This window comes from Cheilinus undulatus, linkage group 12, assembly GCF_018320785.1.
Source record: "Cheilinus undulatus linkage group 12, ASM1832078v1, whole genome shotgun sequence".
Lineage (NCBI taxonomy): Eukaryota > Metazoa > Chordata > Actinopteri > Labriformes > Labridae > Cheilinus > Cheilinus undulatus.
In genome coordinates, this window is record NC_054876.1 from 23,314,596 (window position 1) to 23,386,684 (window position 72,089).

General features: G+C 39.0%; 3 protein-coding genes across 4 annotated transcripts; 2 read left to right on the top strand and 1 right to left on the bottom strand.

Moving 5' to 3' along the window:
• Positions 1 to 539: 539 nt before the first annotated feature.
• Positions 540 to 6,716, top strand: bnip1b (BCL2 interacting protein 1b). The gene is made up of 6 exons (XM_041801727.1): positions 540 to 650; positions 2,546 to 2,638; positions 2,730 to 2,821; positions 4,477 to 4,584; positions 5,425 to 5,543; positions 5,692 to 6,716. Exons 1-6 carry the CDS (start codon positions 567 to 569, stop codon positions 5,886 to 5,888), a joined length of 693 nt encoding a protein of 230 aa, XP_041657661.1. The 5' UTR covers positions 540 to 566; the 3' UTR covers positions 5,889 to 6,716.
• Positions 6,717 to 7,127: 411 nt separating this feature from the next.
• LOC121519232 lies at positions 7,128 to 23,272 on the bottom strand. The gene is made up of 7 exons (XM_041802073.1): positions 22,922 to 23,272; positions 22,604 to 22,728; positions 20,719 to 20,929; positions 13,158 to 13,236; positions 10,080 to 10,222; positions 9,108 to 9,319; positions 7,128 to 7,638 (listed from the first exon to the last, which is right to left on the bottom strand). The coding sequence occupies exons 1-7, from the start codon at positions 23,069 to 23,071 to the stop codon at positions 7,314 to 7,316; spliced, it is 1,245 nt and encodes a 414-aa protein (XP_041658007.1). The 5' UTR covers positions 23,072 to 23,272; the 3' UTR covers positions 7,128 to 7,313.
• A 91-nt stretch (positions 23,273 to 23,363) lies between these two features.
• Positions 23,364 to 30,288, top strand: htatsf1 (HIV-1 Tat specific factor 1). 2 transcript variants are annotated; one of them, XM_041801437.1, is made up of 10 exons: positions 23,364 to 23,554; positions 24,301 to 24,465; positions 26,680 to 26,914; positions 27,153 to 27,200; positions 27,321 to 27,475; positions 28,563 to 28,726; positions 28,883 to 28,979; positions 29,074 to 29,163; positions 29,263 to 29,400; positions 29,544 to 30,286. In XM_041801437.1, exons 2-10 carry the CDS (start codon positions 24,301 to 24,303, stop codon positions 29,790 to 29,792), a joined length of 1,341 nt encoding a protein of 446 aa, XP_041657371.1. In that variant the 5' UTR covers positions 23,364 to 23,554; the 3' UTR covers positions 29,793 to 30,286. The 2 variants fall into 2 exon arrangements, with proteins under 2 accessions (XP_041657371.1, XP_041657372.1); XM_041801438.1 differs by lacking the exons at positions 23,364 to 23,554; positions 24,301 to 24,465 and adding an exon at positions 25,123 to 25,201 and having other exon boundaries at positions 29,544 to 30,288.
• The last annotated feature ends 41,801 nt before the right edge of the window (positions 30,289 to 72,089 follow it).

A 72,089-nucleotide genomic window follows, 5' to 3' on the forward strand; every position in this document is an offset into this window, starting at 1 on the left:
CCAAAGACAATGACTTGATTGAAAAAAAAAAACAAGAATCTCAAGACAATTTAGATCATACTCTTTGTTATGAGATTTGCATAAACCTGAAATTAGCCTATGATGAGTACACACTTAAAGTGTTCAGAAAACGTCAAAGGTTTATTTCTTAAGTATTTTTAGGCTCTGATTAATTCACTTTCCCCACATTTTTAATTTAGGAATGTAGGAACAGTGAATACTGGTTTTAATTCATTGGGTGCAGGTGGCATTCAGCCCAGCTCGCTTCTTTGTATGGGACACACCTTTACTGAAACGCACGCTAACATGTCGGTAGTGCATACTTGGGACTTCCATCTGTTGAGGGCAAAAGTTTCATAATACCTGCTCAACTTTTTCCTCTTGCCTTAAAGCTCGGAGCATCAGTGTCAGCGCTGTTTGAGTGTGCGCTTCAGCTGTGTGTGACTTTCTAAACTGGATGGATTAATCTAACCTGGGGAGAGCAGCATTACACTATCCAGTGTACAGCCTGCCGGAATTCCATTCGAAGAAGAAGAAGACTTCCAGTTTGCCGTACATAAACAAAGATGGCGTCTTCTGCCGATGTTCACGTCCGAATATGTGGACAAGAAATTATCAAATATGACCTCGAAATTAAGGCTCTGATTCAGGTAAGAACTGTGTTGAAAGAAATATGGTGTGTGTCTTTTTATTTAGGCACAGTACTGTTTTTTGTTCGTGGAAGTTGTCCGTAAATGCATCAAACAACGACTTTAAAAGTTGTTCTAAGCAAAGCTAACGCTAGTTAACTTTTAAAGTGTCAGAGAAACGACGGAAATTTGTCCATTATTTAAATTTTCTTAAACAATGATTTCTGTTATCACTGCTCACCGTGTTATTAACCATGTCAGTAAAATTTTTAAGTACGAAAAGTAGACGTTTACCAAAACATCCCACTATCATGAATGTCTACTTCTCAAGCCTGAACATGTGAATTAAGGAGTTTTCTGTTCAGATGATGCATCATAAGCGTTAACTGACCGCTGTTTCTTTTCAGTTATGAAAAATGATTGACAACACTCTAAAACGGCTTCAATCAAACCTAAAAAGATATATACTTTGGTATTAACATATTTTTTTAATAATAGTTTGATCTCCAATTTTACCCTAATTGATAAAGATAATGACAGCAAAATCTACCACTACAATAAATGTCATTTTGATGCAATTGAGAAAAATCGCTTCCCGCCCATGCATATATTCTCCGTGCTTCGTAACAGTCCAAAGGCCACCTTTTTTAATCATTGGCTACTCTAAATTTGCCTTGATGTGTGTGTGCATGTTAATATTTCTTTATGTGTTGTAGATAATGAATGGAAAATGGACCAGCCCTACCAATTAGGACCCCTCCCATGGGTTTATACAATTGATTCATTGTACTTTATTTATGTCATGCACAAAAAATGTCCAACCTCACGGGTCTTAAAGACAACAGAAATACCATTTTTTTTTTTTTTTTTAACTTTTACAAGTTATTTATAATCATCCAACCAAAAATGTTAGCATTTATCAAAGATAGCTTCCTAAAATGTAAATCCCTTAAATCATAGTAAATTGGACAGTAAAACAGAAAATGCTCTATCAGTTTCCCCAGTCACTCAAAAAAAAAAAAAACCTCTGTCCTCCTCTGGAGTGGTATTAAACGTGCCAGTCTCTAAAGCTAAAGGAAAAGTGTTTGACCGCAACTGTGCATGTCATGATCTTTATCTTCTAGTTCGATTATACTTTGTAACTATTTATAAGACAATACATTCATAGTTTTGGTTTACACCATTTAGCAACAGACCATCTTCTCTATACATAACAAACATAGCAGTTGTAACTCAAGTAACATCATCTGAAAATGAAAGACATTTTATTTGCACTAAATAGTGATTCAAGGTACTGATGATAATTAAAAGTGTCCTGATTAAAGATGCTTTTGGTCGATCTCTGATCAGACATCTTTACGAGCCTGTTCTTAAGCTGCAACATTTCACATTTGTGTCTGATGTTTGGGGTCTCCGGTCCCCCATCACCACACAAATTCAGGACTGATGTGAATTCATGTACTCTAAGAAGGCCTGAATAGCTCTCTGGTGTATAGAATTACAGCTTCAGTGTCCCATGAACCCCCAAACACTAGAGGCAAAGTCAGACATGGGACACACATGAATTATAGAGTTGTGTAAAAATTTAAAAACCAATATTACAACTGTGTTAAACTTTGTTTAAAACTGATCCCAGGGCTGATTGAGAGAAAGGGAACACTCACTGCGTCTTTAAATGTCATGTGTTCATCTAATGTCAAGCTGAGATATCATTTATAGTAAAGCCTAGGGCTAAGATACCTTATTCATATTTAGTTAAGTCAGTGAGCTTTTGACCAATGTGTGTGCTCATCAGCTGGTGCTAAAGTCAAACTTACTCAGTTTTCTTACTGTGAGTCATTTGAGATAAATAGTAATAATAAATAATCTTGATTGCATTACACTTAACTGTGTGAATGTGTTTGTTTTACCTGCAGGACATCAGGGACTGCCCTGGACCTCACTCAACTCTCATGGAGCTCAACTCTCAGGTCAAAGAGAAGTTTAGCAAACTGAGACTCAGAATCCAGGTCAGGCCTAATAACACACACTGTCTTATGTTGGGCAGATTTTTCTGCTAGAATTCAAACAGTTTGTTTCGTTGTTTTGTGTCTTTGTCAGGATCTGGAGCAGATGGCAAAAGAACAGGACAGAGAGTCGGACAGACTGGTCATTCAGGCAGAGACAGAGAGTCAGCGAAGGCAAATGATGAGGTGTGTGGATGCACACATACAAACAAGAAAACAGCAAGAATCCTGTTTTCACTTCTCAAACAGTTTCCTTTTTTGTACTTAAATTAAACTTGGTTAAGAGCCAGCGTTCAGTCTTCCACAGTGCTATAATCCTCTGTAAAAATATCATTATCAATATGACAAAAATATTTTATTATATTTTTGTTAAGACACACACATTCAGTAAATTTTCAAGGGTTTGTGTCATGATAAAAGGAAATTGTGTTAAAGAATTTCCTAATTCTCTGAAGAATCCATGTTTGGTATAAGTGAAAAAGTGCAAGTTATTAAATGGGATTGAAGGGATTTCATTTTAAGCGCGCAAGAGATATAGAGAAAATGGATAATGTAAACATTTAGCTGAGGAGCTTTAGGAGAGCCCGCCTGCCCTGACGGAACGTTTGCAGCCGGATACACGATGGACTCCTGGGAGGAGTGGAGGATCGTGTGCCTGTCGATCCTTTCTGTTGAGGATGTTGAAGACGTGTACATAATTGGAATTATGATAACAGGTTTCCTGCTGTTTGGAGCTGGCAGCTTCCTGATCTAGCGCAAAGTTTGGAGGACGTTGGCAGCACTTTTGGCAATTGACAAGCTGCCCGTCATGACTGAGGGAATGTGCAGGGCTGTCAACACTCAGACTCAAGCTATAGGCGAGCTAAATCGCAAACAGGATGCGATTTTTGAGCTCCTTCGCAAGATTGATGCCAACTTGGAGAAGTTGTCAGCTCGGCTCGGCTGAATGGGCCACCGAATTTGGACATATTCGAGGTAAAGCCACTGGGAGACTCAGAAAGACTCAAAGGCAGATGGAAAATTGCAGTGTCGGCCTGACCCAAAACAATTGTTATCTTCATTGGCTCCCTGAGATAACCAGACTTCCCAAGGCCGGTTGCCTCTCCACTCTCCTTGGTTGTTATGTGGACAAGATGCCCACCCCCTACTCCTGTGAACTTTGTTTCTAGATCAGAACTCTCCGAGGTCGTCTCCACGGCAATAGCCGTGTCTTCGTCACCTATATCAGACGGCAGAGACAATGGGTGGGACTGAGTGGAGATGAAGTACACGGGCTCACACATACGCACACACAAGACACATATAACACGCACACCCCCTCCAACTCAACGCCTTTGCTGGCTCCCACCCCCTCCTCCCTCCCTTCGCCACAATGTAGCATGGGAGGGTTGTGGCTGCGCCCGCCCCCCCCCCCCCAGTGTCTGTGCTGCGACACCTCCCCTCCTTAACACCCCCCCCCCCATGTGCAAGTTCTCGAGTTTTGTTGTAATGTCTTATTATGTTGCTGATGTGCTGAGGTGTTTTTTTTTCCAAATTCCACACTGTGCCCCCCCATACAGGAGCCTAGCTTGGGAGTTGCTTTTTTTTTTCCCTCTTCCTTCCTCTTGTTCTCTTTTTCAGTTAAGTAAAAGGGGCGCTGCTCGTGTGGCAGCCCCGCAGTTCTCCTGCTCCTGTCTTCCCCCTGTTATGTGTCAATGTCTTTTTTTATGTTTCTTGGACGGGATGTAACTGAAAGGCAATCCCCCCCCCCCAGGGGGATCAATAAAGGATTGATTGATTGATTGATTGAAAGTAAAATTCCACTATTTGGTTGCTGAGTTCTTTTCTTCTGTGTATTTTAGTAACCAAACAGCATGGAGGAAAGCTAACCTGGCTTGCAAACTAGCGATTGACAACATGGAGAAGGATGAGCTGCTGCATGGACGAGAAAACCTGAGCACCAGACAGAGGTGAATCAGTTTGCTGAAGCTAAGTCAATCAGTGTCATACCATTGTAGATTTATCTCTGTTCTTTGTAATGTATATCTGTAGCAAAGTTATACTTTGTCACAGAGTTAGAGAAGTTCAGAAAGTACGTTGAATGAAAACTGAAGGAAAATAAAATAATTTTTCAGAGTCATTGGTTGTTGTTATCATCATTATTTTTAAGACCAAGACAGTGCTAGCTCATGTGATGTCAAGGGATGCATGATTTCATCATGGCTGGTTCTACCTTTGTTGTACAAGAGGTAAGAGGCATGTCTTTAACTCTGCGGTACATACCTCATCATAATAACAAAAGCAGGTGAATCACAAGTAAGCAAATTTGGTTGCTGCTATCTCTATTTCTTAAAAACAAACAAACAAAAAAAGTTATTAAAATGAGAAGGATACTGTAAGAATTGTGGATTTTGTTGGTTCAAACAAAGTTACAGTTGAGTCAGATTTTCAACATTTCAAGTTCGAGGTTGGATGTGTATGCCTGTGTTATGCCTTGTCTGCAATGCGCAACATGGAAATGGAAAGGTGGAACAAAGTTGTCCCCCCTCCCATGAGCCACCATTGTAGGTATTAACAGAGGCTCACAATGCTGTGTAAATGCATGTCTGAGCATGCACATATGTGGAACTCCCACTTTTGTTTACTTGTTGTGCTTCTTATGCTTCTGTAACCCAATGTGAATCTTATCATGGTACTCCAGTATTGTGCTGTTGCAGAGTCCATGTGGAAGTGCTAAGTCATAGTGATGGCTTAACTATGTTTTTTTTTTCTTGTTTATCATCATAAATGTTCTGTGTGTTTTCTCCCAGGAAGGCAACCAAAGAAAGCTTAGTGGAAACTAGTAGCAATATCACAGAGAGTCTGATGTCCATCAGCAGGATGATGGCTGAACAGGTGAAGCAGAGTGAAGACACCATCGGCACACTTGGTAAAAAAAAACCCACCCCTCCTTAATTAATCTGTGTATACTTGGATCAGGCTTATAAGTTGTGTATTAACAGAGTTTTTTACCTGTTAAAATGATTGTACATTTCTATTAACATTTTCTAACAAATCCCTCTCACTCTTCATTTTAGCCACCTCCTCCAGAACAGTTCAAGAAACCAATGAAGAATTCAAAAACATGACAGGAACCATCCACCTGGGGAGGAAACTGATCCTCAAGTACAACAGACGGGAGCTGACAGACAAACTGCTCATCTTCCTGGCTCTGGCTCTTTTCCTTGCCACCGTCCTCTACATCCTCAAGAAGCGTCTCTTTCCCTTTATTTAGCAGGCTGCTGCTTCTTAAAGAGGCTCACACTGAAGCTTCAGGAAGAACGTTTTCCTGATAAATCAGTCAGCAGAAAGTTACCACAGGGAGTACGAGAAGGTATGTAGAGGAAGTGATGATTATAAGGGTTTGAGGCAGAACAGGGACTGACTGACGCACAAAGATACTGCCAAAGAAAAAATCTGTCATCTCATTTAACATTGTTTTTAGCTTGAATGATATGATGCAACATATGGCTTTGAGATCACCTTAAGGAGGAACCCATCAAATATGACTAGTTAAAAGAGTCATATAGTAGGAAGTGGGTTTTATAAGTTTTAATGCACCCACAATGATGAGTTTAAGCCAAGGTGCAAGGCTCCTGTCAAAAGACTGCACTGTCTTATAGGGAAGATTTATACAAATAAAGAAAGCACACTCCACATCAGCTGGTCTTTGAAGGCATTCATATTACTGCAAGAAAACCAGCAGCAATAAAAATGACTGAAGTGCACCAGGGCCCTCATAATCCTAGCTTTTATAAACAACCAGGCACAAGGCTGTCATATGCAGTATCTTCATTTTGTTTACTTTTTATTGTCAAATTATAATCCCTGTGTGTGCATCATAGAATGAGTGTATGCTGTTGTGATCTGTTTACTTTTCCAAAAATCTATTGTTCCAGTTATTGAATAGTTAAATTGTGCCTTTATTTCGACCTCAACTCCAGACAACTGATCCAGAAATTGGATGGATTGCTGATCCTATGAAGACTGTCTGGGATGCTAAATCAATATGTGACAGTTCTGAATAAATGTCTTAATGTTAGAATTAAAATAAGTATTATAAGCCGTTTTTTGGAATTCTTTTTTACTGCATTTCCATAGGTACACCAATAGATGGCAGGATGCTCAACATTTATCACCATGGGATGCTGCACTGTGAATTTTTGAAAAGTTATAAGTTAAATTTTTGTTATACCAAATGGCTTCACTCACAACTGTCTCTATCAAATCACATCATTAAAGTTTATTTTTATTGAATTAAGATGCTTACAAATATATTTTTTACATTTATTTAAATAAAAAAATCACATATCTTGAAACCTGGGATCTGTATGAAATGTAATGAGTGAAGAATAACTTTAAAACACATGTACATAACACTATAAATACAAAAACATTTAAATAGGTAGACTACCAACTTTGAGCTGCACTTGTAATTTCCTGTAGTGTTTGTGTGTCCATGCCCTTACTTAAGGATGCAAACTTACTGTGATACTAGAGTGAGGTAGATCATCATTTTTCTATTTAATATAGCACAGATATTTAATAAGTTATGATCTATTGCTTTCACTTTATTGACTTCCTCTGCTTTGACTCGGCTTATATAATAGTAATAAGTGCATGAACTTCTCTGTGAACCCTGTCTGCACCTCTTTTCTGTTTACGATGTGCTGACTTCAGATGTTGCAGACACAGGGAGATCAGATTCTCTTGCTATTCCAGCTAGACTCTTGTCCTCGTTTTTGGCTGCTGTGGTTGGCTCCTGAAGGGGTCCTTGAGCAGTGATAGGCCAAGGCGCAGTGGTTAGTGGTGGACTGGTTGTGGTGAGCTCTGGAGCGTCTGATTGGCTCAGAGAGCAGGTGCTGCTGAAGCTGCTGCACAGCGCCCCCCAGTGTTGCTCGCACTGCTTGCGCAGCCGCTGACCAACCCATGACCTGACCTCGTCACCACAGCTCAACAGGAAGTTCATCAGCTCCACATACGGTCTGGTGGGACATACATACAAGAGACAAGTTCACACAAAGAAAGATGGGTCAGAAAATAAAAATTACAATGAGGATACTTATTTTTCATTGTCAACTGACATTCTCTTGAGATGTTTGCCTTAAAGTTATAACTATCAGGTGGCTGGTCAAATAAGGTGAAATAGTGCTTTATCACAGTAGAAATTCTCAGCTAACAGAACCAGAAGTGAAAAACAGTTCCAGTAATAAGGGAAACCATACAGAGCTATGATTGCCTGGCAAAGCCATGTCAGACAGCTTTTCTAGAGAGATTCCACAAGAGAGTCAGGTGACAAACTAGGAATATTTACAAAATCTGCTTTACGCACTAGTTCAGATGGCTGCATCGTTCAAACTTAGGACTGAACTGCAGAAGACAATTTTTGGTATCCCATGTGAACATTGAGACACTTTAACCCTAATTACAATAAATATATATTCCTTATTTATTTCTTAAGGATTTATTTGTGGCTTTTGTTTTGACTGAACAGTTCAAGGCTGGATTTGAACAGGGCAACCCCATAATATATACATGTTTCTTAATCTAAGCAAAATAGTCATGTGCTTCAACCTCACAAGCATTTTAAAGTTGCAAAGCAGTCAGAGTTTGGTATAGTTTAGGAACCAAAACTACATTGTTAGGTGAAGGAAAGACACATAGTGAGGACAGAGATAAGACAGGATAACGGAGAACTTTCTGGGCCTCATCCAAAGGGGGGCCCATAGAGGTCAGGAAAATATCTGTGACAACTATACTCTATATTTAACTTGAATGATAACCACTCTTATTAAAGAAAAAAAATGTGATTTTTCTCTGTTTATGCTGTAATACAGTACAGCTTTATTCAAATTGTAAACCCCTTTTCTGAAAACAGAATTGCCTTTTTTTGCTAATGTTAACAATGTGAATGGCACAATGACTAAAACACTGGAAAGCGATGTAAGACTTCATAGCCAAGCCATTATTGCACAAATGCCAGGATGCCAGAGAATAAGGAAGAGGGAACTGAAATAGCTAGAACAGCTTTGATAGATTTAATAAAAAAATAAATAAAAAGATTGCAAAAGGAAAAAAGGAAAAAAATGGCAAAATGGGTTGATGGCAAAGACTTGCAGATAAAAAGTTGTAACAAGTGGTTACAGAGAAGCAAGAATGGGTTAGAAGCAGCAAAAAAGGGTTCACATGGGCAAACATTTGATCAAAGCTTCAAAAATGGGTTTAGAAAGTCAAAACGAGGGGCAAAAATGATGAAAAGTAGTTAAAGAGTGGCAAAAATTGGTTAAAAGAGGCAATATAAAAGGAAAATTGTGTTTATTTCTTTAGAAAAAAAACACATGCTTGGACTTTGATTTGTTTTTGAAATAATTTCAGACCTCATATTAAGTTACCAGATCATGCATTTCTGAACCTTTACGCATCATTGATTACTCTGTGTGAGTTTCTCTCTAACCCTGGGGGAAACATCAGGTTGAACTGGACCAGGGTTCCCATGGTGTCCATGTGGTCCCACAGTGCGAGGCACAGCTGGTGTTTGGAGTAGCACTCTCTCTGCAGAGAGTACACCATCTCTTTAATAGCTGAGCACCGGCGGCTTACACAGCTGAAGCGCTGCCGCAGGCCCAGCGCCATGCATCGCAACGCATCCTTCACAAATGACTTTCCCTGAGAGGAGGAAAGAGACAGAAGGAATCAGTGAGACATGTTTTTCATATGAGTCAACTATAACTATAGACATCAGCATTTGAATTTCATCTCATTTTCTTTTTTTATCCAAAAGGGGGCGTCAATACTGACTTAAACTGACAGGAACTTTAAAGTGAAAATGCTGGTTATATCTTCTTTCAAGCACCTGATCTGCTATGTTCGATGGTAATTCATGGAGTAACCAGGATGCATATTTGATAAACACCTCCATCAGAGAAAAGTTCCTCTCTTTGCTGTGATACTTGCATTTAAACAACATAATACAGTTTGTTACTGTGGAGCTGTATTATAATTATCCACGGTCATGGATTCCTCACTGAACATCATCCAGTGAGCCTGATCATACAGGAGACGCATTGGACCTGCATCACTCTCTAATGCACTTCTATTCTAGTAAAGCAGACAAGATGTCCCCTCTCTGATTTCAGTTTCCCTCTCAGTTTGTTCTGTTTCCAGTGCTGCCATGCATAACTATACAGTGATCCTTATACAAGCCACATTCTTCACAAATGACTGCAATGAGTGAAGGGATTAGATGAAATAAAAACATGTATGCATATATGCCTTATCTAAGCCTGTGATTGCTTAATGTTGGATATGATTTCAGACTACATCAGTTAAGCAAAAGCGACCTCTTGGGGAACAAATTAGCCTACTTCTGAAAGTGTTTTTTTTTTCATGGGTGAAGTGAGGTCAGATAGTTGTGGTGTCCCCCCACCTGGGAGTTGTAGCGCCCAGCGTTGTGCAGCAAAGTGAGGCAGATGTGGTGCAGCCCTTGTATTTCACAGGAGTTGTTGCTGAAGCACTGAAATGTCCCACAGCCAACATCCCCTGAACTCACCAGGCAACTCTGAATATCAGCTGACAGGGACAGAAACAGAGAGAGGGATAAGTGTTTACTTCCCTACAATTATTGAACAAAAGCAGGAGAAATCCCCCTGACTCTTAAAACACAACATCACATGAGAAGGGTATGTTGTACTGAATATCAGTATGGCTACAACTGTACGATGCCAATGTTACACAGTGGTTTACAGGATCAAAGTAAAAGGTAATAACATAAGGTACATTTTTGGTTGTTTATTCATTCATTCATTTAGCTCCATCAACACCACTAGTTCCTCACCTTGAGCAGATCTGGACTTTTGCCAGCTATTTTGTATTGTGTACATTCATCTCTATTTTTTGTTTACAAGAACCAGACTGTTGTCTGGCAGTTGTTTTGTGACCTGTGGGAATTAAGTCATAAGCATGATCAATAACATGTTACTCAGAGTGATTATAACATCTCAAGTGGTGTGATACATTTTAGTGTAGTAGTTTAAATTAGGTCTCATGTCGCACCTCTTGTCTAATCAAATTACTTTGTCAGACCTCACTCTTGAATAAAATGCTAGTATAACATCAAACAATGCTGAGGACTTAGCTGTCATGTCTTATCCTGCAATTTTAAACAGCAACAACTTTGCAGAAAGAAAAAGAAGTTGCCCTCTAGAGACACTGAGGTAGTTGTGAGTTTAATGTTCTGATGAAATAAGTTTTGTTTTTAGATTACAAGTTTTAGTATTTCTAAAACAGGATAAGATTATTCTGTCATCTCATCTTGTTTGGATAGTGTGAGAGGGTGACAGGATTTTTCAAACATGGACTTAAAGGAGATTTTAGTTTATTTTGGCAGGAATTATTTTTTTCTGCTGTTGGTGCAGCTTGTGGGTCAGTTATGCCCTGTCCTGCTTGTGAGGAGGGAATGTGCTTGGAGAGGATCAAGCCGCTGAAGCAGCGCATTGAATTACAGCCACCTACTAATGGGCAGTGCATCTCTTTTTAGTGAGCCAGAACATTTGGCTCGACTCAGTAATAAAATGACTAATTGGTCATTTGACAGCTCTTTGGCTGCAAAGTGATTGGTAACACTCCTAGATTGAAGAACGTGGTCAAATATAGCAGTGTTGTAACCTGAACAGCACATTTGCAAACTCTGTAATGATCTACAGCTTGGTGTTTTTTTTGACACCCAGTGTGGAAAAACTGGTATGTCTCAGTGTAAGTAGTATTTTCTGATAGAAAGTTGAAGTTACAGTGAATCTGTAGTGTGGAAAATGTAAACAAAGATTCAAACCTCTCTGACTTGACCAAGTAGCTCACAACACTAACACATATCAAAATCACTTCATAGAAATACTTACATCCCATTCCTGATTTGTTTGGCTTTTCTGTGGCTGATATAGAGACATCAGGATTTATTTAACTACTTCTAAAACCGGTATACATGAATGAATCCTGGATTAGACCTCTAATGCTTTTTTGTTTTATTTATGAAATGTTTCTTTGTCCGTCATTTTTGCAATGTGGTTAATTCATGAATGTTACTGACAAGATTTTGTTTATGAAAAAAAAAAAATTCTAAAACCAAAAATACATTGTTTTGGCAAATTATGGCATTTCTTATTTGAGATAAACGGTGTCTGAAATGAACGGTCTGTGAGAGGGGCCATCAGAAATGTACAGTCTGCTGCCAGACCCTCGCTCAGTATTTGAAGATGGAAGTTCCTGTCTTTTTTCTTATTGTCTGTTCTTTTAATACAGTTATCATTTACATGTTTAAAATAAATATATTAATCAATCAACAAAAAACAGTAAAAATTTCATTACAGGACCTCTAATATTGGCCAATTTAAAGAAAATCTAATCAATACGGATAAAGTCACATTGCTAGGCAGTAATGTTATTAAAGTGTGGCATTCAAAAACACACTGCCAAAGGCCATGCTGTTGAAATACATCTGAATTTTCTCCTCTTTTTTGTTCCTATCTTATCTATCCTCTTCTATGTAAGAGTGCCTGTGACCACCCAGAGACCAATGCTTGGAAGTAGGCTGGTCCTTGGCTTTTTTTTTGCTTAGTGTTGTTCTTCTTTTGTTACAGCCTTTGTAGAATAACCCCAAGATGCTGTTTTGCATTCAGAAATATGAAAAGTTAAAAAAAAAAAAAAAAAAGTTTTATTCACTTCCACTCTCAGATGGGAGTTAACGCTCACTCAAAGGAGCTGGCTCAAAGAGCCGACTCGTTTACTATCAGCCCATCACATTTACATCACAGTGGGAGATAAAGAAGCGAGGCAAACTAGAGTACCCAGCCTGGTCTGGGACAGGCATAAGTATACTCTAACGTTATAGGACTACAGTCTGCAGAGTATGTAAATTATGCCCAAGTGCAATATTCAGAAAATAAAGGGCCAATATATGATTAGGCTATGTTGGATAATAATGTCAAGTATTATAGTTCTTTTCTCCTATAGATTTACAGCACACTATTATTCTATATCAGTATAATGTTTATGTTAAAGAACTATACTGACAAAATCAACTGCCATAACAGGTATTCTCTAGAGTAAGCTATAAATACCACAATACATACATTTGGCCTATTTTAAAATACTTTTGCATTTAAGTTAGCAACAAAAAGTTTTGTCTTTGTTTAAAAGACGGAAAAAGCAGGCTACTGAAAAAATATGTGTTGCATGGTTTATTTTAAAAAATGAGTTCAGCGCTTAGATACAAATGCTGTTTTGTTCACTCTATGAGAAATCCTTTTGATGAAACTGCGCATGCTAATTCAGAACATCCTGATAATATCTGGCCTAGAGATGAATGCAATTTCTTGATCTGCAGGAGATCACAAACAGTGTTAACATGTGATTTAGTTGCTATATTATACCATTTTTGATTGGATTATCAGAACTAAGAGTAGGCTAGCTATATGCTCAGGGTAGTAGTCCACGTGCTGTTGAAACTCACCTGTGCTCTGCAGAGAAAGCCGTCTCTTGGCCTGGCTAACTTGTTTCTCTTGGACATCATGCAGATCCATGGACAGCACCTGTTGACAGACCAGGAGCAGAAAAAACACAGCTGAGAAGCTGGCTGCCATGTTTCACCTCAAACGACGTTCAGCGTTTCTCAATTTCTGTTTATTTTGTAGGTCGCTGTGGGGATTTTCACAAGAAGAGGGCTTCACACTTCAACAGATTAACTGCGGCATGAAGGCTGGAATATATAAAGCTGCGAGATGGCTGCGCGTTCACGACGGCCTGAACGTTAACCTCCACCAATCACAGTGTGGTGTTGTGAACGCGCACTAAACTGGAGCCAAAAGTTCGTAATTGAGGAGAGAAGCAGAGAAGCAGCTCTCTTCTGTAATTCAACGAGACCATAAAAAAACCATAATAAGAATTCATACTTCAAACCTGAATAAAGGTTTAGAAATTAGGAAGAATAATTGTGTGTTACTGTTTACTCTTTATCATTTTCTTCTCAATTCGAACAATGTTTTTCTTGTTTGATGAAATGCACTTTATATATATATCTCGTGAGATGTAATTTGCATTGACATGCTAGGATGTGTTGTGTTGTAGGTAGATGTTGAAATAAACTTTTTAAAATTGTTTTTGTCTGTGTTTCAGTGGTTATTGTTGAGTAATGATAAAGCCCATTTGATGATGAGGGAAAATAGGCAAAGGAAAATTATGCCTTTGAAAGACATATCTTAGTTGAAAATTTAAAAAAGGTCTCATAAGGTTTTGATGTTCCTCAGTGTGCAGGGGTACGTGAAGGTAAACCACTCAAGACATCTACACTCAATTAGCCAGCCATGGGTGGGTGTGAGCATTAGCAGCATGACTGAAAAAGACGAGCAGTCTATGTGGAAAATAGTTTTACAAAATGTCTTCGTGCTACATTCATTCAGCTACATGCTTATCTGTGCATCACAAATCATGTACTTCTGTGCAAAATACTATGTATTTAATAATATTTTAAATACATAAGCATGCTCACTCAGAGAATTATACACAAATGCAGTATACAACTGAAATACTCAAAACTGTCCAAGAATCAAGTGTGGAACGTGGCAGTATGTATTGTCTATTGTCTCGCTGTTGGAAGGTTGTGGGTTCAATCCTGAGCTCCTGCAGTCACATGACAATTTGTCCTTGGGTAAGACACTTGACCCCAGTTTTTTCCCACTGGGATTAGCTAATACTGATGGCCAGTTCTCCATAGCAAACTCTACCATCAGTGTGTGAATGTGGAGTGAATGGGTTATGTGATGTGACCAAGTGGCAACCTCCGGTCCTGAAAAATAAAGCCAATGTGGAAGTGCAAAAAATTTGCAATACCGCGACTATCCACTTGAGGCTGGCTGCAGGAACACAGGAAGTCCCGTCTGGACACCTGTTAAACAGCTGGTTTTTACACTAGAAATAAACTGGTCTACAGCCTGGTTCAAAAAGACAGAACTTGTCTTGTTAGCTAGTGCCTTCATGTGCTGTCACTGTACGGGGGTGAATTTTTTTGTATCACAATGGTTTAGATTATATTTAGGAACAACTTCACTGTGCACTAATTGGCGCGTCTCATTTGATTGTCAAATAGCTCGACAGGCAGATGCTACGTTTCTGACAACCAGAATGCTAGCGAGCTAACTGACAGGTAGTCGTGCTTAGTGGGCGGCCCGTTGATCCAAAGTTCGGTGGAGACTGCAATTTCAATACGGGAGCCGCCGCGGATTGGCTTCAAGAACTGTTTGAGTCCGCCTATTGTAAGCAGACGGCTGACGTCACACAGGGTTTGTCCAATTCTTTCTACAGTCTATGGATGTGACCTGTGGTGTTAAAGTGCTTTGAGTAGTTAGAAGACTAGACAAGCACTATACAAGTCCAAGTCCATCTAATCCCGTAAGACTTTAAACTCTGCTAAGCCATAAAAAGCTAAATGCTTACATGAACTTGCTAATATGCTAAGAGATGAAACTATGATGTATTGTGAGAAAATGCAGTCCTCTTAGTAGTTTGTAGGCATGCTAATATCAGCACAAAAATACAGAATAAGCAAATGTTTTGCTCAGTGTCCAGTGTCAAAATCTGACCTCAGCCCAACATCAGGACCGTATATAATTTAATAATTTTCAGGAGTGCGTGTGTGGAAATAACCTTATCAAAAACCAGAATTGATGCTGCCCTGCCTGCCCAAAGAAATGGCTGTTCCCCTGAAAAACCCAGAGACCTGGCCCTCCTTGGTTAAGATTTATGGATGATATCAATACATGTGTGTTGGATGAGTAGAATTGGTGCTAGCATCCTGGCCAACAATTCCCTCATTTTGGAGCTGTGTCATGTTTTTTACCAGGTTTTGATACTTAATTATGCCACCTTTCAGCCACTTTTTAACTGCTTTCCACCACTGTTCCACCACTATTTATAAAGCTCTGTCTTCTTCACAGTAGCTTTTTGTCGTCATATACATTATTAATGATGTAATTAAATGTGTAAAAACCCAATAAAATTGTCTGAGCAAAAAAAATAAAGCTCTGTCTGGACATCTGCCATTATACCTCACCTCTTTACTGAATGTGTCCACTAGCCGTTATCAAACTCTGGATAATGCTTGAAGTTCCAAGAGTAAACACTAAAATTGGAGAAACATCTTTCAGCTTTTGTGCAGCCCACAGCTGGAATACTGTACAGCAAACGCTAAAACTAAGTTCAGTTATTAACATATGACCGTTTCAAAACATGATAAGGAACTACTATGTACATGTTTGAAACTATTTTTAAACTGTGCTCCACTTATTCTTAAGTAGTGATGTCTATTTGCATTTGTGTTTCTTTCTCCTTGCTTATTTATTGTTTTGCATATATTGTTTTAATGTACTCTTGATGTCATTGTAAATGAGAGCATGCTCTCAATGGCATCTCAAGATTAAATAAAGGTTAAATGAATGAATTAATGAAATTTCTGCGTTCTATAGCCATTTTTGCCAATTTTTAACCCCAAGTTTTTTTTTAACCACTTTATCACTTTTTAACTATTTTTCTACTTTATCTGGCCATTTTTCAATTTTTTTTAACTACTTTTAACACATATTTTTCCATTTTTGCCAGTTTGACCCATTTTGCCACTTTAAAAAATGTTTTTTTAACCAATTAATTTAAACGTCTGCCATTTTCCACTCATTTTTGCTGTTTCATAACCCATTTCTGCCTCTTTTAACCTCTTTTCACCACTTTTTTTTGCCAATGTGTTGTCATGTTTAACCCATCATCGCCAATTTTGCAATTATTTCATTATTTTCCCTTAAAGTTGTCTCAGTGTCTTCTACTTTATTGTCTGGTATCCTGAGGTTTATGCACATCATGGCTTAGCTATGAAGTCTTACATTACTAACCTAATGGTTTAGTTCAATGTGCCCATCCACATTATTAACGGTATCAATAACAGGTAAGAGAAGGGGTTTACACTTTGAAAAATACTATATTATACTACAACATAATTGAATAGATAAAATGTCTGTTGCTTTGACAAGAGTGGTTATTATTCAGGTTAAGGATATAAAATGGTCATCACAGCTTAATTTTACAATGGACCATTGTTTTGCTGACCTCCATGGGCCCCCAATTTGGCTGAGCCCCAGAAATCTTTTCCTTTTATCCCCCCTTATGGGCGGCCTTGGATGCTGCTAGTGGACAGCCAAGGGATTATCAAGGATACTCCAATTCAAACTTGTGCAACACTGGACATCCAAACCGAAGTCATCCACCCGACAATGGTTTTCTTTATAAGGATCTCCACTAACTACATCGTTACAACTGTTGTGTCAATATATCACATAAAGGAACGTCATGGAGCACCAGCACTGTCACTAGGGAACATTTAAATTTTGAAGTCTAATGCTGCAGAACTAAGAAAAGAGTTCTAGATGATTTCTGAGAAATATCTGAAAACAAAATCTCTCAATCATTTTTATTACATGAAACCACTGACAACACATTACACCTTTAGTGCCAGTTCAAACGAAGCCTTTGGGTTTTACCTTCACACTTTTTTTGGTGATTTTCCAGTCTTCAACTGTCTGAAACTTGACAGATTTTTCACACTATGCAACTTGATTAGACGACTTGTTTCCTTCTAGTTCCTTTCATGTTTTTTTAAATAGCTGAGTTTTAATTGAACATAACTGAGCATAGGAACTCAGTTAATTTCCAGAGTTGCTTTTCAAATAATACCCAGAAAGTTTATACTGTTTCGTCTTTTTTACCATTTAAATATTCATTTCTGGATCCGTTCTATTGTTCGGAGGAGTTAGTATCACACCTTGAAATAGCAGATACAGAAATAACTCTAAATTGATGAAACAAAGATCTTTATGAACGCATCTTGGAGCATGTTTGTGAAGCTGAGGGGACTTTATTCTTTTATTTTCTTTTTGATGTGTTCAGATCTTGTTGTGTAGTTGTTGTGGTTGTATGTTTTGTCTCACAACAGCCATGACCTTAGACACTCACAAAAGGGCCAACCACACAGTCATGTGACACCATGACATCAGTGAGTCACACAAATACCTCTCAGTGCTCCTCAGATGTGTCAATCCTTCATCCGTGAGGCCTTCAAAGACAGGGATGAGACCAGTATATGTGTGGTGGTAGTTGTACTGGGAGGTCAGGGGCATATGTATGTGTATATATGTGTATGGGTCCATGCAGGGGCCCAGTTAGGGACAACAGAGTCTCACAGGGGCAAACATTTGGACTTTTGTAGGAACCCCCCTCCTCCCTGGGCCTTTCCCGCTTGTTCACTGTCTCATCCTGCTTCAAAACATCCCACAGCTTCCCTCACACAACCCCTGATGACCACCCACACAACGACCCCTCACCCCGACACCCAGCACGCACACACTCACATGCCCTAAAACAGCACACTAATGCACACACCAATATGCAAACGGTAAACATGCAGGGCCTTCTTGTACTCTGTCTCTCACATGACTCTGTGGTAAACAACACATCTGCCTGCATGCCTCTATGTGCATACAGATCAAATTCAGAAGTATCTGCTTTGTGATATGAGAAGGAAACATTACCGTAATCTTTGAGTCTTTAACTTCTGAGTTTATCAGTTACTTGTTTTGTTCTTAAACCTGCTACTGCTGCGCTTACATGTGTAGTCACCTCTGTAGAACACCTGAAATGTGTAGCATAATTGCCTAAGTCATATTTTAAAGTTTTCAGAAAAAAGAAAATATTCTGGCAAACAGAGGATTTTTGAAAATAAAAGCCACAACAAGGACTACATCACAAACTAGAAAAGCACTTGGAGTGCGCAGACCTCCGCCATTAGCCCTATCTACCAATAGTACAGAATCCTTTGAAAAATTCCTGGATCTAGACAGTGATCTGGATCACTCCCAAAATCTAATCAGTTCTTCCTTATGTTATTTCTGGCATTTCCTGAAAATTTCATGAAAATCCATCCACAACTTTTTGAGTTATATTGCTAACAAACAAACTAACAAACTAACTAACCCACCCGATCACATAACCTCCTTGGCGGAGGTAATACAAGTGACTTATTACACAATACAGATAATAATTAATAGATGACTTAGGCATATAGTGGTTATGGACTGTAACAAGCACTCTGATTGGCTGAGGACAAAGGCAGTAAGGAACAATGACTTAGCAGCATTAGAAGAGTAGAGTTAAACAGATATCACAATTTGGCCAAAAATGACCAAGGCAATTATGCTATGAGGCTAACAATATAGCAGTATCATCAGCATATAAAGTTAAAGCATTAGTAGTGTTGATTTTTAACTTTGGTGTGTGAGTGTGTGGGGGGGGTGTGGGGGTGGGGGAGGGGTGTTAACTGTAATGTGTCTTGAAGTGTGCACACCTGAATTTCATTTGGGTTCAATACATCTATCGCTTTCTCTCTATTTATCTGTTCATCCATGTCTCTCACCATCCACTGAATAGTAAAAAATACACTTTTAGGATAATTCATGTGTTAAGGATTTGCTTGGAAATATACATATTTTTTAATTTACAGAGCATTTACTAACAAATTTGACTTTCAGGTATTTCATTCATCCATGTCAATGAAAGCAGTAAAGATTATTATGGATTATTGATATTAACTTGTAGATCAGTATAACACATTAATCTACAAGTTGACTAGGCAGGTACTTGAAGCATATGTTTACACTAAGTACAACTACAGGGTACACATATAACCACACAAAGTCAGATGCACAGAACAACAGGTTAAAAAATGCACTGAGACACATATTCTTCACATGAGGATCAGTCTCTTGCCAAAGCAAGCACTAAAATCAATAAAGTTACACAAGCTGTGACATGCTCTCTCTCACACACAATAACTGACTGAGATTGAGGCAACAGTTATGCAGGCTCTGCTAAAGACAGAGCTTTTCTACTAAATGTTTAACTAATCTTTTGAGGAAATTATAAACAAGTCTTGGAGATTCAGAGTATGGCTCTACAATATAAGATGTTAACTTTTTTCTTTTTTTAATAATCTGAATGACTTTTCAGAGTTATTGTTGTTAATGCATCCCAGGATTACTCTTTGGTTTACTTAATCTTCCTTTAACAATCTGAGAACAACTACCCCACCTAGTGGTGCAGAGTTGTTATCATGGTGTCATGTTAGTATCCTAAAAAGCACAGAGAAATTTTTTTGTCATAGGAGAGAATGATTATACGACCTACAGCTTTTCATTTTATCTGTAAACCTTAAAACAACCCAGGGTATCTTCTGAAATAAAATACAAAGTCAAATTAGTACATAAAAAAAGAGATTACAGATAGAAGATGATATCAACCGTTTAGTAAAGCAGAAAGTATTCACAACAGCTTTATTCCTAATACATGCAATAAAATTAAACCTTATGTGGGATGATGAAAAATTAAAGCGAAACTTATCATGATGAGCCTGCATAAGCACTATTTTCACATTTGTAAACCTAAAGGCACCCGCCGTCTTTATTTTATTTAAGCAAGTGACTGTGAATTCACTAATCTTTCATGATTTTGTCTTTCCAAATTGATTTAAGTTGACAGAACATCATTTGTAGAAATGCATTTTTACACAGCCTTAGTGATAAATCTGTGTTTGACGATAACATTTCATTAAAACAAATTAGTTGATTTGCAAATAAAAAAGCAAAAAACAAAGAAAAAAATCAACCATGTTTGCGCTTTGTTTTTAAGGACAAAGCTGTGCCGTGACTACACCACTTAATGTCCTCAAGCTTCTCCAGCTTTGGCTTTGTTTAGCACAGGTGGCCAATGAAACAACAGAAGCTTATGGTTTATTCTGACTGTGTCTCAAACAGAGTTAACAGGGAAAAATCTCCTTCTTCATCTTCCTCTTCCTGTTCTTCAGGCACTTCACAAAGCAATGAAGACCAGCAATAAACAGCACATGTACCTGCCAGATTCAACCATAGTTTTCAAAATCCTTCTCGCCCACTGAATAAAACTTCAGTTTTAAACAGATCTCAGGGGGTTTTGGGGCCCGAAGCACAAAGGGCCTCCTGTGGTTCTGTCAGTTCAGACAGTGCAGTGTTAGAGCTCATGGGGGTCTCCTCTTTTTTTTCTCCTGAAAGGAAGTCATGGATTGCTGTTTCTATGTGCGGCCTGAAAGTGTGGTTCATCTTTGGGTCCACGACCTGAGTGATAATTCTGTCTACACCAGATTCCAGCATGCCAGATCTAAACAAACAAACAAATTAAAGAAAATGAGCAACATGTAAAAAGCTGAAAAAACATACAATACATCACAGATCATAATTGACATCTGAGTTTATCAAAATTTTAAATTGATCATGTGATCTATTTTGTTATGGCTTTTATGCCTTTATTCAAAAAAGACAAGACTGGAAGGAAATTTTGCTTACAGCAAGTTAACTTGTATAATTAGGTATGAAAAGACCTTTAATTTGTGCAGTTACTCTACATGTACAGATGAACAAAAGCAACAATGCAAGGAGCAATGCTATTAGTCAGTTGTGTCTCCTTTTTCCTGGATAACAGCCTGCAGTAGTTTGTTGTAGTTTTCAGCAAGAATCAGACACGTCTCCTGAGGAATCCCAGCCCATTCTTCTTTGGCAAGCTCTCAAGCTCCTCCAGATTTAATGGTCTTCTGGCATGGATCTTGGTCTTCAGTTCATGCCACAAATTTTCAGTGGGATTTAGGTCAGGACTTTGTGCAGGCCAGGCAAGAACATTCACTTTGGTCTTCTGGAGTTAGTTCTTCACCAGGAGCCATGTATGATTTGGGTTGTTGCGTTAGCATTTCCAATCACAGCTAAAAACACATCTTTTTTCCTTGGCCTTTGACTCTAATTAGACCACTTCCTCATATCCCTTTTCTGTTAAACCAACACTCCCGATATAAACGTCTCTTCACTCTTTGTGTTTATTGTCTATTGTTCTTTGCTGTTCTGTATATATTGTTATTTCTATCTTGCCTCTCTATGTGAAGCACTTTGGTCAGCTCATGCTGTTTTTAAATGTGCTACATAAATACACTTGATTTGATTTGATAGAATACAAAGTAACAACCCAGACCCAGTTTTGCTCCCGACTACTTGAAGTGTTCTTTCAAAATCTATCTTCACGACTCCTACATTAACATTAATACTCTTACTGCAGTGTCTCACTGTGGGGATGATGTTCTTTGGGTTATATGCCTCTCCCTTCTTTCTCCAACATGAGCAATGTGTCTAAGGCCAAAGAGATAGTTTGATTTCATCGGGCCAAAGACAAGCTTCCAGTATGCATAAACTTTCTCAAGGTTGTCATTAGCATACATCAGTCTGGCGTGAAGGTGTCTCTTCTGCAGAAGTGGATTCCTGACTTGGCTGAGTCATTTGCTAGTGTCTTGGCAGTTGTTCTGGGATTTCTTGACACATATCCCACTAGTTTTCTTTCCAGAGTCTTTGAAATCTTTCTCTTCCTCCCTCCGTCAGACTTGTTCTGTACCGTGTTGCTGTCTTTGAATTTCTCGATGATACTTCTCACCAGTTCTTGACACTTGGAAATGCTGTCATAACTTTGAATGTCCTCCTGCTGTGTAAGCATCAATTATTTTTCCTAATCCTAAACTGTTTTATTTTGTTTTTGTCACAATTCTTTCTTTTGTGACAACTCAAACTCTTACTGAAGTTTGTATACTGTGTGTAAATTGGAAGATAACCCTCAGTTTTAACTTGATTTTACAAGCTTGGAGCATGACAAAGTAAAAGCACGTCATTGTACAACAGTATTTTGTGAGATGGCTCAACATTTAAAAAAAAAAAAAATTAAATCTTCATAGGGGGTCTAAAAATTTCGTCCTAATCTGTACATTATTATTTATTTAAGCCTGTTAAAAGCAGCACTTACTGGACGACACTTTGCCTCAGGACGTTCCTCATCTGGTTCTTGTTGATAGACGGGTTCCAGTCCTGTGTGCTCAGCTGGGACCTGACAAAGTTGTCAACTTTCTGTCGCAGGTTTTGGTAGGCAGGCTGGCAGCAAACAGGACAGAAGTATAAACTCAGTCATAATTCACACAAACACTCAGAGACTACTACTGTGAATGAAAGGTCTATTATAGACAGAGCATGGGCGAGCACTTTATCTCTTGCAGCCAGCGTTTATATTTTTTAATCACATTGAACCTAAACAACAGAAGAACCTAGTGTACCCTCTGTTATCTACCTTTGTGTCAACGTCGGCCAGACAGTCCCGACGGAACTCGTCGAACAGTCCCCGGTTCTTCAGATGCTCCACAATCATGCCGATAAGCTGCGGGTCTCCTGGAGGGAGGTTGGCTGGACCGACACCTGCGTTGCCGCTTCCCTCCGCCATGCCAAACCTGGGTTATTAAATATTTCGCAAAATATTTACCTGCAAGCTACATTGAATGCTAGCTATCTGTTTTTCCAGTGCGCGTTTAGCTAGTAAATACGGGGTTCATTCGTTGCGTTGTGTCTACACAAACTGCGGGCGGTGATTTTGTATGTCTTCATACGATCAGTAGATCCTGGCGCGGTTGCTCCGTCGAAAGGAGGACGCTGTATAATGAATCAAGCGCTTCATTTCCGGTCACTATGCAAGAACACTTAACATATGACACCGGAAGTACTTAGTTTGACTGCCGTCGCGGACTGCGAGGGATGAACGGTTTCGTGCTGGAATAATAGTTATATATTAATTGTAAATAAGTGTAAAACTAATACATAATAAAAACGGAACCACTTTGTACTCATTGGTTGAGTGTTTAGCCGGTTGCAGTTTATTCATAAGTTTTAGCGACATATTTCACGTTCACCTGGATTATCGTTGTGAAAGGTAACGCTAGTTAGCTTTGTATGCTAACATTAACTGATATATCACAACGACTTCATCTTAAAACTAAAGACTTTCATTGTTTTATCAAATGAGAGTCGTTGAATTAACTTGATATTAACCCAACATCGGCTGCACTGCCTTTCTTCAGATATTGAATGTTGAAAGCAGCTTGTTGACGTTGATTCAAGCTGTCACTTGTTAATAGTCTAACAGTGATGACGTGAAGCAGCTGCTGATATCTTTCTCATATGTGAGGACGGCGACAGTGTCGTTAACAGGATATAACTGGTTGTGCTTGGCACTGTTACTGAATAGTCAAACTAGTTAAAACAGTCTTATAAGGCTTAGCATGCCCTCTATTGCCGAATCATTTCAGTGCTGGAAAGTACCTAATTACATTTAGTCAAATTACTGTAATCGATTAGCTTTTATGTACTTGTTCTTTATTGAGTATTTTTGAAATCTGTAATTTTACTTTTATGTAAGTGTATTTTGGGGGAAAGTGTTGTACCTCACCACATTTTGAAAAGCATCAAGTTCTGAATAATACATTAAGCACCAAAAGCATAAACGTAGAAGTCTAAGCTTTCTGTCAACATGAAATTGCCCAGTAGTTTGGCTTTGGGAACACATGTTGGTCAGTGTATTGCCTGAGAATGATTCAGTTTTTCTTCCCCAAAAAGCTGTTGCAATGTATTGGCTTGGAGGCCTGAGTTGATTAAAGTTTCACTGTCTTTTTGTTACAGATGAGTGGTGGGCCAGATTCCAACAAAGAGTTTATGGAGCAGCTGCGTATGCAGGAACTGTACGGCCAGAGAAATGAGGATGGCTCTGATCCCTACACATACACTGATCCAGAGGACGGGACTGTGTATGACTGGGATCATGAAAAGAAGGCCTGGTTCCCTAAAGTATGAATATTTCTATACTTTTATTGCATTTCTGAAATAATCTGCTCCAGATGTTTCTCAGTCTTTTGTACTGCTTCATTTAACCTCCTGAGACGATGCATGTACAGTTGAGGACATTGGCCCAATCCCAATGTCCACACTCACGCACTCATTGACTTGGAGGCGCACTCCTGCTACTTCATGAGGGCTTAGGGCTGTCTCACTGTCAAATCATAAAGTGCGTGAGGGATTTCTCGCAGACTTTTTGAGCCCTTCATGCACCCTATCCATGAGTGGGCATATCGGCAGACTTAGCGTGAGGAAATTACCCATAGTCCATAGCATTGTGACGTATGCCGGGGATTCCAGGGATGCCCGCTAGCAAACCCTGTAAAAGTGAAGTGTAAAAAGCAACACTGTAAACATAAAACATGAAAGGTTCAAAAAGGAGTGGACACTGCAAAAAAATAAGTATTTTTTCTTTAAGTATATTATATAAAACAGCCTTCATCCACTGAGAAAATAGGTCTATAAGTGAGGCACGCTTGTTTTTATCTTTGTTTTAAACTCTGCAAGATGCCGGTTGTTGACAAAAAAACAAAAGGCTGTCCCATTTCTGTTTCTACCACTTCAAGCCCTTGCAGCCTCATGCACTCAATCACTTTCCAGGTGCAGTCAGTTAAGTCAATAAGGGCTCAGGGTTTAGGGAGGAGAATGAGATTCAGCCATCGTTTCATTTTTGCTTTCCTACAACATGGTGATAAATTCTCCTTCTAGAAGTTTTCAGATAATTGTACAAGATTTCCATAAATGTTTAAGTAATTTGCTTGGAAAGAGGAGAATTTGCATTCAGATTTCCAGGATTTTTTGGGGAATATGTTTGTATATTTTTAAGTGAATTCCTTGAATCTTTTGAGGGGTGGGGTAAGGGGCATAAAGTTTGCTTTGAAAATTTTGGGTACATTCATGGAAATTTGCTCAGTTCATTTAGAATCTTTTTGGAGGGTGATTTCCTTAAAAATTTTCCTGAATTTTTAGGGTATTATTTGGAGATTTTACATGGTATCTTTGGGGAATATATTTAAATTTCTTGTAATTTGATTTTAAATCTTGGATGGAATTTGCTGTTAAACTTTGGGGATTTTTTTTAATCAAATATTTATTTAATTTTAGATTTTCAAAAGACATTAAAAAAGAACATTTAAAAAAGAAAACAAACAACTTGCTCACACATTCAAATTCATACAGACAGGGGGCTCAGGATTCACATCATATACAAGAAATTACATGTGATTATGTAAATGTATTCTTTACATTATCTTTAAGGAGAAAAGTAAAAAACAAGAAATATGGGAATAGCAATAGAGTATATCAGCTGTAAAGTAGTATTTTTAAAGTAAAGTTTCCAGATCTAGGATACAATATAGGGGAAATATAAAACTCAATATATGACGGAAAGTGTTCCCATATTCTACGGAAAATTTAATCTTTACCATGTTATCTACAGGTGAAATAGTCCAAAGAGATATAGTCAAGTATCACCCTCTGCCATTAAACTTTGGGGAATTTGACTGTTTTTTTCTGAAGTTTTTTCATTACTGAAATTTTACTAAAAATGTTGAGTGACTTTTGATTTTTTGGGGGGACATTTCAATGTTTTGGAAATCTCTGGAATTTTCTAGAGGTCTTGGAATTTTCCAAGATCTATAGAACTTTTAGTGGGAATTAAGTTTATAACTCGCCCTACTGACTGGCGACCACTCAAATGTTTTTAAAAGAAAAGAAAAAAAGTTGTGTGTAGTACAGTGAGATAATTCTGTTATCTTCATATGCAGACATCATTTTTGGTGAAAATTACTTCTTTTTGAAAGATGGGGCTTAGGTTTTATACTGATCCAAAATAAGTGGGAGAAACTTAAAATACATAACAAACAAGCTCGGGTCTCAGGAGGTTAAAACAACCTTCATTTATCATAAAACTTTAATGCCAAGTATACACGCTTCTGTTATGCTGATATGGGTTTTACTTTTATGTAGGAAATGTGGTGCATCATTACTGGATTTATGTGCTATTTACTGTGAATACAAGATTTAAAAATCTATGAGGGATAATGCTAGCAAGGATTTATTTTACATATTGAACATTAACTTTGAACAATTATAATTTCTATGAGGTATAACAAAATTAATCAGAACAAGTGTCTGTGTTAATGTTAAGGTTTGTTTTGTTTGTAGATAACCGAAGACTTCATTGCAGCGTACCAGGCCAATTATGGCTTTACCAAGGAAGGAGATCCAGATGCAAATAACACAGCAGTAAGTAGCACAGACCCCACAGCCCCAGAACAAGAAAGCAAGCCTTCAACAAAGGAGAAACCAGGAGATGCATCTCAGAACCAAAAGCAAGACCAGACTGAGGCTCCAGCTAAAGATGCCAAGCAGAAAGCAGAAAAGAGGAAAGCAGATCCAGGTAGAGTAACATCAACAAGACTAAAGAAGGGAAACCAGTGCAGTAACTTTAACAGAAATAGGGTAAAAACAAGGGGTATAGGATAAGCTACAGTCTCAAACATGTATTTTAGCATCTCCTCCTCTCGACAGTTGTAGCCTGTTTACATCACAGACCTTGGATGACACAGTGTTGGTTTTTAGATTTAAATGTACAAAAACTGTTTTTCAGTAAATGCTTTCTCTTTCTGTCCATGTAGGATGGTTTGATATTGATGACAATAAAAACACAAACGTCTACGTGTCAGGTTGGTACCTCTGGTCCCTTTTTTCCCTGTTGTGTATCCTATAGCTTTACAGTAAGAAGATGACTCTTAATCTTATTTTCTGTTCTCTCCAATTTTTCCCGTATTGCCTGATTCCCTCAGGCCTTCCTCCTGACATCAGCACAGAAGAGTTTGTTGAGATGATGTCCAAATGCGGCATTGTGATGCGGGATCCCATCACTGAAGAGTATAAGGTCAAACTCTACAAGGACAAAGATGGAAATCTTAAAGGAGATGGCCTCTGCTGCTATCTCAAGGTTAGTCCATTCTTCTGCTAGCATGACCTCTTATTTATTATTTCATATGCATTTATGAGAGAATGCTGATGTAAAATTTACTAATAGCCTATTGACAGAAACGTCTGTAAATTCAGCAATATGTGCATGCAGTATGAATAGTATCACTTCTTTGGTCTGCTTTTTGCCAAGCGTCTCTTAGTTCAATCCTGTCATTTACCTGCATCTCCTCATGAATACACTCACTGAAATGAGGTTACTAAAAATTTCAAAACCGTTAAGTGGAAAAGTTCTTTTTACTGGATGTTTGATTTTACAGAAAGTTTAAGCAGCACACAAAAAGTCATAAAACTAACATTCAGAATATAAACAAGAAAAAACACTAATGATAGAGATATATCGAGATAGGTTTGATCTGCAGTATGATGCTTTTTGTCAGAATTTACTGGGTTCACACATATCATTCAATTAATCTAGCAGACACTTAGATTAAAACAATTATAACTTAAGTTAATGCCATAAAATGTTTTAAAACTTAAATTGATGCCATAAAATGTTTTAAAAGTCTTACTTTAAGTTGTGAGAGGTCTAAAATTTAAGATGACATTTTGACACAGAATACTTTTCAAATCTGTGCTGTCATGTTTGTGTTTGTTGAGGTTGTTGGTTTCCTTTATCATGTAAAATTTTACTGCATTAATGGAAGAATATTACTGATTAATTAAAAGAAATGAGTAAATAAGGAAAACACCTGACTTCAAGATGAGTAATTACCTGGCTACTTACAAGATGAGAAATAATGCTTTTAAACTCATGACAATCAAAATCAGAGCTCTTGACACCCATATAAGCTTGAAAAAAAAATAGTATCCCCTCATTTGGGTCATAAAATGGTTCTAGAAATGCTTAAAAGGTACACACCAACCTGGATTTAGCCCCTATGACAGTCAGAGCCTCAGCTCACCAGAGTTCAGTAATTCTTTTGCAGAGTTCCTGTTGTTTTCTGTATTTGTCTCTTGTGTTTGACCTTGAATAACAGTACAGGTGAGGGACTTGAGGTATACTGCATTATACTCTAGTGAAGTGCTTGTGTTCTGGTTTTCTGCAGAAGGAGTCTGTGGGGTTGGCAATGCGCCTGATTGATGAATCAGAGGTCAGAGGATACAAACTCCACGTGGAACCAGCCCGGTTTGAGCTGAAGGGCCAGTATGATGCCAGCAAGAAAAAGAAGAAAAACAAAGATTATAGGAAGAAATTGCAGCAGCAACAGAAGTAATCTTCCTTTTTTCCTTTTCTCTTCTTAGAAGAAATAAAGACTTGTCTTCAGAATGCTAAAGTTGAATCAGAGGAGACAAAGAATTGAGCGTTTCTATTAGTTGAGATGGGTTTGTCTGATTTTGCCAGTTTTGTCTTTGTTTGTGTTTGTAGACAGTTGGACTGGAGGCCAGAGAAGAAAGGAGAATTAAGGAAGAGGCATGAAAAAGTTGTTATCATCAGAAACATGTTCCATCCTAGTGACTTTGAGGTGCAGAGAAACACAAACAAATGCTAACAAGCTGATACACAAATACAGTCTATTTTTTTATTAAACCCTGTGGTGTGTTCGTTGCCCCTTGTAGGAAGACCCACTTGTGCTGAATGAATATCGAGAAGATCTGCGACTAGAATGTGAGAAGTTTGGGGAGGTCAAGAAAGTCATCCTCTTTGATGTGAGTATAGTGTTACAAGTGCAGTCTGACAGACAATGTAATCATTTGTATATTCTGTCAGTGGCATCAGTAAAGGCGCTGTATGTGGTTGTGTTGCAGAGGCACCCAGATGGTGTGGCATCCGTTGCCTTTAAGGAGCCAGAGCAAGCCGATGCATGCATTCTGTCTTTCAATGGTCGCTGGTTTGGAGGAAGACAGCTGTCAGCTCAGCTTTGGGATGGAACAACAGACTATCAGGTAAACTTAATGTAAAATAGAAACACAGAAAAAATAATTTGAATATATTTAAGGAACTACTTAGACATTTCACATGTTTATTGAATTATGAGCTGTACCAGTGTATAAAACAGCATATTGGAATTATAATTTGATCTTTTCAGGTGGAAGAGACGTCACGTGAGCGGGAGGAGCGGCTGAAGGGCTGGTCCTCTTTCCTTGAAGGAGGCGGTCAAGGTCAGCAGGACAATGTCACCAAGCAGGCAGAGAGCAGCACTAGCACAGAAACCACAGAGCCGTCCAGCACCACAGAGCCTGAACAGGAGCCAGTCACAGAGCAGCAGCATCTGCAGGAACAGGGAGCAGACTCTACAGACAGCAGCCTGGCAGGAAGTGATGACGAGGAAGCTTAGACACTTCGATGCACATCTCTAGTCCCCAACTAGTACTGTCCTGACTGAAGATGAACTGTGGGAAAGTGTCAGGGGCGGGACAGTAAGGACAGTTTGGGCTGTTTTGTAATGTAGAAAATAAAACTGATTTTGTGTACCCTATGTTCATCTTTGTATTTAACATTGTAAAGAGCTGATTATGGTCAACTCTTTATAAACCTCATTGTGTTGGTTTGATTATTTTTCTAATCATCCTACATTATTTATGAGCTACAAAAATAACAGCATTTATTACTCTATTTTTATTGCAAATGACTCCATGTTCTTTCAGACTTTCAGTAAATAAGAGATATTTTTAGCTAAACTAGAATGCAAACAGCGGTTACACACAATTATGTTTTCCACCAGATCAAAACTACGACTTACACCACTACTGACTGCAGTTGCAGAAAATTGATATGCAGTTATATGGATGGATAGGGTTTTTTTTTTTTCAGTCAGACTTGCAGATTGTAAACTAATGATAACCACTTATGGATTTTAATGTTGTAATTAGAACAATAATTACATTTTTCATTAAAAGACTGCTTATTGAATTGACTTGTTTAATTTGAGCAGTAACAGACATAGTGGCCAAAACTATTTAGAAAACACTGAACCATCCTTGTAGTGTTCAGTTAAATGTTGTACAGTGCTGCATCAGCAAGTTCTGTATCTATGTTTGAGGTGATAACCAGGATGAGGTGCCAAGGAGTTTACACTGTGTTTCAAGTGATCATGCGAATTCCAATTAAACAAACATTTGATTTTTTTAGGTTTGGTAGTTAGTTTGCTAGGTGAGCGTAATTAAAAGTAAACTACTTAAGGAGTTTGTTCCACATTATTAATCTAGTCACAGGTTTCATGCAATATGGGGACAAAGATCTCTCTGCAGCATGAAATAGTGCATTATCATTTAAAAGGTATGTAAACACTGGATATTGCACAAAAAAATTAAGAGATCATCGTACTGTGAAAAGATTTGCACATGATTTTGGTTCCTTCAGATAGAAGCGTATTAAGGAAAGGTTCTTTGAGGCAAATTCATCCTATTAAGAGAGCAGCTTTGAAAGATCCTCTGATGAGTAGCAAACAGGTATTTGAAGCTGCTGGAGTCCCAAGAACCTCTGGATGGAGGACCCTCCAGAGGCTCACTGATGCATAAAATAGTTTAATGCACTGATGGATGGAGTTCTGGATGGTTGGTGGATGGCCACCATGTCCCAAAAAGACTGCAAAGTTGGGAACGAGGTGGTGGAGTGATTTTTGGGCTGAAATCATAGGAAGCGAGTTGAAAGGCCCTTTTAAAGTACCTGGAGATTTCAAAATGACCTTAGCAAAAAAGGTGGAGTTCTTAACTGCTCATTTCCTGCAATGGTATAAAAGAAGAACACTGATTTCCAGGGTAAAATTATTTTCATGCAAGACAATGCACAATCCTATGGTGCTATGGGCATAAAGGGAGAAAAAAGGATGGTGCTGCCACCATCATCCCTTGACCTCAACCCTCAACTCAACTCAGCTCAACTCAAACTTTATTTATAAAGCACGTTTAAAACAACCAGGGTTGACCAAAGTGCTGTACAGATCAAAGCAGTGCAGATACAATACCAAGATACATAAACACAGTGCAAATATATATATATTAAAAGTTAAAAATTAGTTAAGATTTTGCCAGATGTCCACTCAACCCTACTGAGAACCTGTGGGGCATCCTTAAAAAGAAGCTCTATGAGGGTGGACAGAATGTTACCTCAAAGCAGCAGCTCTGGGAGGCAATTCTGGCATCCTCAAAGGAAATACAGGCAGAAACTATAGATGGACTTTCAAGTTCAAAGGATGAGAGATTTGTTAAGGTGATATCAAAGAAGGGCTCCTATGTTAACGTGGAACTTGATCTGCAAAGAGGTTTTTGATTGAAACAGCTTTGATTTGAGAAAAAAATGACCTCTTAATGCAAAAACTACAACAGATTTCTGTTGTCAGTCCTTTGGAAACAACTGATTTTTTGCATAATGATTGGGAACACAGCATTTTAAGTTATTTTGCAAAAAAAAAAAAAAATACCATTGTCATCTGGTTATTTTTTGAATAAAATCAAGATTACAAAGTAAATGTTTAGGAATGAAAAATCCTATTGACTGCCAAATATATATACTATTTAGGAAAAAATCAACAAAACAGGGTGGGACAGTGAGGTGGACAGAGGGAGTGGACCTGAGAATGCAGGAGGGGGTGCTGATGTGCAGTAGGTCAGAAAGGTATGCAGGGGCGAGGTTATGTATGGCCTTGAAGGTAAGGACCAGATATGGTTGTTGACCGGGAGCTAGTGTAGCTGCTGAAGAACAGGAGTGATGTGATTACTGGATGGGGTTCTGGAAATGATACAGTCAGGAGAATTCTGGACTTGTTAAAGTTTGTGAGGGTATTTCTGATGTGGCCAAAAAAAAAAAAGGGAGTTGCAATAGTCAATCTGAGAAGTGACAAGGACTTGACCTAAAATAGCGGCCGATTTGGGAGTGAGAAATTGAGGTAGGCAGTTAATGTTGCATAGATGGAAGTATGCAGACCTGGTAACATTACTGATGTGTGGTTGTAAAGATAGTGTGCTGTCGAGAATCACACCGATACTCTTTCTGAGGGGAAAGAGAACCTGAGGACTGATCTTGCTTAAGTAGATTTACTGCCATAAGTAGAACTTCAGTTTTATCCCTGTCAAGTTTTAAGAAGTTTTGTAAGAACCAGGATTTGGTTTACTGAAAAGATTCAGGGAGGAGGGTGGCAGGGAAGAGTTAGGTTTGTTGGATAGGTAGAGCTAGGTGTCATCCGCATAGCAGTGGAAGTTGATGTAGAATTAACAGAAGATATGACAAAGAGAAAGTTTGTAGTCAATGAACAGAAGGGGACCAAGGACAGAGCCATGGGGAACACTGGCAGAAACTAGGGAAAGGACTGATTTGACAGCTTTGTGATATATGAACGAAGTGTGGCAAGAGAAGCATGATCTAAACCAGTGCAGGGATGTGTTTGTAATCCCGGTGAAGGCCAGTCCCTCAAGGAGGATGTGATGGGAAATGGTCTCAAAGGCTGCACTCAGATCGAAAAGGATGAGGACGGTTAAGAATCCCGTGTCAGTTGCAATGAGAAGATTATTCATTATTTTAACCAAGACTGTTTCTGTGCTGTGGAGGGGGAGGAAACCAAATGGGGTGTTCATAAAGAGTTTTTTGAAGATAAGTGAGTGAGTAAGAGAAATGGTTGACAATGGGACAAGTGTCATCAAAATTTTGGGGGTCTGAGACAGGTTTCTTAAGTATGGGAGTGATTGCAGCTGATTTAAAAGATGAACAACACCAGAGGTAAGATAGGACTGAATGATGTCTGTTATCAGGGAGACCAGAGAGGGTAAACAGGCTTTGACAAGGATAGCTGGGAAGGTCTAACTGCATGTGCATGTGCAACAGCAAAACCTTCAAGAGAACTGTCTGTGAAAGACAATAAAATTAAAATGTGTTTTATTCTTATTTGTTTCAAAGTTTGACACACCCACATTAAAGGTAAAACTTTAAGAAAAGGAAACAAAGGAAAAAATAGGCTCAATGTGTAATCAGAGGACCATTGGCAAAGCAGACAGAAAGAGCCTTTGATGAAATTGTGAAACTACTCATTACTGGTCCCTCTGCTGCCAAAGCAGTGTGGGCCTTTACCCTGCATTGCCACTAGAGGACACTGTTGCCCTGCTGTTTCCTTTCTTGTCAGGTGACTGCATCCTCATACCTTAGAAGACGTCATATCTAATTCATATTAAGACTATAATAGAATTACAGTGTCCATTGTTTTCAGATTTTCTCTTTATCTTCTTACTGCTGCTGTTAGACCTCTCAGTAGACTTCTACTTAAATTAAAAGATGGTGAGACATACCAATCTTGCCTAGTGTTGTGCTGGAAGTTACTGGATTATTTGAAAAACGTATGTACTTTTATGTTGATATGAAATAAATGCAAAATGTATATGACATTAAAGCTGCTGTAAGGAGTTACAATTTGTTATGAAACAAGCTGCAATTAACAGTGATGGTTCTAAAAAGCAATCAAGGCCATCAGTGACATGATTGATAACTTCTATTATGGTTATTTTTCATTAACAGCAGACTGAACCAACAGCTTTTTTTTTCCTTTTATTTTTTCCAAAGCATACTGTAGATTCACAATGATTAGAATTATTTTCAAAATAAAGCAGCAGGCTTTTTTCTTTCAGAAATAAGTACTAACATGCACAGGAAATATCTGCAAAGAGAGAAGACATTCTGCTTTGTTCACAGAGGGTAGCCTAAATCAATGCAAAGTGAGAGTTCCTTACAGGAGCTTTAAGTTTCAAACTATGCACTCATATGCCTAAATTTTAGGCCTGGAGGTCACCAATGATTCATAAAAGGGGCTAATGTGCCACAACAACAGCTGGAGAGGGAGGGGGTTGCAGCCAGAGTCATGTTTGATACATGTCGACACACGCGTGTCACTCTGCTCCCAAGGTCAAGCTGGATAGCATCTATTTGTCCGGGCCTTTCCCCCCCTGAGGCTGCCTGTGGTTTTGAGCCCTTGGGACATCCACAGCACAACCAAGGGCTCAAGGCAACCCTACTCCCCACCTGGATGATACCCTTGGCTGATTTACTTGCCCATACACCTCTGACTCTGCCCTAAAGGTGTGGACTTTGTTATCTTATGAACAGATTATTTCCAGCTACCCCTGGTGATATGCAAGGACATCCAGAGCCTGAACAGGGTTATGTCAATCCTCCCCTCTGCTCAGTGGAAGTCTTACTCTTCATTGCATGCCTTCCTTCAGGACAAACATACCTTAAAGTTCTGCACAGTACTGTATATCTCTGAAATGGGCCAGGCCTGACGTGTGCATTTAATGCTTAAACTCTATTTGATACTTCTTATGACAATTTTTTAAGCTCATGTGCATGCCTTTATGTTTGGTCCCCTCTGTGGACATCATGTTAGTGCTCTCTATTGTCAAGTTTATCAGTCACTGGTAATCTTTGCTGGAGTAAATATAGATAAAGAATTTCTTAACCTGTTAAACACCTGATAATGGTCTTCTTTGCTTTTGGTCTTATGGAGCATTGGTTCTAAACTGGTCTAGCATGAGGTCCCACCTCCTTAACAACAAATTGTAAACCAAACTTCTTAAATAATTTCAATCACAGCCAAATGTTTTAATGAAAGATAGGGCAGTTTGGAACTGAGATGGAACAAAATAAGTGGTAGAACAAAGAGACTGTATAAACTGCGTGGACATTTAGGGGCTAGTTAGGGCTAACTGCTCATGCGCGAACATCACGAGCATGATGTGAACACCACCTACACCGGAACAGTTTAGAAAACGCATTTGTTCAGAACCATAGCATCAAGATCCTCAGTTCCCAGTATTGAGTCAATGATGATATTTAAGTTTGTAAATTTAGTTTATTTAGTAATTAGCTTACTTGTTAAAGCTTCCTGCTAACCTAGAGGACTGAAGTTCATAATATATTCATTGTACTCCTGTTCCTTAGTCAGCTGGAGTTTAAACAGTAGAACTTTTGATGTGTAAAAGTTTAAGTACCATAAGTTATGTTTATGTTTTTTAAGCTCAGTAAATTAATGTGCTTTATACAAGACGTTACAGTGTAATATTGTTGGTTCGCCAGCAGAGGGTGCTTGCGTCATCTTCAAACTCAATATATAAGCGTTTCTCAAGATGTTTGGCCACTTAAAATGGTTCATTACCTTTATATAGGACTTCAGATTTTTATTTATGTTAGAAAGAGAACAAGAAAAATATTTCTAAGCAATTTCAGCTCAATATTTACGTTTTGAATGATTACTGATTAATTTATTTTTATACTGACTTTTTTCTGTGCTATTATAATTTTCAGTGAATTTGGTTGTCAGCTTTACACCAATATCTTCTTTCTGTGTTTGATGTTACATAAACAATACTGGATCTGAAGTAAAGAGATACTGCTGGACCTCAGGCAGTTAAATCACATTACGCCTCCTCATCCTTATATCTTGACTGATACACTGTCCTGGTTAAAGTTGAAACGGATGACCCCCCCCCCCCACCCACCCACACACACACACACACACACACACACACACACACTTTTGTTATGTTGCGACCTGATGCATAATAATTTTTTTCTCAATCTACTTTCGGTACCCCATCATGATAAGGGGAAAACAGAATTTAAAAATGTTTCACGAATTTATGAAAAATTGGAAAACTAAAATATTACATTGACAGAAGTATTCAGACACTTTGCAAAAAACACTTGAAATCATGTTCTTTTCATTTCTCTTGATTGTTGCTAAGATGCTTTTACACCTTGATTGGAGAATTAATTTGTTTCTACAAATATGGACATAAATTATTTGGGCAAACGTTTTACATGCTGCTTTATACTCAATCAGGTCTTTTTTTTGTGGATGAGAACAAAACCTTATAACACCTAAAAAACATGTATTGAATGGGTGAACAAGTTTGACCAGGCTGAGAATAAAATCAGGATTTTCGACACTGTGTTCTCAGTTCTCCAATAAACTGTGACTCCAATATGGCTTTAAAGTAATACAATAATATTGTGTGAGTCAACAAGGAGGTGCAGACAGAGAGTGATATGGGATAGCAGTAGAAAAAGAGGAGGAAATGGACAGAGCATGTGAAGCAGCGACTCTGTGTGTGTGTGAGTTTGCTCTGTTCCCTTGGGTCCACCCTGCAGATCGCTTGGGAAAAAGACCTCTAGGTCTGCCTGAGGTCTGACTTGCAGCCAAGAAAAGCAAGACTAAAATAGAGAGAGAGAAAGAGAGAGAAAGAAAGAGAGAGATTAAACCTGAGAATCAGAGACATGAGTAAGAAAAAGAGAGAGATGAAAGATGAGAGGGCGTGAGAGGAAGGAGGAGCAAAAAAAGATGGAGAAAGTGTGGACAAAGAGCTGACTATCTGAGGAGGAAATGTATGGAAAATAACAACATTCACATGGTGTCACACACACTCTCTGCTAATTGGAACCATATGCTGAGAGACATGGAGAATAATGGGAAACTGTGAATTGTTTGATTTGTTTTTCCTCTTTGTTGGGTTGGGATGGGGAGTGGGCGAGATGACGGGGGTGGAAGGCTTCCGTGACCGTAGATGATGATCAGCCATGGGAAATTCAAGTGAGGCGATGTGTTTGCCATGCTGCATGGACAGGTCCGGCCCATTAACAGAGAGTACAGCAGGGGCTGAGGTTAGGCTGGGAAGGGGACTTCCATTGTGTGAATCAGGGGTGCTCAAGACATTTAGTGCTGAGAACTGACCGCTGTTTTATTATCCAATCATCATTAACCGAAACCACCACTATTACTTCAGAAATAAGTTATTTAATTCTCCTTCTTGCTGTCCTCTACACGTACTGATCCTGTGCGACAAACCTCAAAAGCAGCTGTCTTTAATCGCCAGATCTTATTAACTCATTTATAGATAATGGAAACTTATCAACATCTGTTTATTTTCCAACAACAAAGAAAAAAACATGAAGGACGTACCAAGATTATAGACTGCAGAACTAATGCATGAAGGTAAAAATGTACTGACTTTATGAAATAAGACCGATACCAATGATTCAAAAAACAATAAAGCTTATTTATGATACCAGTATTTTTTCAGTAAGAATTCCACTATGTCAATGGAGTCATGTTTTTCCATAAAAACAGAACAGAATATATCCACAAAGGTGGGAGAAATACATGACTATTGTACCCAAGTAAAAGGACAGTCACTGTTGTTAAAATGTACTTAAATAAAAGTACAAGTACTAGTCTATAAATCTACTCAAGTAAAAATAAAAAACATTTTACTTAAAGTTTACTCTAAGCACTGAGTACTGAGTTGTACAGTAAAAAATAATCTCTTCTTACTGGCAAGAACAGCAAGAGAATATTCCCTGATAAAAGTGTCCTGTTTAGGAACACTTTGTTTCCCAGTATAATACAACAGTGTACAAAGACAACCACAGTAGTGCTGACATTATTCAGCAGGTGTGTCATTGACAGCACATCATCCAGTGGATCAATCCAAGCATTTGAAAAGGCTTCACTCAAACAAGAATGTCAATGTAACGAGGAAGAACAACAAAAAGTCCCACCAGTTAGTTATGACTTTCCTATGATTACCTCCGCCAAGGAGGTTATGTGATCGGGTGGGTTTGTCAGAAATGGCATAAGGAAGAACTGATTAGATTTTGGGTGTGATCTGGGTCACTGTCTGGATCCAGGAATTTTTTAAAGGATTCTGCACTATTGGGAGATAGGGTTGCGCTGTTACAACTTTACACCAGGAGATGGCGGACATGAGTTACTTATTCAAACTTTTGGAGTTTATAGAGTTTGAAGACGCACGCCCGGTTGAGGAGATGAGTCGGAGCGTAACAGAGAGAAAAACAGTGAATTGTTGCGAGAATACTCACAATGCTGGGAGGAATAGAGGAATATTCCCCCTCTGCCATGACTTTCACACGTAGCGAAGCCAATGTGTTGCCTCACCATGTCTCCACCCCATCGGGGAGGGAGTAATCGGCGAATTAGATTTTGGGAGTGATCCGGATCACTGTCTGGATCCAGGAATGTTTTTAAAGGATTCTTCACAATTGGAAGATAGGGCTAATGGTGGAGGTCTGCGCTCTCCGAGTGCTTTTCTAGTTTAATGCGGAACCTTCAACTGTCAGCCTCGGAGGAAGGGGGAGGGGGGACTCCCATCATGTCTGCAGCTGCATCAAAGGTAAAGTTATCCTCAGATTTCAGACGGCTCTAACCTCTATATCCACCAAGATGGGCTATGAAAAGTTCTCCCAGACTTTGTAGTAGGTCCCACTGGTCAAAAAGGTAATCCAGTGCTGAAGTCCGTGTTAAAATCAACGGGATAGGCGTTAATTAATTAGCTTAACAAGCTAACTTATGGTTGTATGATGATGTGTTCAAGTTGGCTGGGAAATTTTAGTGTTTAAAGAATGAGTATAAATATGTCATATCAATTAAAATAACCTATTAATTAAAAATGTGTTTATTTATTAATATATTTATTCACTGAAAACCTTTTGGAAGGAGGTTGTAGCATTATTAATGATTTAAATGTAATTTATTCAGCCGATTTATGTTAATATAATTTAATAAAAGGAAATAAATTCTGTTATTAATTCACTTTAATTACCATACCAAAAACGTACCGAACTGTGACCTCAAAACCGAGGTAGTATTGAACCGAAATTTTTCCGTACCGTTACACACCTAATGCAGACACAAGCTTTTTTCTACTAGCACATAAATAATATAACATTTTCACTCACAAATAAACTGGACAACAGTTTTGTGACCATATCACTTGACAGGTATTTGCCTAGGCCTAAACAGTTAAGGACATTAAACAATGGAAACTACATTATAATTATATAAAAATAATAATAGTAATGTAGCTGTAAGGACCTTTATTTATTTTTTGTAAGTTTTGATGATCTCTGAGATAAAGTGGTGTGTTTTGTCTGCCTGCTGATACTGTTTTTTTTTTTTTTTTTTAAATTGTGATAGCTAGTTTCCTTGTGTCATATTCCAATATGGAAAACAGGCACACAACCTACTAACTAATTGGATACAACAAAAGGGACCAAAATACCGTTAATGCTGATAAAAACAATCAATCAAAAATGAAGAAAGCAGATGAAGGTTTAAAACTGTGGAAATAGCAGTATGCCTGCTGTGTTGACCATTTATTACTGCAGTGATGACAGCCATGTGAATGTTTAGAGTCATGGCCACATCTCTATCTCTCTTTATGTTTTCTCTGCTCCCATGGGACGCATGCTGCTGTATCCTCTCTCCCCATTTGTGTTATTTACCCTTTATTTGAGTGGACAGCTAAAAAGACATAGAAGAAAATAGGGAGAGAGAAAGGGGAGGAAAATTCACAAAATAGCATCAAAACTGGGAGTTGAACCTGTGGCCAGTGTGACCAATACTGTCGCCACCTTCCATTGGGGTAGCTGCCCTACTGAATGTGCTAAACCAGAGCCTATCTTAACAGAACAGCAAGCCAATGAGGAACTGTACAACACTGCAGTTCCTTGAGTGTCCACTTGAGGCTGTCTGCAAAAAGCAAGGACTCTGTATTAGATTCCCTGTTAAAAGGCCTTTTTTAAGCATCTTTTCTCTCTCACTGGGTCTTAATCCTTCATTTAAAGAAAACAGGGGGGCTACTGTTAAGCACATACATCTTGTGGAGTGCTGGTTTGATTGAAAAGACAACTCAGTTATAGAAAAGGTAATGGAAATCATCACATAGAAAGACAGTTTAAACCTTTTCCTTTGAAATAAACAGTTACTTCAGGACACAGGTGCAAACAACTTTTCTCTCTTTTTTCTCTCATGGTATTTTTTTTAATAAACGTGTGCTTTTTATGCAGTACCATCTTCATGGCGGTAATTAAAGCAATACCATAGCTTTTTTAAAAAAAACCCAGGATATGGTATTCCCATATTACTGCTCATTCCAAGTTGACAGTCTCAACTGCCACCCATGTGTTTTCCAGTTTTATTCAATGTCATTCAAATAAAAGAGAATTATTTGGTTGTACTTTTACAGAACACCATCAGAGAAAGAAAACCCAGAGACGACCAAATAGTGGAGTAATGTTGTTAGATGCTCTGCTGTCTCTGTAGATTACAATAGACTGAAGCACTGAACAGACTTCTCCTTATATTAACTTGAATAAAAAAACAGCTGTCTTTAATGGCCAGTTTTAATGACATGACTTGCTAATAGCGACATACTTTGGCAAACTTTCATCCTAGGGGCTGTGTAAGGAGAGGGATTCTCCATTACTACAGATAAACTAGAATGCTGATGTAGCCCACAAAAATAACATCTTAAGAAGCTGAAATTAATTTGAACTGAGCTGTCCAGTAGAGGGCAGTGGTGGCGCTCAAGCGCCGATAGGATCGCAACAGCAGCATGTGCATAAAATGAAAGCAGATGGTCAGACATAGCAGCTTAGCAGCTCTTTGTTCTCTTGCTACGTGAAATCTGTCCCAGGTTGAGTTTAAAAGACGAAGTGGGTTGAGGATGCAGAGGATTTTCTGCCTCTGTATTTCAGTCTCGGTGAATGTTTACTACATCTCTGAGCTAGCTAAAATTGCTTGGCTGAAAACTCATGTAACCTAGCTTGTTGTTTCTTTTGTATGTGTTTTAGAACATATAAAATGTAAGTTAACAAAATCTTTTGGAGCAAATTTGTTTACAAATTAACAGACGGTAAGATACAGTTAAACTTAACACAATTGTTGTAACTAGTTTACATGTGAAGCTGTAAAAATGTTTGATGAACGGTAATTTCTTTACTTACTGTTAATTCCTTTTCTTTTCATTTTGAGATGTTTAAAAATCCAGATGTGGTTAAAAAGATAACAGACAGATGATAAATTGCCCTGCTTATGTGTGTTTTTTTCTATACCTGTTGATTTGAGAAAGAGACTCTCCATGTGACCATGAGGGAGCATGCCACTAAGTAGATGAGGACAGATGAAAGAGCTGAAAATGACACAAAGAGGTGGTGTGCAGAAGAGTAACCAGTAACCATTAATTATGAGTTAACTGGGAGATTTTTTTTAATCCATATTTTACTTTAGGTTATCTGTTCTGATTAAATACTAAGATCTAGGAACAGATTTAATTAAAGCTGAATTGGGTTAAGTTGACTGACATGTAGCCATGGTGTAGCTGTTTGCCAGGAGGATTAGGGTCCAGCTCAGCTCCACCTCTTTGCCTGTTTCTAGACTGATTGAAAGTTGGTAGGAGAAGAAGTTTCCAATATGGCAGCCTCTGCTTTTCAGCTTCAAAATGCCGCTTCAAAAAACAGTTTGTGATGTTATAGATAAAACGTCCATGTTTTATATAATCCATAAGCTGAACATGCATTCACAGTCTCTAGAACAAAAATCTCAGTTCATCATTTCATTCATCTGTCTCTGTTGGCACAGGTCTTACCATACATTATTGACCTTAAACAGCCAATCCATACAGATGTTGATTAATATTTTCCTCATAAAGCAAGGATTAAGTACCAGCAGGAATCCAATCCAAGAGCTGTTACCTTTTGGAAGTGGACATTTGAACACTACAACAGTGTCTCTGTTTCTCCTGTGAGCTGGAATCATAACTCTGCCTCTCATTATGTCTCCTCTGCTTTAACACTATGCCTCAGGCTCTCAGTTGTTATTTTAAATCTTTGCTAATTGTCTGACTTTGGCTTGGTTCCTTTCCATCACCCTATGAAATCCAGTTCATGCTATTAACGTGCGGTGTGTGTTCAGTGAGTGTGTATGTGCTGAGTTTTACTGGGAGGCCGTATCAATGTATTCGGGGCATGCTTGTGTAAACAGAGTGAAGTCACATACAGGGATCGTTTCCACTTTCCTTTTACATGAATAATATTATTATAAACTATCTGTGACCTAACCTTTTTCTGCTATAACTTTCCTGCTGAATAAAAACACATGTGGCTAGTTGGAGGAAGGCTGGCCGCTGTGCAAGTGCTGGGTTTCTGATTGATGACATCACGGCTCCCTGGTGTGAAAGTGGCAGATAAGAGTAGCTCTGGGTGCTTGTAAAGTTTGATTTCATGTTGTAAATAAGCTTTTAGTCATGCAAACAACACCATGGTTTTCCCCCAAAGGACTTTAGATTTTCATAAGTGATAATTACAAGTTTTAAACATATCTGTGTTAATCTGGGGATTGTTTTTGCCAAGAAGATCTTGAATTTGGAGTCTCGTGAAGTCAACAAGAAACAGTTTTTGTGAGCATGGTTGAGTGAACAGTTGATGTGAATGTATGTTTGAGTGTTATGCAAAAAGGATGTCAAGTCTTCAACAAGCACAAAGAATGTGGGGAAATGGGGGAAGAGTGTGTATGTGTGCAAAGCTATGGTGGTGGGTGGGGGGCTGATTTCAAGGTCAGACAGGAAATGCCTGTGCAGATGGAAGAGTAATGCGGACACAGTGAAAACACTGTACAGGAAACAGCCTACTCTGCAGCTGTTTGTATGTGTGTGTATTTATATATGTGCTTTAGCTGCACTAGTTTGCCTTTATGTTAAGGAGTGGCAATAGATGAAGGCCGTAATACTCATGATATAAGAGCAGAACTGTAATAGTTTTGCACTTCATCTCTTTTATTCTATCCTCACCAGATTTACTATCTGGCTGCCACCAGAAGAAAGATGGCGGATGTGACAGCAGCATGCTTCTCAGGTGCTCCAGCGTTTGCTAGAGCCCGATTAAAATCAGAAGTGTATTCAACTGTTGATGTTAAAATCATAGTGGAAGATGAACTGTTACACTTCCTTGCTGTGAAATTAAGAGTATTAAGTCAGGATGAAATAATCCTGTTAGCTGCCAACAGCTTTGATTCAGATTGGACAGAAGCTTCTAAGAAGACGCTGTTTGAACTTTGTCCTACCACGCAATGAAACATCTTACACAAAGGAGCACAGAAAGATGCCAGTAACATCAAAAGCTGTCTCAAAGTGCTGAATGAGTGTGGAGACAATTCCGCGATTTGTATCTCACTATTTGGATGAGCTGCCTCCTGTACCTTTTACTAACATGGACGTCTCCGGTCTGCTCCGAAAAGTAGAGCAGCTTCACACTGAGGTCTCTGCCATGAAACACGTGCTACTCCTGCAGACTGAAACCAGTGAGGGTCTGCAAGCAGTCACAGCGGGCATTAACCACAGGGTTTGTGCCCTGGAGTAATGCGCTGATCACAGCTGTGCTGGCTACATTGCACGAGGATAACAGCTCAGCAGCTGCTGATGGTTCGACAGAGGTGACCAAGGCTTCAGGTGAGGGACACTGAGAAAGTGAGGCACATGGACTGCCGTTTTTAACAGTGGAGAGTGCTACACCAGCAGCTAGGTCTGAGTTATCGATGGCCTCAACTGGATCTCCAAAATGGAGCCAGGTGGTGAAAAGGGGGCAACGGAAGCCTTCAGAGATGGTGTATGCCAAACGGGGACTAGGTACTGGCAAATCTACGTTGAGACAGAAGAAAGCCGGCAAAACTATCGTCGGCACTGGAGCTGCAGGAAACATCAAAATGATCACAACTAAACAGATGAGGGTCTTTGCCACTAGGTTCTCACCTGTTGTAGATGTTGAAACTCTGCGTGCTCACCTTGAGGATAAACTTGGTCGCGAGGTGTCATGTGAAAGGATTGATACTGTAAACAGCAGGTATGCATCATTTTAAGTATCTGCTGAATGCAAAAACGTTGATGACATGTATGACCCGGAGCTCTGGCCAGAGGGGGCGTATGTGCAGCGTTTTTATGAACCACGTAAATCTGGAGTCACTGGCGTTAATGCTGCTGCTTTATCTGCTGGGGCTATGAGTGTGCTCACTACTGGCATGAATGCCCCAAAATGATGCTGCTATGAATATGTGCCTCCTGTCATACAACTGTCGTGGCCTGCACTTGGGGCAGAGCGCAGAGGATAAAGCTCACTGCGTTATTGTGGATCAGTTGTTAGACCACTGTGACATTCTGTGACTACAGGAAACTTTATCCAGCAAATCAGGATCTTAAAGGACTTAATTCCATTAGTGACAGTTTTCATGGGGCTGGAGAGTCCGCCACTGACCTCAGTCTGGGCATTAAAATGGGCAGAATACCTGGAGGTGTCGCAATTCTTTGGAATAAGAAATTGGACTCAGCGATAAATGTCATTAGACTTGGTGTGGACTGGTGTGTTGCTATACTCTTGAAACAGTGTGACAAGAAATTTGTCATTTTAAATGTTTATACTCCATATGAATGCCAGCATAATGAAGAAGACTATATAAATAAGCTTGCTTTTATTAGATCCTGTTTACAAAATGAATGTTTCACAAGTATTTTTATTGTTGGGGATATGAATGCAGACATTTCAGACAGGAGCTGAGTCTTTGCTAACCACTTGAATCATCTTTATAGAGATAATAATTTAATACTCTCCAGCTGAGAGCTTTTGCCATCTTAAAGTTACACGCATATAAGTGAGGTCTGGCACACTACTTCCTGGTTAGACCATTGTCTTTCTACTGCTGTTGCTCACGCCTCATTGACACACATGGAAATTTTATATCATGTATTTACTTCTGATCATATTCCTGTGAAGATGGTTATTAGGTTTGATAACATCCCTGCAACTGTAAAATGTGCAGACAATTCCATTTGTGACCAACTGGACTGGTCCTCTCTTTCATGTGAAGACATTTGATTGCTTCCTATTGTGCATACACTGATCAATTGCTGAGTGATATATATCTGTCTAGAGAGGCTCTCATGTGTAAGAACACTAATTGTACAAACATTAAACATAAAACAGATATTTCTGTAATGTACACAGATATTGTTACAGTTTTACTTGAAGCCAGTAAGCCCCACTTTATTATAAAAAGAAAGGAAAAGTTAGGCCTGGCTGGAGCACATATGTGGCTGAATTCTATGCTGAAGCCTATGAAGCTACTAAATCCTGGGCTATGGCTGGCAAACCAAGACAGGGATCCATTTTTGAATATAAGAAGCATACAAATGCAAAATATAAATATGCAGTACGTTTCATCAGTAAAAATGAGCAAACCCTGAGGGCTGACTCCATGGCCAAAAAACTTGAATTTAATAATAGTTTAGCTTTCTGGAAAGAGGTGAAATTGATTAATAACTGCAAACCGTCCGTACCATGTACAGTAGATGGAGTCTCTGGTGCAAATGCTATTGTTGAGCTTTGGCGACAGCATTACAGTAAACTATTTAACTGTGTCCCGTCTGAATGCTATCAAGTGGACAATGTTGAAAGTGTAGATATGATAAGGCCCCATGAGGTTTATCAAGCTATCAAAAACTTATCAGTGAATAAATCAACAGGTATGGACTCTGTCTCCGCTGAACATCTTAAGTCTGCAAGCTCAAGGTTAGCTCCACTTCTTGCTCTATGCTTCTCTGCCCTCTTAGTTCATGGCTTTCTTCCAGACTCTATGATGACAGTGCTGTTGGTTACTGTGGTCAAAGATAAGGCAGGAAAAGTGGGTTGCTCTGATAATTACAGACCTGTTGCTCTTGCTAGCATATTGTCCAAAGTTGTTGAACAAATTTTCCTGGAAACTGATTGTCTCAACGGATAATCAATTTGGCTTCAAATCCAAACATGGCACAGACATGTGTATATATGTCCTAAAGGAACAATTGAGTAACTATAAGAGAAAAAATTCATCTGTTTTTATGTGCTTTTTAGATGCCTCTAAGGCATTTGATTGTGTGAATCATGGGAAATTATTCAAAAAAACTGAGTCAAGCTGGTGTCCCCAAATATTTAGTCAGAATCCTGTCTTATTGGTGTGCTCATCAGAACATGCAAGTTAGATGGGACAACTGTGTGTCTGCTCCTTTTCAGGTTAGTAATGGAGTCAGACACGGGAGCATTTTATCTCCTATTTTGTTTAATTTTTGTATGAATGACCAATCAATTAAGCTCTTGTAGCACTGGCTGTATGGCTGGCAGTACAGTGGTGAACCATCTTATGTACACTAATGATTGTGTGATTCTTATCCCAAGCTCATCCGGTCTTCAGCAGCTCCTTAAAGCTCCTCTGCTGTACAGAGTGTCATCAGCTCTCTAACCTCGCAGTCTCTCCAGTTAATCCACATTATTCTTTGTTTTATCCCGCTGTTGTTTTCCTCAATGAAATGCTACTTGATTAAACCATGCTGGTTTTTAAATCTCACATTTATGGAGACAGCAGCACACACTCGCCGTTGTGGAATGCCGTGACGTCCTTTCACACTCGTTGCGGAAAAGTCTGTTACAGCTCTGATACTACCTCTCGATCCGGATCAGAGGTGGGGCGAGATCGACACCCCATTGTGGAACGGTTGCTTTCATACAGAACAGCGTTGTGGAACAAAGACGTAACAGACACAGAAAAGAGAGGCAGTGTGAAAGTAGTTAGTGTCTCAGTTAAATGGTCTGTGAGAGGGGCCGTCTAGGATCTATGGTCTGCAGCCACACTGTCTTGATATATGTTGCATCTTTGACTCTAGATCACTGATCATCAACTTGCAGCCCGAGGGCCATATCAGACCCCCAAAGCTTCCTGTCCGGCCCCCGAGAGATCATTAAATTCAGAAAAGGAGGAAAAGGAGATGTTTAAGAGTATGGCGTAAGAGTGTGGCTTTAAATGTGTGCAGCTTTAAATTCTTCCCCAAATAAATTGATATTGAAATAGTTTTAGAATGACTTAACATTTCATCTGTTTTTACAGGAATTCATTTGCCAACCACTATTAGTAAACATTTTTTAAATGGGTTAAGACTGGCAGAAATGTTGCAAAAATGACAAGATAAAGTGGTGAAAAGGGGTTAGAGGGGCAAAAATGGGTGGTAAGTACCAAAATGGGTTGTGGAGTGGCACAAAGGGACAAAAATTGGCAGGAAAAGTGTTGAAAAGAGGTTAAAATGTGGCAAAAATTGGTAAAAGAGGCATAAAGGGGCACAACGTATCAAAAATGGTTTTAAAGTGGCAAAATGATGAACAAAAGTAATGAAAATGGGTTAAAAAGTGGCAAAAATGGATAAGAGTGGCATAAAAGGGATAAAACATGCAGGAAAATTGGTTTAAATGGGTTAAAGAATGGAAAAATTTTGGTTAAAGAGGCAAAAAGGTGCAAAGGGTATTAAAAAAAAGGTTTAAAAGTGGCCCAAAATATTGCAAAAATACCTTGGCAAAGTAGTAAAAAGGGGGAAAAATTGGCAGGAAAGTTGCAAGAAAGGGGTTGAACAGTGGCCACATGGGCAAAAAGTGACAAAGATTGGTTTAAAAGTTGCAAAAATGATCAAAAAATGGGTTAAGAGTGGCAAACAATGAGTTATACTGGTGCTCAATCACAACTAGGGAGGGCCCATTCTCTGGGGGTTTCAGGGGTCTAACAAGTTCTGTAGTCAGACCTGTCTCCTTGTTGCCTGTTGCATTATAGACAATAGGGATAGCTCTTACTTTTTCCAGGTGACTCACTGACCGTGACCTGCTTTTAGGTCCTGACCCAAAAGTTGAGAACCTCTGGCCTAGTTTTTAACTATGCTGTGTTAATGCTTTATAAAGATAAATACATTTTGGACAAATTTTGGGTAAGTGTATAGGATGTGATGGGAAAAACTTAGGTACAGGCACATAAAGGCAAATATGACTATGGTAAACTATAAGCTGATGGAAATATTCAGTGAAGCAGAGTGTGAATGGATTCCACCATTAAATTCAACGACACCAAAAGCTCCTTTTCCAATTTCACTTGCCCAAAACCTTGCATCTCCACTTAAGCTTGATTTATGTGAAATATGACAGACAAGCTGACAGTGCAGTGTAGGTTTATTTGAAAGTGTTTTTTCCCTTTTCCTGAAAAGTGGTGATTTTGAAGATAAGACGGGAATGCCTGAAAGTAATAGCTATGTGTTTTGGTTTCAGACAAAGGTAAAATAAAACATATATCCTTTCCTTAACAGACAGGAGAACAATGAATGACAGATTTTCAGACCATAATTTAACTTTTATTTCAAGGTGTGAGGAGTGGTTTTAAGGACACGCACACAGACACACAAACCCTCCTCCTCTCGGTCACCACTTTGATTGACAGACAGACAGGTAAACCACAGGGCATTCCAAGGCTGCTCAGGTGCGTGTGTGCTAGTGTGTGTTGCCTCATCACTATTCATCAGGCTGGGCCGTATTTGCGTCTCATCTGCATACTGGTCCAACAGGGAACAGATTAGCATTAGAGAGAGAAAAAGATAGAGTGAAGCAGAATCACTTTAATTTTTAACAAGATGATATGAAGGAGACACAAAGAGGCGAGTGCTGCTGCTGACACAGCCAGGGGTGTGTGCGCGTGTGTGTGTGTGTGTGTAAGGTGGGGGTAAGACGGTTACACTGCGAGGTATCAATCATAAGAGAATGAGGGTTGTAGAAATGGAAATAAACAGAGGCTCTGTGCTTTCCAAATGAAAACAACATTAAAGACAATCCTGTGTTAATGTTGTGTATTGATCTTTGTTTGTTTGTAGGAACTCGGCTGAACTCACACATCAAGTGTTCATAAATAAATAAGTGGGAAAACAATGGAGCACTGTCACAATGGAGTCAATATCTCATTAGTGGACAGCACACATACACAGACACGTATGAACACATTATTTACAACATGTTTCTGATCAGATAATTTTTTGAAATACATTTTTAAATCTGCTACTGCCAGTCAGAAACATGAATTTTTCCAGATTTTGTTTTAACCTTAAGGTTTGCAACACACATATTCATGTTTGTACTGATCTTGATTACTTGCATTAGAATGGGATTATGTTATACTTCTCAGAGGTGTAGCCAGACTTTGTCTGGAGTGGCCCAGCTGTGGCAGTGGCTTATGGAGTGGTGACTTGGAGTATGTCTCTCAGAATGAATGACATTTATTCCTCCTGTCTGATTTCCCTTAATGTATCTTAAATCGTTATGCTCCTGTGCTTAGATATCATTTCAACTTTTAACAACACAACAAAGTACCCGCAAAGCGTTATTCTCAAGTACATTTTAAAAGGACCAGAACAAGCAGCTTGCAACACAACCTGAAAAACGGATCTAAGTACAAAGATCCTTTCACACCAAGTCTGTCATTTTTTGGGTGCGTTTTTCAGATCCAACGAGAAACATCATCCATTCAAAACTTGAAAATCTGATGCATTTATTTTTCTGTCAATTGTTAAAATTCACAGTACAAGGCAAAATGGTCTTGAAACACTGGGTCCATCCATCTGGACGGAGCCCTTCATGTGTGTAGCTTATTTGCAAAAGCATGTGTGTCACAGCGCTGTGCCAAGTTGTACAGATGGAGTGCAACTTTTTAGTTCTTTTGTTACATGGATGTGAGTACAAATTTGGGCCTTTATCTATGATAGTCCCTGATTGATATCCACACAATACATGGCAGACCCCAGTGTTTAAAGAGTGAGAGAGAGACAGGGAGCTGCAGCCGCTGTGAGGAATTGTTAATCACCAGTTTAAATGACTTGGATAGCTGAGGAAAAAATGCAGTGCCTCATGGGTTCATGGGATGTTTTCTTCATTTTTCCATTTACCCTTCTCTATCTTTCTCCTCTGCTCTCTATTTTTGAGTCAACCCCTCTTGGTCCTCACACACCTTGATCTGTATCTCCCTCACTGCCACATTTAGCCCTTTTATCTATATGCTGTTTCTTTCTTCTGCCTTTATATTGGTTGCGCTTACCTCATGTCACACTCAAACCCCTGAAGTGAATAGTTAACTGGCTACAAATGGAGGTGAAGCAAAGCATCACTCAGGTCTGGGACTGTGCAGGGGTGGAGTTTACTCCGTGCCTGAGAGAAGAGAGACACTTAAGGGGAAACTGGCTATGGCGTATTCTCCCAGAAGACAACTCAAGCCAGGCCTCCCCAGTTTTGATCAGACTGTGAATTTCATTGTAATCAAACACTTTCTTTGACAATGTTAGTTATTTTTCCTAGCTATTTTAATTTCCCCTCATGTGTGAAACAGCGCCCTCTGCAGTGGCCTTGTCATGTCTCAGAATAAATAAAGTTCTTGTATTGTATGTCTCAGAAGATGCCAGCTGAAGTTGGCATTCCTTTGTCAAGAAATGTTGATAATTACTCAATCAGATGAGACTTTGGTCATCATGACACTGCAGACAACCCTCAGGCTGCCAATAAAAACATTAGCATGGAGGAGATTTGGAGTTTTAGGAGTAAATAACTTTACAGAATGACTGCAACAGCAGGGAAATAAAACTTAAAGTCAAAACAGGACAACTCCAAAACTAGCATTAGTATGAAGAGGAAGAACAAAGGGGGTGCAAATTTTAATGACAGAAATATTGGGAATATTGATCGGGAGTTATCACCACCTGTTAACCACAGTGTTACACTATCATACGGACTATGCCTCTTCAGATAGGTTGAGTGATTCACATCTTCCTTCCTCTCTTTGCTACGTAACTGTTTAGTAAACCGTGACAAAGTTCTCAGCCCCCCTATGAAAATTTCAGTTTTTCCCAAGTATTTCCCAAGTGTTGTTAAACAGAGCTACAGGGTGCTAGTGTGTGTGTTGCCTTGAATCCCATTTAAAATACAGTGCAGTGAAAAAGTATTTTCCCCCTTTATAATTCCTGATGTTTTTGCGTATTTATCATGTTTAAATGTTTTGGATCATCAAACCAATTTTTAGATTTCACAAAGACAACCCAAGTAAATACAAAATGCAGTGTCTGAATGATTATTTATTTTTCAAGGGGGGAAAATCCAAACCTGTCTGGCCCTGTGTGAAAAAGTAATTGCTCCCTTGTTAAATCATGAGTTAACTGTGATTAACCACAGTTTTTGGAAAGCTGAGTTCAATTTCACTGGCCACAGCTAGACCAGAACCTGTCAGACAAAGTGAAGTAGGCTACAAGATCTCAAAAAACAAACAAACAAACAAACAAACAAACAAACCAAAACAAACAAACAAACAAAAAAAAAACACACATGCCACGATCCAAAGAAATCCAAGAACAAATAAGAAACAAAGTGATTGAAATCTATCTAGTCTGGAAAAGGTTACAAAGCCATTTCCCAGGCTTGGGACTCCAGCGAACCACAGTCAGAGCCATTATCCACAAATGGAGAAAACTGGGAACAGTGGTGAACCTTCCCAGGAGTGGTTGGCCAACCAAAATGGCTCCTAGAGTGCAACGATGACTCATCCAGGATGTCACAAGAGAACCCAGAACAACATCCAAAGACCTGCAGGCCTCACTGGCCTCAGTTAAGGTCAGAGTTCATGACTCAACCATAAGAAAAACACTGGGCAAAAATGACACCCATGGGAGAGTTCCAAGGCCAAAACCACTGCTGACAAAGAAGGCTCGTCTCTCATTTGCCAAGAAACATCTTGATGATCCCCAAGATTTTTGGAGAAATATTCTGTGGACTGACGACACAAGCTGAACTTTTTGGTTTTGGAGCTAAGTCAAAGTCCGGACTTAAATCCAATTGAGATGCTGTGGTGTGACCTTAAACGGGCAGTTCATGCTGGAAAACCCTCCAATATGGCTGACTTAAAACAATTCTGCGAAGAAGAGTGGGCCAAAATTCCTCCACAGCGATGCGAAAGACTCATCACCAGTTATCGCAAATGCTTGATTTCAGTTATTGCTGCCAAGGGTGGCACAACCAGTTATTAGGTTCAGGGGGGCAATTACTTTTTCACATAGGACCAGAAAGGTTTGGATTTTTTCCCCCCTTAAAAAATTATATAATTATTCAGACACTGCATTTTATTTTCACTTGGGTTGTCTTTGTGAAATCTAAAAAGTAGTTTGATGATCTGAAACGTTTAAGTGTGATAAAAATGCAAAAAACTCAGGAACCAGAGAGGGGGCAAATACCTTTTCACAGCACTGTATGTGAAATGAACTGAAAACCAAGGTCCAGAAAGTATTCTAGTATTTTATACTCACTTAAAACTTGATTTTGATTTTTTTTTTTTCATGTTTATGGTTTTTAAACAAGGTAAATGACCTCTTGTGGACCATGTGCCCACAAGTAGGCCCTGGCCCACACTTTTTGAAGCACTGCTCTAAAGAAATGAAGGGACCCAAAACAGAGCTATGAGAGATCAAACACTAGACTTAACACATGGTTGCTAACAAATATAAAAGGGACAAAGCTGTATTTCAGAGTTGTGTTTGGAGATGTGTCATCAGCCAGGCCGGTGAGGGTTTTTAAGTTTTGACAACTTCACCTTTGATTCAGAGATAGCCTGACACATTTTTATCCACCTTGTCTTCATTACACTCTCAGCCTTTCATCCACCTCTCTGTACGCCAGTCATCCTCCCAGTGGGCCCCTCGATGATGATGACCCACTGTGTCCCAGTCGACCCTCCTTCTCTCTCTCTCCCTCCTTCTGGGCCTCTTGTTCTGCCATGCTGGCCCATGCTGTAGTGCCATCCCCAAAGTGTTTTTGCTCCCAGAGGATATCTCATGGATGGCGTTCCCTTAGGAATTGGCGCTGGCATGTTCTCATCTTATACACCAAACACACACACACACTTTTACCCTCCTCTTCAGACAGCAGTGGTCTCAGCGGGGCTGCCCTGGAGTGTCCCTGCAGCATGCGGCGTACCTGAGGAGCCAATGATAGCAGGTCAAGGCCAGAATGTTAAGTAGTGTGAGCATGTTTGTGCATGTATGTGCATGTGTGTTGCCTGAGTGGGGTCAAAATGTTAAGTGGTGGATTAATCAGTAGTAATTGTGTGTATGGTCCATTAAGGTAAGGGCTGCCTGACAGACAAGACTGAGGGAAAAAAAGCATGGGTGTTTTAATATAGGAGCATGTGAGAGAGCAACAGAGAAGTGAAACTGGTAGAAATAGCATTTTCAGCGTACAATCCTATCCACACTGCCCTGTATATCTTTTTATAAATCCTCTGTCTTGCTCCCCCATCATCCATCTTCCTGCCTTTATAGAAATTCATCCGTCTGTGCCCGGAGCTGTTGTAAAGTCGCTCTCCTACTTTTAGAAGCAGGAGTTATACCCAACAACGGTCACCGCTCAAAAAAACTCTGGCTGCTTTCTGCTATCTGTCTCACCCTTGCACACACACATAACTCTCTCTCTCTCTTACACACACATTTGCACACGCTCCCTACACCTTTCCCCCAGTGATCTCAGCGGGCTGATTTGGTATTCAAGCACTGCTGCGGGCCCAGCAGGCCTAAAGCTTTCTTTGTATTGTTTTATTACCCAGGGGCTAGGCCCTGCCACACACACATGCAGATATTCAGGCTGGCACACATGCACTCTCACACAGCACACATAGCATACAAGTGCAAAGTAGGATTAGCATATTAGCGTATTAGCATCCTGTCCGTCACTTGGCTCTGTGTCTGGTTTTCTTTCTCTCTTGTGCTGTCAGAATGGAGAGGAAGAGTTACAGGAGGAGGAGAAATGAGGGAGATAAGGAGGGGAATAAAGAGCAGGAGGAGGAGGAGGATAATAATTGTGTGGATCACTGCTCACTCCTCTCGTACAGATGGTAGTCCAACTCCTACTGAGTTGTCTACGGGCCAAGAGAAAGAGAGAGAGAGATGGAAAGGAAAAGGAGGAGAGGGATGAACCTTTCCTCCACTTCTTCATCTCCTCTTTCAATCTCTCACTCACTTTCACTGCCAGCTCCAACATCTCTCTCTCCTTCTCCCCTCTATCTCTCTCTCCCGCTGGTCATCAATCTCCCCTTTCCCATCCTTTTTTTTTACCCCTCATCCGTCACAGGTTACTATTTTTTATCTCTACTTTGTCTTTTCTTTTTCGATGTGTGCATCAATCTCTCATTTATAATTTTTGCTGTTCTTGCTGTTACAGGAGGAAGTTCACTGGCTGAGTTTGACTGCATGAAACAGGAAATAAAAGAGAGAAACTTGATCATTTTAGGTTATAAAGGTCTTTATCTGCCTTTAAAAGTGAGAAAATGGCTTAAATTCATAAAAAAGAGCATCACATAGCAGCAAATAATCACACAAAACCATTTTCTCTGTTAAACTCTTAATTTTTTTTGTAGATTCTAGCCTTTCTGTGACCCTTTAGCTATAAAATACAGTGCCTATGAAAATATTCATCCTCTTGAATGTTTACCCTTTTATTGATTTTTATAAATTAATCATAGTCAATAGAGTTTAGCTTTTTGGCAAAAAAAAAAAAAAAAAAAAAAAAAAATCAAAGTGAATACAGATTTCAACAAGGTAATGTCAAACAAAACATGGGTTCACCTCACTTACATCAAAAGAGGAAATTTTGATCCGTAGTAAGGTTTGAAATTAAAAGATAAAAAGCAAACTAGGAAAAAAAAAACCTTTTACAGAAATAAAAACACTGGTTGCCAATTTTTTGGCTGATGACTTCAACAAAATAAGACTAAAACAAAAGCTTGAGCACTGATGGCCCAGCAGTAAGGGTTCCATATAAGTAATGTTTGTTAGTTCATAGGTGGCTTAGGTTTGAGTCCAACCAGTGGCTCCTTTACCACATAGAATTCAGCACTCTCTTCCTGATTTCCTATGCTATCCACCACCCTGTCCACTCCAAATAAAGGCAGAATGCCTTAAAATAAATCTGACCCCCCCCCCACCACAAAAATGCTCTGCCAGGGCTCACTAAAACACATTAGACGTTTGCAGGCACTGCACTGTACCGATGTGGTGAAGAGGGAGCTGAGCTGAAAGGCAAAGCTTTCGATTTACCAGTCAATCCATGTCCCAACTCCCACCTATGGTCGTGAACTCTGGGTAATCACCAAAAGAATGAGATCGCAGGTTCAAGTGGTTGAAATGGGATTTCTCAGGAGGGTGTCTGGTTTCAGCCTTAGAGATAGAGTGAGAAGCTTGGACATCCTGAAGGATCTTGAAGTAGAGCCACTGATCCTTCACGTCCAAATGAGCCAGTCGAGGTGGATCAGGCATCGGATCAGGATGCCTCCCGGGTGCCTTTTCCTATGGAGGTCTTCTGGGCATGTCCAACTGGGAGGAGACCCCAAGGCAGACCCAGAACTCGCTGGAGGGATTATATATCCCATCTGGCCTGGGAGTGCCTCAGAATCCCTCTGGAGGAACTGGAAAACGTTGCTTATGTTGCTGCCACTGTGACCCAACCTCGGACAAGCAGAAGATGATGGATGGATGGAAATATAGGAGCCCATGACATTGGCAGTCTTGAAGGGGAATTACCCCACACCCCTTAGGCTACAACAATGTAAAATCACAGAGCAGTTAATACAGTCTCTTGTTAGTCATTGTCACTGCCTTCATTGAAAGTTAATAGCTACTGTATGTGCTGTGTGTTTGTTTGCCACGGTGGTCTATGGGTCATTAAAAGTACCATAACAGAGAAATTTGTACCAGAAAACAGTAAATCCAACCCCCAAGTTCTGTCTCTGCTCTGTCACAGGCAGGCAGTTGTGCTCTGATCAGAAGTCGTTTTTTAAGATTGGAGAGGGTCTTATTCCTTGTGAGTGGGTGTGGCTTCATCTAATCAAACTGACACGCCCAAACCATCCTGGAGCAGGTTTTACTGCAGCATTTCCCATGTTTTTGAAGCTTAATTTTATAAATTTAGGGATGTTTTTCATGACTGAAATTTGACCTGGTGGTTTATAACAAAGCAGCCTGTCATACAACAAACTTAAAATATCTATATTTTTCATCACTTTATGGGACTTTATAGGGACTTTAAAAATGCACTAATTATGGACCATAAAGGTGCAGTGTTAACAACATCAAACAGCTGGATTCTAGTTTGTGATGCTCACTTTTAGTGGTAAATAGACTCCCTATGCATAAATAAAAGGCTTATTTTTAGATAATAATAAATAAAAACAGTTTTATATATTCAGGTGTTTATACACTAGCTTAGATAGGCCTATATATGAAGATTTTGTTTAAATTTTACCAAGTTTATTCCTCTTAATGCTACTATTATTCATATTACTCACTGGACCTTAAATTTATTACAATTAATGCAATAATGCTGTCAGCCCTAGTTATATAATAGCAACTAATTTAATTCAGAATTGGTCATTTTAGTGAGAAAGTATCCTTCACAGTAGCTGTCTGAAGGGTAAATATCACACTTTTATCATCTTAACCAATCGTCAGAAAAGATAAATAAATATTCCTTGCTAATTCTAATTCTTTGATCGGACCTGAACACTTGAATCACTTTAGAGCTGCTTATGTTTAAATATTGTGCCATAATCTGTCTGACACAACAGGGGGCAGTATGGTTCTGTCCATCACCTCAAACAGCTTTCAAAGATACTTTTACTGTAAAACAACCCATTTAAGAGGACACAGGTAAGACTGGGATTGTGACAGACCTGTTTGCAATATGATCTTTAAAACTGCAGACTATCTCCAAACGGCCGTCAGACTTTAAATGCCACATCTCTTTTTGGCTGTTTCATAGCTTTCTTTGGTTGAAAAAAAGAGGAAGAAAAGGCAGCGGCGCAGTTTGGTGCTGAGTTGAGGAAAAATAAGGAGCAAACTTAACAGACGCTCATTTTCCACCTTGTTCCTGCAGCTTTTTTCCAGCATCTATAAGGATGCAATACTTCAAAATAAGAGCATGATTAACAACAAAAGACCAATTTAAAGTCAGGAGTGTGTCTTTTGCTCTGAAGTGGGGTTATTGTCTTCTCCACTTAGGCATCATAGTGGGAAATAAAGTTGTAAAATCATATTTTTAGCAATGTATTCATCTTTTATGATTTCACTGTTATGGGCTGAAGAAAAGAAAAAAACACTTTATTTAATAATGAATCCATACACAAATTTTATTTGAAGTACAGTGAACAGTTGCTTTAATCCAAACACTGATATTTTTTTGTATCTTTCAGGAAAAAACAGCTCAAAGCAAGGGATCAATGAAGGCCCTAATTAGTCCTGAAATGTTGATGGACTTTTAACAAATCCTCATTATTTATGTGTGAAAGAAGCATTCTTTGTGGAGGTAAACTCCTCTGACATATCCCAGTGTTGAGTGCTATATATTATTTACACTAAAAGCCATCATATAACAGAGCTACTAGTGGTGTCTCTCTCCCAGGAGGAAATACGACTGCCACTTTTTGATGCTAATATTACCCCATATGAGCACACAGCCTTGTATGGGTGTTTGTATTCATTAGCGCTTGCTGTTGGAGCTTCATCACAACTAAAAAGGCAGTTTGTTTTGTAGCGGTTTTTCAAACTCCCAGCTTGTGCTTTCGCCGTTTGTGTTAATATGATTTTGCACTTTTGTCAGCGTGGAATGATAGCTGCATGGTGTTTGTGCGATGTACTGATGAGGAACAGTAAAATGACAGCCGTGTAATGACAGTGTGAGACTTCTGTCACTTTACAAACAAATTTATTTGGAGTGTGTGTTTCTGTGCATGCAGATGTGTTTGATGGGTTTACATGTGTGTATATGTATGTGTTTCACTGTGTATGCTGTCATTTATTTGTCATCTGCCGAGTAAGACAGAGCATCTTTCATCCTTTTCCTCTCATCTCATCCCTGATAGAGATTTGTTTGTACACAAACACACAAACACAGTTGTTGGTTGTTTGTCTCAAAATGAGCCCATAATTATACAGCTTGTTTATACTTTGTCTCCGAACAGAGCGCTACAAAGTGTTGAATCCTGTTTTGTTATTGCAGAACAAAAATAGTTTGCTTTGTCTCGCTGTAATGATGCTCCACATCACTGTCACACAGTCACTGAGTCTGTGGTTGTTATTTAAACATGCGTCCTCTCTTTATGGTCGTGTGTAGTGTGGACCCACTGACATGAGTCACAGATGTGAGGTGAGGAAGCTGCTGTGACTCTAATCACCGTGGTTACTCACATCGTCCCAGGGTGTGCTCACATGTCAGAAGTGTTTCCAACATTTTCTCACTTTGCTCATCTTCCTATTTTCTCTTAAAGTAATTATACCAACCACACAGTCAGAAATCTTCTGTGAAAAGTAGAATTAGTTTAATTAGAACAAATTAGAAACCAGTAATGTACAAAGTCTGAAAATATCTCCTGCTTAGGTTATTTATTTTTCTAAAGTTTAAAATTAATCTAATTCAATCTAATCAATTTACTGTGCTTTCAGAAAGTATTCAAACCCTCTTCTTTTATCTTTTTTTAATTTTTTGTTATGTTGATGCTAAAGTTGAAATAATTCATTTGTATTCTCATTAATCTACACTACAGAATTTTAAATATTTTATGAAATTAATTAAAAATATAAAACTGAAATATCAAATTGACCAAAGTATTCAGATACTTTACAAAAACACTCAAATTTAGCTCAGGTTCCTCCCATTTCTCATAATCGTTGCCGAGATGTTTCTACACTCTGATTGGAGTCCTCCTGTGGTAAATTCAGTTAATTGGACATGTTTGGAAAGGCACACATGCCTCTATAGAAGGCCTTACTAATAGAGTGACAGTTTCTTTAGTGAGCAGATGTAACATGAACCAGAGGAAGATGGCTTGAGCATGAGTGCAGGACATGTGCACAAGCAACTTAAAATTTGACAGCAGGCAGACATTTTGAGCCCAAACAGAGAAAATTTAAGCCCAAGGAGGCGATTTTGAGTGTTAAGTAGGTTTTATGGGAAAGTTGAAAAAATTTTGGGCCCAAAATAAATTAGTCATGCTTACAAATCTTTAAAATGTTGTCTTGAATAAAGGCGCAATAACATCTGCATACAAATGCAACTGAAACCCTTTCAGCTTTGGCAAAACACATCTGTATTTCATTACTACTGCATGGTGTTAAATGATGTTTTCTTCATGTTCCTTGAACTGTAATGTCCCAGTTGACACTTCACTAAGCCCCTCCCTAAAATGGCCACTGTCCAATCCTGGGTTAGCAACTGTAACTATGCATGGGAGGCCTCACAAGCTTTGAGCAGATGCTAGTGTACTGAAGTGGCGAGCATAAGGGACCTTCAAATCTTTACAGTAGGGTGTTGAATTTTTTGCTTTCACAAAGCCAGAAGTGGTGTAGGAGACTGACACCATATGAACCACATATCCTTCATACTGTCATTTTCCTTCATAGTTGTCAGTAGTTTTAACCCCACTGGAGATATTTTGCATGACGTCCTCAGTCTCGATCTCATGAATATTGGCTGCCTTAATTCGCCATGTGCTAGCTAACGTGTTAGTCATTAGGTGTTTAGCCTAATGCTAACGTATCTGCTCACTTTCCGTCAACCAATGATACTGTGAATGTAGCTTTCACAAACACGTTCTGGACATTTCTGTCTCCTTCTCTGATATTTTTGAACACTTTTCACAACATATTTGATAGCATTTCCTTCAGAATACCCCACATTTACACAGTGGAAAACTAAGTATAGGCAACATGTGGCAACAGTAATTGGGGGGCATTAGAATATATTACAGAACTTTTATTCCCCTATGTCCCAGCCCGCAGCCTCAGATCCTCGGGTGGGAACCTCCTGGTCGTTCCAAAGTCGAGACTCAAATCTAAGGGTGACAGGGCCTTCTCCATCAGAGCGCCTCGACTTTGGAACGACCTGCCCGAGGAGATAAGGCATGCAGAATCATTGACATCTTTTAAATCACTTCTTAAAACTAATTTTTATAGAGTGGCTTTTATGTGATGTCGTCTCATCTTCGTCTCATCTTCTTATTTAATTTTTATAATTTTTATCCTGTCACAGATTCTTACATATTCTAGTTTAATTTCCTCTTAATCTCTCCTTTACTGCTTCCCCTTATGTTTACCTCTGTTATAATACTTATCAATTTTACTGCTTTTACAGTTTTAGAGCTTGTTTCACCATGTTTTAATATCTGTTTTGTCCTCTCATTTACATTTGACTGTTTCTCTTTTAATTTCTTATTTCTTTAATTTTGGTCCTCTCGGTCTCAGCCTGTGTAGCTGGGTTCCTGCTTTGCCTGGGTTCCTGTCATTTTATGCTTTGCCTGGGTTCCTATCATTTTATGGTACTGATGTCTGTGTCTTGCCTGCATCCTGATGTTCATGATGTCTTAGCTGTGCAGTTCATGACTGCACTCTGATTGACGTCTGTGATGTCTTAGTTTGCATGGCATCACAGGTCATCTAGGTTTGGTTCTATATTGTCGCTCTTTATCGATGTAGATGAATTATTATCTGTCTAGATGTCACGTTCTGTTTCCGTCTTTTGTCTGGGTTGTTGCTTTGTTTTTGTACTTGCTTCTGCACTTGTCAAAGCACTTTGTAAACCCATGTTTTTAAAAGTGCTATACAAATAAAGTTATTATTATTATTATTATTAGTAAAATCAGCTGAAAACAGGCTTTCATCAACAGTCTCATTCATTAATCCTCTCCATATTGCCATTTCAAGGTGATAATGAGTCTTAGCTGACAGATAAACACTCATTTCAAATTGTCTGCCTATGAGGGACAAATAAGGCATTTTTTTGTATTTTGTTAGTTGTTAGCAACTGTTCCCCTGTTTTACCTGAAAACATCGACATAGCTTTATTTTTAAGTCCACAGACAGTAGATGAAGATGGATGGGGCATAGCTCAAATCTGTACATGTCTTTAGGTCAAGAAAGACAGCATTGCAATAAGCCAGTGATTGATTGAAAACCCCTTGTCCATATTTTTATAGAGTCTGAGAGTGTTAACACATATGTGTTCACAAATATAAATACATTTACATTAATTAAAATTCAGTGGTGACGTTAAAGTTCCCACAGTCAGTCAACATGCAGTATTTACAGAAAGACATTAGTGTCAGCATGGGGTACTTTAACAAGGATCTGCTAGAGACTTGGATAGATTATTGAACGGTGCTTAACGCCATAATCTCTGTTTGTTTAGCTATAACACACTGTTGATTTACATCTTTTAACACTCTGTGGTACTCAGGTGAGTGTGTGTTATGAGCGCAGCCTTCAGGTAGATTCCTTCCACTCACATACATATTCATGACAGAAAATGGGAACCATGCCCAAATATGGAAAAATGCAGCTTACATGAATAAGATGATGACTGTTGAAACAAAGAAGCATAGATACCTTGGTGTGCACGTGTTAACGCAAAAAAAAATAAATAATAAATGAATAAAATAAACATGCTTCTACACAGAGAACCAATTTTCTTAATGGTTGCTGTTTTTTAAAAAGCTAGCTAAAACAAGCTAGCACCAGTGTGAACTTAGATGTTTGCACTTTTCTTTCTACCCTCTGTCTCTTTCTCTCTCTTTGTTTTTCTTCCCTCAGGCTACCTTTTGGCTGTCCCCTGAGGCATCATGGGTAAATGTGTGTCTGTTGGGCAAGTTGTGGCTTGTTTGTTTGTGTGTGTGCTCTGTGAGTGAGCTAATGAATGTGTTAGCGGTGGTAGACCTTGTGAAAAAGGAACAGTGGCAGCTGTGTGAATGTGTAGATAGATAGATAGATAGATAGATGGATAGATAGATAGATGAGTGGGTGAATCACTTAATTATATGTCGTGTGAGTTTCCTGATGCAACCAGTCGTAACCAGTACAATGGATGCGGGCCCAGTTTTGCAATATCTCCTCTAATGGTGGGGCATAGTGCTGGGAAGCCGCTCCCTCTTCTGTATTCAAGGGCAAATTTCCCCCGAGGGCCATCAAAATGCAACATGGGACGACAGATGGGGGGGGGGGGGCAGTTTTTTCTCAAGTTTGGTGGTGTGTTAACCTTTCTTGTTGCTGTCAGGAGAGATGGTCATTGCTGCTGAGATTCTTTCTCATGGCAGTTTCATCTTTTGTTTAATGTGACTTTAAAAAGTTAAACATTAGAGCAGGATGGTCTGTATGTTCTGCTTTGTAGGAGTTGTGTCTTAGGAATATTTTTTTTTTATTGTGTTCCCAGAAATCTTTTGCGGAATTAAATACTAAAGAAAATTGTTACTAGTTACAGAAGCCCTTAGAGGACATGCATCCATTTGATTTAATTCCTTTTGTTCCTGTGATAATAATCCTCTGTGTTAGGCCTCAGCATCTGGAACCAATCTATTTATTTAGAATACATCTGTGAATGTTTTAGACAGCTTTTTAATTTTATAAAGTTTGTTCTGAGTAGGACTTATATATTGTTCTCTATAATGATCAACAATATACTTTATATACCTTGTCTTGTCAGGTGTTTGACCATGCTCATGCGACTCTTATGTACATTTTGGATCGGTTTTATGTAGAACTACAGATAGACAGGCATGATTTCATTTACATCTGATCAAAGTCATTGCAATAAAAATAAATAAACTAAACTAAACTGGTTACTGTTCCTAGATAAGACAAAACAATAGTCAATACGTACAATACATGTTAGCATGTCCTCCCATGGCACATCAACAAAAAAACAAGACAAAATGATGAGTGCAAAACAAGGGGCCAGACCCGGGCCAGGTAAAACACTGTTGTTTATGCTATATTGAAAAATTTTGAAGAGTTTTATTTGTCACCCAGTCAGTCTGTGACCCCAAAACAGAGGAACAAACTGAACTGTGACCACTGTGAACTGTTATACCCCTATTATGTAAGGAGTCTTTGTGATTGTCGATCAGTTCAGTTGTCAGTGTGGCCATCCACAGAACTGAATAAGAAGCAGGGCTTTAAAAAATATATATACAGTCATGGAAAAAAGTTTTGGCACCCCTGGAATTTTTCCAGAAAATACACCATATCTCCCAGAAATTGTTGCAATTACAAATGTTTTTGGTATGCATATGTTTAATCCATTCATGCCCATTGGAACAACACAAAAAAGCAGAAGAAAAAAGCCAAAATTGACACAGTTTTACACAAAACTCAAAATGGGCTTTAGATGCACAGCCTTGGGAAAAAATAACTGAAACCAATCGCTCCCTTTAACCATCAACAAGCTTCTTACACCGATTAACTGGAATTTTGGACCACTCTTCTTTTGCAAACTGATCCAGGTCTCTCAGATTTGAAGGCTTACTTCTTGCAACAGCAGTTTTGAGATCTCTCTGTAGGTGTTCAATGGGTTTTAGATCCAGACTCATTGCTGGCCACTTCAGAAATCTCCAGTGCTTTGTCTCCAACCATTTCTTGGTGCTGTTTGAGGTATATTTGGGGTCATTGTCCTGCTGGAACCCATGATCTCTGATGCAGACCCAGTTTTCTGACACTAGGCCCTACATTGTGGCCCAAAATCTCTTGATAGTCTCCAGATTTCATGATTCCTTGCACACAGTCAAGGCACCCTGTGCCAGAGGTAGCAAAACAACCCCAAAACATCTTTAAACCTCCACCATGTTTGACTGTAGGTACTGTGCTCTTTTCTTTGTAGGCCTCATTCCATTTTCTGTAAACAGTAGAATGACGTGCTTTTCCAAAAAGCTCTACCTTAGTCTCATCTGTCCCTAAAATGTTCTCCCAGAAGGGAGAACATTTTGTACCTGAGTAAGGATTGAGTCTTACTCAGGTACATTTTTACAAACTCCAGTCTGGCTTTTTAATGTCTCTTTGTCAGCAGTGGGGTTCTCCTCAGTCTTCTGCCATAGCGCTTCATCTCATTCAGATGACGTATGGTCTGAGCTGACACTTTTGCACCCTGAGTCTGCAGGACAGCCTGAATTTATGTGAAAGTTGACTGAGGATGTTTATCCACCATTCTAACTATCCTGTGTTGCATTCTTTTGTCAATTTTTCTCTTTCGTCCACGTCCAGGGAGATTAGCCACAGTTCCATGGTTGTAAACTTCTTGATTATATTACACACAGTGGACAAAGGAATCTCAAGATCTCTGGGGTGATCTTTAAACCCTGAGATTGTTCAGATTTTTCCACAATCTTGCTTCTTAAGTCCTCAGACAATTCTTGGCTCTTCTTTCTCTTCTCCATGCTTGGTGTGACACACACAGACACACAACACAAAGGTTGAGTCAACTTTTATACATTCTAACTGGCTTCAGGTGTGATTTCTAGTTGCCAGCACCTGTTACTGCCACAGGTGAGTTTAAATGAGCATCACATGCTTGAAATAAAATCATTGAGTTGTGTGTTAAATAATGCCAATTTTGTCTTTTTTCTTTTGCTTTTTTTGTGTTGTTCCAATGCACATAAAGGAAATAAACATGTGTTTACCAAAAATATTTGTAACTGCAACAGTTTCTGTGAGAAATGGTGTATTTTCTGGAAAAATTCCAGGTGTGCCAATACTTTCGTCCATGACTGTATTTACGCAGAAACAGAATAAAATAAATGTATGGATGTACGTCCCTTTGGAGCATCCAAACAAAATCAGATTGCTTTATGTAGTTATTTTCCTATATATGCAGTCTTTTCAAAGAAATCAAAATATCACTCTTTTAGGGTTTGGATTTTCAGACTGATAGGATGTGCCCTTTATTGATAAACATATTAACCCAGTGGCTCTTAACTGGTCAGGCATCAGGACCCCTCAACACCTCTGTATGAGATATCATAACCCATTAAAAAAGTTAAACTACACAAATCCACTCAATGAAAATGTTTCAGTTCCCCCCCTAAATGGAACAAAACATGTTAATACAAAGAGATAAGATAGAACAAACATGTTTAAAGAGAACATCATCACAGAATGACATGCATGCATGCATACACTTTGGTTTTCCATTTTCCTGAGATATCATGGAAATCTGGTGATTTCTCATGGGATTTCTCAGTAATATTATCGAGGTAATTTGCTCTTTTTCTGGAGAAAAGCAAATGAATAAGTCAAAATCTTGTCAAAAAGACCAAATACATACTTGTCATCACAGGAAAACAAAAAATGTATGGCTATTTCCACCCAGGGCTTCTGTATGTTGTAGAACTTTTGCTGCATTTTTTAAATGTCTCACACTCATGAGTGGAAACAGCTTTGACTGACTTTTGGGTCCTTAACCCACCGGGAGAGTTTAGAAGGACTGTATTAGACTAAAGCACAGCTCAGATTTGGCCTTTGTCTTGATTGCTGTTCCTGTGATTTTAAATGCTAAAATCAGGTTTAATCAAAGGAGCCAGATGTTTGAGATTATCAATGAATATCCTGTGATCATGAGGAAAAATGTGATTAGTCTGCTCATTATAAAGACTTGAGTTCTGTTTTCTCAAGGTAAGTGAGTCATTCTAATTGGACATGCTTAATTAATAATAAGTTATCAAAGAGAAAAAGGGATCAGAAACATAACCACTTATCGCTACAATTTTCAGGTGTTAGGTCAACCTCAGATGGCAAAATTTCTGCTCATTTTTATTCTTAAAAAAAAAAAAAAAGAAGAAGCCTAGAATGACATATATGAGTCAAAAAGATGGAGAGATGGCACCTTTTCAGTGCAGAAAAGAGACATCAGCCATAGTGCTCTATGAATAGACTCCAGCAGCTGTCCTGCTATTTCACTCACTAACACACACACACTGACACACTCACATACACCATGCTCAGGCCTGTCCTGGGTGGCCACAAATGAGCGGCTGCAGCTGCCCCTGAGCTTTGCTCAGGACCTGCTCTGAGCCCCACGTCGCTCCCCAACTTCAACGGTATGACTTACAATGACTCCCTGCAGACCTCAGACTGATGTACTCTTTATGGAAACCATTAGAGCTCATGTTTAAGCCCCTGGATGTCTGTGTGGATGTGGTGTGTTTACACTAAGCAGTAAACTGGAAGAAAAAGGTCAGAGGATTAAAACTATCAGTCTGTGACAGGTTTGCTTTATGGGCTACGGTCAAATATAAATGGCATACAAATATCATGATCTTTCTCTGTATCAGGGATTAATACTATTTATGAGCTCTAGATTTGTTTTCAATTGTACCACTGAAATTTGAATGCTTAAAACAGCAACTAATGAACCAATCAACAAATACTGCCTGCCTGGGTTGACACAGTCTAAAATATTTAATTCTCTTCAGTCCTACAACTATTAAAACATAATAAATTATCCACAAAATTCTAATAGTGCTATATTCATGACTGTATATGCCACCAGACGAGCAGCACATGGCTGACATGTGCAAACACCAGTGTCCTGAAACGTTCAATGGTAAATGGAGCAGTGAAAACATGGAATGCCTTAGTGTTATTGACTGAACCCAAAATTATATTTGTATAAAGCAAAAAAGAGAAACACAGTGGGCTAAATATTTGTAAAAAAACAGGCATGCCCACAGATTTGGCGGGGCCTCTGACAAACTCAGTAATTAAGACATTGTTTAAGACATTTTCACCAATGTTTCCACCCATTTTTGCCTGTTTCAAAATCGTTTTTTTTTCACTTTTATCCCATTTTTGCCTCTTGAACTCATTTCTGCTGCTCTATAACCTCTTTTAACCCTTTGTCATAATTTTTTAACACATTTCCCCCACTGTTCCCTGCCCATTTTTGCCTCTTAACCCATTTTGCCACTTTTTTCCTATGTTTGCATCTTTAAACTGATTTTGCCACTCTATAACCCCTTTACAATTTTTGGGGGCCATTTTTTGACACTTTTAAACCTTTTTTGCCACTTTCAACACATTTTTGCCAGTTTTCTTTTTTCAAATATATTTATTTTTCCATCAAAGTTTTTCCAGTTTCCCCCACTTTATTTCCAGTTTTAGGCATGTAGTGCTAAGGATTTATCACAGGGCCAGATATGCCATGACCTGGGGCTGAAGAGAAGGGGAGGCTGGTGAGAGTCAAGCCTGATACATGTCGACACACACGGCTGCCATTCAGCTGCCAAGTTCAGGTTCAACAGCATTTCTATTTTTCCGGCTCTCTCATCAATGCTCAGACACCAGTGACGTTTTTTGGGCCCTTGGGACATCCACAACATGACCAGAGGCTCATGGCAAGCCAACTACCAGCCATGACCGGACCCTAGGCCATGCTTACCTGCCACATACACCCATACTCCACTCTAAAGGTGTAGACTTAGTCATTTTTTCAACAGATTATTTTCACATACATGTGGTAATATGCAAGGAGATCTAGACCAAGACCTGGGTTGTGTAAATCCTTCTTTATCCCTGATGCTGCCCTTGGGCAGCTTTACTGCCACATCTCCACCTGAATGCAGCCTTAATTTGTGGCCCAACCATAACTTAAAGTTCTGCACAGCACTGTGTGGGTTTGTAGTTTTTTTTTTATCATAACCACAACAACATGTCTTATGGTTGATGTTATGTTTGATGTGAATTAATTGTGAGGTGTAAGTGTATTTGTCCCCTAAATGTGTTGGTTTGTGTGGACTTAGGTGCTAATTATGCTTTTAAATAATAATTTGATATGCTTGTAAGTATGCTTTTTCTTTCTTTTTTCTAGAAACTCCTAACCAAAAATAGTACCTAAAATGTGGACAATTAGTTTCTTTGAGTAACGTTTTCCAGTTTTTCCCTTGAGGGGTAAAAATATTATTTTACCTAACCAAATAGCTCGAATGTATTACAAAGTAACATTACAGCTGAATGATCTAATCCTTTATGTTGGCTTGATGGTCAACATGCAGCTCTTGGTGCTTCTGACACAATATGATTCCAAAATTGATTCACAATAAGTTTTTTACCCCAAAGAGGATAGCTGAATTAAAGTCTGTCTTTGGTAAGGGAGCAGCACAGTAAAGATTACTATTTGTCAAAGATACAGTCCTAAGAATTAAACTTGAAATGAGAGCAATGACAGATTTTGCATGAGTGAACCTTTTGTTAAGTATCTGGTCAATTCCTTTGATACCAAGACAGATTTTTGTGTACATTTTGGAATGTTAATCACATTTGTTTAAAACACATTTGTTGTTGAAAAAGAGATACCATTTTTTTAAAGCAGAATAACATTTCTTCTTTGAACACAAAAAATTTGTCAAACCTTTCTAGTCGTTGCTGTAACCCTGAACAATAATGAATAATCGTTTCAGTTGTGTGGGAATGAACCAGACTTCCAGCTCCCCCTCCGTCACTCCATTAAATGCTTATTGTCACTCATTACAGGCTTCATAATAAGTGCAGGAGAGGCCCCTCCAGATAAGACCATGTCCTGTAATCCTCAGAGCAAACCTGGCAATCCAGATGGTTATCATACTGGACCTCACCGCCTTGATAAATATCACAACCATTACATACAACTGCTGCCCAATTAGAACAGGCAAATACAAATACAGACAAGCTGAGGACTGTAACACATGCTCACACACATAAAAACAAACTCCTTTACTTAACCATATACAGGACAAACACCTGACTCATGGGTGGCAGCAAAAGTGTAATTGTGTTGTAGTGGAGGTTAATTTAGCCGGGGTTAACAAAACAGAGTAAATTACTTCAGCATGTAGAGCTTGTTTGTCTGATTAGACTGTGTTCTTTACTGACTTGGATCGATGCTTTTAACTAATCATGCCATCATTTTTGTGAACTGATTTAATAATAAAAAGTTTGGATTTTAGGTCTGATTATAGCAGAATAGTTCAGTCACTGTTCTGTTTGTGTCTCTTTCTGTGTGCAGGACTTTTCTGCATGTCTGTTACTATTTAATCATGACATGGACCTTTTCTGTTTTCACTAGAAGAAAATTTCCAGCATGATAGTGGCTGATAAGAAACTATGATGTTGAATTATCTTTTGCCAGTTTACTATTGAATATAATATTAAATCAGTCAACTTTTTGTTTTTCATGGAAACTTTGTCTCTTTAATTTTTCACATTGACTTTTACATCTACTGGCAGTTCCACTCTAAATACTTTGTAGTATGATGTTTTTTATTAAAAAAATCTTTATTTTCTCTGGTAAAGACTTTTGCTGCAACCTTTCCAACACCCTGGGTAAATCTTTTGCATTATAAAAGCATTCAGCCGCCTTATCCTTACACCAACAGGGACTATAATGACATTGTATTCAAATACATGCACTTCAATATGGAGCTGGTCCCCCTTTTGCAGCCATAACAGCCTCCACTCTTCTGGAAGGCTTTCCACAAGATTTTTTGTGTTTTTACTAGAATTTGCGCCCATTCATTCTGTGGAGCATTTATGAGATCAGGCACTGATGGTGGACAAGAAGGCCTGGCTCGCAATCTCCTTTCCTGGTCATCTTGAAGGCCTGTACCATTATCTCTTCTCCACCAAACTTCAAAGTTTGCACAATGCAGTCAGACGGGTAACTTTCCCCCGGCATCTGCCAAACCCTGACACGCCCATCTGACTGCCAAATAGAGAACTCTTCACTTAACATAACATGTCTCCACTGCTCCACAGTCCAGTGTTAGTGTGCTTTACAACACTCCAGCCGACTCTTGGCATTAGACTTTGTGATGCAAGGCTTGCATGCAGCTGCTCGGCCATGGAAACCCATTCCATGGTGCTCCTGTTGCACAGTTTTTGTGCTTACATTGATGCCAGTGGAACTCTTCTGCTATAGATTCAGCAGAATGTTGGCGACTGTTACACATCATGCATCATAGCAGTTGTTGATCCTGTGGTCTTGTGCTTCATGGCTGAATTTCTGTTGTTCTTACACACTTTAAATTTCAAATAATATCATTTACAGTTGACTGTCGAATATCCAGCAGGGATAACATTTTGTAAACTGACTTATTGCAAAGGTGGTGTTGATCACAGTACCATGCTTTAATTCATCAAGCTCTTCAGAATGGCCCATTTTGTGTAACAAATGTGTACAAATGGAGACTGCATGACTAGATGCTTGATTTTATACAACCGTGGAAACCAGTCCGATTGAAATACCTAATAGGTATAGCCAATTAAACCTAACACACAAAGAAAGGACATTTTTTTGGTTGATTATTTCTTTGCTGTAACAATGCTTCTTAGCCATAAATCTTATACCATCAGAAAGCCTTGTGACATTCTACAAATCACTCTATCACAGAAAATACCACAGGCCTTCTTCTTGACCCACCAGTGCACTTTCACTGCCCTGCAACTGGATACCTCTTCGCAGAAGTGACTGCTGAGCAGGAGTTAGTTGATAATGATTCCCATGATGCTCCTCTCACTCTGCTGTATGTAGTAAAGCAAATAAGCTATTAACCAAACCAAACCGCCATTAAAGCAGTCATCTTTTTAGAGCACTCATGTTCATTTTTGTGTTACCCTGAGTGTATGAAAGTACAGAAATACACTGACACACTTAAGATGCACTTTTAAAGTTATTACCACAACTGCAGGTGAGCTTCAGTGGAACAGGACAGACATTCATCATTTTGTGGCGAACTGTCCAAATAAACCAAACCAAACCAGCAACTTATGGACTAAGGGAGACTCAAAGAAGGACTCCTGATGGACTCCCTTAATGAATTAATACCTCCTGATTGTACTGATAAAATTTTTTTTCCAATTCTAACAGTTGTTTTTTTAAAATAAAAAACATCTTAGCCTGACAGTGTTTAATATAGAATGTTCTCTCAGCACCCTCAATTCAAGACGTTTTTATTCATCACACTTATACAACTATATCATATCCCACTGTGCACACCTTTATCTCTTTTTAAATGTTGATGCAAGAGACCCACACATAGACACATACACCTTTTACACCTGAAGCACTTCTTATTTCTCATGGATCAGACATGAAAATGAGGCCCATGGGCTTTTCTGGCAAAAAGGCATCTTTACAAACTCAGCAGCTTTCAAACACTGACTGTGAGATCTCATGACGGGGTCTGTGTGTTGGTGTGTTCATGTGTGTGCATGAATGTTTGCTGTTGGAAGAGTGTTGTGGTGGATGGAGATGCGAAAATTGATTTTGTTAAAAACTTAATTACTTTTCACACGCCTCTGTCAAAGAATGAATCACACGCTGCTTCATATGACGGCTGAATTGTCAACATTATTGAGTGTTTATTATCACCTCTGTTAATAGTGATGAAACCTCTGAGGATAAACTTCCTTTAAAAGGTGCCAACAGAAACCCATCCTTTCATACTGCTCACAGACACAATCATTATCTAATTATCCTCTTAGTCTGCACACTGTTCTGGGAGAGAACAAGGAATTTAATCCTGCTGTTTCACAGCACAACTGGTTGAAAATATATCTCTGCATCTCGAAATCAATACCACAGAATAGACTTGGAAATTTTGCATTTTCAACTTTCCCTTCAAACTGAAAATGTACCATGGGATTTGGGTGAAAGCTGGAGACCAAAAGGATAGAAGACAAGCCATAATACTTGCAGTATTAAATCCAAGGTTTGTCATATAGTCCAATACATTTATAGAGCAATGAAGAAATGAAGCTTAGCCTAAGTTCAGTCAGGAAGACCATGTTCTCCATGCAGCAGACCATGTTCTGCTGGTTTAGTAGTTCATGCCTGCGCTGTTTCCCTCATTCATGCTCTCTGTCCCATGATAATCAGCTGTTCACATAACCCAGTCACACCTATCCAATAGCACCACTCTACTCCCTCATTGTTAGCCTATCATATCACTGCTGCCCTTTTTAAATGTGGCTTTCTCCTCCATCAATTCATTCATGGCGTGAATGAACTAACCAAGTCTACAAGTCCATCGACATTCAGACAGACTAAGAGGACTTCTTCAGCCATCACCACCACCACCAGTGTCTGGACTCCACGGGGGGATAGATCTTTC

Excerpts from the sequence above, each read along its gene's own strand:
- bnip1b (XM_041801727.1), top strand. The coding sequence starts at position 567 with ATGGCGTCTTCTGCCGATGTTCACGTCCGAATATGTGGACAAGAAATT. Across the intron at positions 651-2,545 it reads AAATTAAGGCTCTGATTCAG|GACATCAGGGACTGCCCTGG; the intron begins GTAAGAACTGTG and ends TTTTACCTGCAG. Across the intron at positions 2,639-2,729 it reads AACTGAGACTCAGAATCCAG|GATCTGGAGCAGATGGCAAA; the intron begins GTCAGGCCTAAT and ends TGTCTTTGTCAG.
- LOC121519232 (XM_041802073.1), bottom strand. The coding sequence starts at position 23,071 with ATGGCGGAGGGAAGCGGCAACGCAGGTGTCGGTCCAGCCAACCTCCCT. Across the intron at positions 20,930-22,603 it reads CTGAGGCAAAGTGTCGTCCA|ATCTGGCATGCTGGAATCTG; the intron begins GTAAGTGCTGCT and ends TTGTTTGTTTAG. Across the intron at positions 10,223-13,157 it reads GCTTTCTCTGCAGAGCACAG|CTGATATTCAGAGTTGCCTG; the intron begins GTGAGTTTCAAC and ends TGTCCCTGTCAG.
- htatsf1 (XM_041801437.1), top strand. The coding sequence starts at position 24,301 with ATGAGTGGTGGGCCAGATTCCAACAAAGAGTTTATGGAGCAGCTGCGT. Across the intron at positions 24,466-26,679 it reads AGAAGGCCTGGTTCCCTAAA|ATAACCGAAGACTTCATTGC; the intron begins GTATGAATATTT and ends TTTTGTTTGTAG. Across the intron at positions 28,980-29,073 it reads TCCATCCTAGTGACTTTGAG|GAAGACCCACTTGTGCTGAA; the intron begins GTGCAGAGAAAC and ends TGCCCCTTGTAG.